Source organism: Peromyscus californicus, unplaced genomic scaffold (assembly GCF_007827085.1).
Source record: "Peromyscus californicus insignis strain IS unplaced genomic scaffold, ASM782708v3 Scaffold_9__1_contigs__length_137607984, whole genome shotgun sequence".
Lineage (NCBI taxonomy): Eukaryota > Metazoa > Chordata > Mammalia > Rodentia > Cricetidae > Peromyscus > Peromyscus californicus.
In genome coordinates this window covers 121,325,747-121,397,835 of record NW_026294617.1, presented here as the reverse complement: position 1 = coordinate 121,397,835, position 72,089 = coordinate 121,325,747, and the positions used below count along the sequence as shown (strand labels likewise).

At 40.7% G+C, this 72,089-nt stretch overlaps 1 long non-coding RNA gene across 1 annotated transcript; it reads right to left on the bottom strand.

Annotated features, from left to right (window-relative positions):
• Positions 1-12,666: 12,666 nt before the first annotated feature.
• LOC128106322 (uncharacterized) lies at positions 12,667-44,222 on the bottom strand. Its single transcript, XR_008216657.1, has 4 exons — positions 43,433-44,222; positions 23,307-23,542; positions 16,440-16,528; positions 12,667-13,586 (listed from the first exon to the last, which is right to left on the bottom strand). It is a non-coding gene; the product is annotated as an uncharacterized LOC128106322 (long non-coding RNA).
• Between the last annotated feature and the right edge of the window lie 27,867 nt (positions 44,223-72,089).

Below are 72,089 nucleotides of genomic sequence, written 5' to 3'. Positions count from 1 at the left end.
AGAAAGGAGGAGTCAGTTTACTTTAAGGGTATGGCTCTTGGTAGGACTATGGCACTTCACTGGATAGGCTTACACTCATGAGTATTTGGGTAGGACAATTGGACTTGATGATCATTAAAAATAAAAAAAAGAGGACATGACGTTGGATGTGGGTGGGGAAGTAAGTGTTGATCTTAGGGTTGATCTTGGAGGAGACAGGGAGAGGAGTTGTAGCATGAACCTTAAAAGGTCTTATTAATAAAAACAAACCTGAGCCAGGTATCGGGTTAAAGCTGGAAGATCAGAGAAACAGAACAGGCCACAGCTATCTCAACTTGCCAGTTCCTCAGCTGAGTCCTCATCCAAATGGATCTCAGCTGAACTGCTGCTCAAAAGCCTAAAAGCTTAACCAGCTAGTTCCTGGTTTTCACACCTTATATACCTTTCTGCTTTCTGCCATCACTTCCTGGGATTAAAGGCTCCCTTCGTGGGATAAAGGCATGAGTCACCATGCCTGGCTGTTTCCAGTGTGACTTTAAACTCACAGAGTCTGGATGGATCTCTGCCTCCAGAAGGCTAGGATTAAAGGTGTGAGTGCCACCATTTTCTGGCCTTTATGTCTGTCCAGGGGCTGTTCTGTTCTCTGACCCCAGATAAATTTATTAGGGTGCATGATATATTTCGGGGAACATAATATCACCACAAGGAGTGGCAGGTGAATATGACCAAAATACATTGTATGAAATTCTCAAAAATTAATAAATGTATTATATTAAAATATACTAACATAAAATTTGCTATTTTAAGAGTTTTTGAATATGTAACTGATATTGATTATATTTGCAGTCACTATTTACAATCTTTTTAATGACCTCAAGCAGTGCATCCGTAAGCATTAAGCAGCAATTCTGCATTTTATCCTCCACTTGGCTCCTAGTCACCTCTAACTACTTTCTGTCTCTCCGAGTTTTCCAATTCTGCATATTTTCTATAAAGAATCATAGTATTTTTTTTCTGTCTGGCTCATTTTATGTATGCTGTACATTCAAAGCTCTTTATACTGTGGCATGTATCAGAATTTCATTCCTTTTTCAAGGCTAAATAATCTACCACAAAGTTGACAAAACCATTTTTGCTAACACAGTGATTACAAAATATTTGAAATTCAATAATTAAAATTTAAATGGCATACTACCAAGCCTGATGATCTGAGTTTGATCCCTAGACCCACTAGATGGAAGGAAGAACTGAGTCCGCAAGAAGTTATCCTGTGACCTCCACACTTGTGACATGGCACATGTGTGTACTCATGTGCACACACATAGAATATATGTGTAAAGTATTTTTTCAATGCTAAAAACATTTTAAGTAAGGAGTATATCCTGTAGTGTTCTACTATTTTCATAATACCTCTAAATCTTAAAATCTATAACACTGTTTCCCTGATTGCAGTAGCCTGTCCAACTTAGAGAGCCCTGGTGGTTGCAAGCGTAACCTCTCTGATCTTGGTGGGCAAGGTCTTAGAGAATTATAGTGAACCTCCATAAGAAAATTGTTCCTATAATCTTTCTTGCCATCACCTATTAACACCATGCCTTATATACTAAGTGCTTAATGCCTATCTGGGTTTAAGTTTAAATTAATACTAGCAAAACTGTATCAAGTATTTGCAATATACGCGAGGCACTATGCTAGCAGACAGATACCATAGAGAGCACAAGTGAGGCTTCTGGTGTCTTGGAGACCCTTCACCCTGCAGAGTAGCAGTAATGATGACAAGAGTTGGTGGTCTTAAAAAATACTACCCATGCTTTCCAGTTTCATAGCCTTTTGTCTCCAAAGAATGTTTACATATGCGAACTTATTTAGTGCCCCCAATGTTTGACATTCATTTACATTTTAAAACTAATGGCATTTTTAAAAGTAGGTATGAAATAGAACTGATTTGGAAAAGCATATAAGTTGATGGTAAGATTTTTAAGGTTTGATTTTTATGGGGTGGAAAATGACGAATGCATTCCTTCAGAGGAAATAATGCATTTATATCTAAAAATGGTTGTCATAAAGACTTCTATTCTAAGCCCAGGTGGGAGATGTGTAGTTCTCCTCATGCTGTTTTATGACCCTGAATCTGATAGCCCAGAATTGAAGTTAAAAGGTGTCTTCAAACAAGAGGTCCGGAGCACATTTCTCTAGTCAGTACTGAATGTTCCTGAGCAGTGGTGGTTAGCTGGGAAGGCTCTTACAGTCTCAGCATTTCTCAGTGGGTTTTCTGAGTTCACCAGACTTCCTGTCACCCAAAGCTGATCCACACGCTTGGTTGTCAACAGTGTCCTAGTACAGAAGAGGGTAAGTAAATACGAGCTGCCAGATAGACCTCAAAAGCTTTCTATCTTGGTGTGGAGTTGAAAGGGCCGGCCACCAGCTTCATTTGTTACAAGCCCTTCCACTATGGAGGCCACAGAGAGCAGAAGCATGGAAAGAACGGACATTTGGTCAGAAGTGGCTCGGAGGAGATGGGGCCTCTCAGAGGTTTCTGCTAAACATTTAGTCCTGCCATTGTCACGTAAGGAGTGAAGGGCCACAGGCAGCAGGGGCAGTATCACTTGAAGGATCCAGATACTCATCATGGCTATCAAGGTACCTTTTGTCAAGCATTTGAAAAGAAAACCTACTGCATTTGGACGGACAATCCCACCTAAGAAAATGGTGCAGCATGTGGAGAAGACTCTTGGTGTGGGAGGAAATTCCAGTTCAGTCTGGTTTACAGAAGCTTCAACCACAATGTCTTTTCAAAAGGATATCAAGATTCAAACGTTACATCATCTCAAGAGCCTCTCATTGGCTGATAGGCTGGAGTCTGGTTCTCTTTATCCAGCTGTTTCCCAGTCTGGATGGTGCCTATACTGACTGCGGGAAGACAATTCCCTGTCACGTGCTGGCACTCAGCATTTGGGCAGAAAGCACTTCAGGGGGGCTTCTTTCTGTAAATCATTCATCCCAATTTAAGTTTTTTATGCTTATAGTGTCAAAAAAAGTTATTCCAAATGGCTTTGTTGCTATGTAATTGCAAAAACAGCATCACTGAGAGAAATCATTCAATAAAAGCCTTTGAAAAAAATAGCCTCAAGTCATTATACGATCACCTTCCCCACACCTCAGTCTTCTCTCTTCTAGCCACACTTCTGGGTTCTGGATCAGCATTTGTGGCAGATTATGTACTTTGCCCTGTCATTATTGATGGATATTAAAATTGCAGGCTTTATAAATAAGCAACCAGTTAGAAAAGACTGAAGTAACCTTCTAGGGCTGCCAAAGAGTAAGTATTTTGGTGAATAGTGACAATTTGAGTATTTTCCACTTTACCTAAGAAATGACATTAATTTAGCTAACGATTTCAAAAGCATATCACACTGGATTCCATACAATCTTCCCACAGGATAACCAGGTAGACACCCAGATAGTCATTGTGGGTTAGACACAAGAGCGTGGAAGTTGTAGGAGTGAGGGAGTTAGCTTGACTTTATATTGACTTTGCTTTCTTCTAAGGCTGCTATAGGACATACATGTTATCCAGTTTCAAAGCTAAATTCATCTTTATTTCAAGAATTTTTTTTTTTTTTTTTTTTTCGAGACAGGGTTTCTCTGTGTAGCTTTGCGCCTTTCCTGGAACTCGCTTTGGAGACCAGGCTGGCCTCGAACTCACAGAGATCCGCCTGGCTCTGCCTCCCGAGTGCTGGGATTAAAGGCGTGCGCCACCACCGCCCGGCTATTTCAAGAATTTTTGTTTTACATGATGTTCTTTGAGGTTGATGAAGACAACTCCAGGAATCGAAAAGCCAGATCAGAAGTGATAGATCTGGGGGCAGGAAGAGTGTCCAGCACAGAGAAACACAAAGATCAGGGTATGTGCCCTATGATCTCACATCTTTTGGCAGAAGGGATGATGGCTGAGATAGAATGGACCAAACACATTAGGAAGCAACCAGCTACATCTTGGGTTATCAGTCATGAGGTGCTTTTAGTTTCCCTGGAAACAACTGTAAGACTTGGACTCATCAATAGGATTTGGTTTCCCAAACTATGAAGTGGAAAGTGCAAGAGTGAAACCCCAATGGCTCATCTGTAGAAGAGACAAGAAGATGCCCAGAGCGGAGCAACTAGATAGAGAGAATGAGCCATCACCTTATTCTCTTGCACACAGGGACTCGCCTTTTAGTGGATTATTGGTGGATGGCTCAGAATGACAGTCTTGAATACAATAAAATAATTATCTTTGTAAGGGCTAAGCTTGCATATTCTTACCTGGCTTAACAATATTCCCTTGTTATTTATGACAATTACAGCTGTTTTCTCTCTTTCTTTAGATGAGAAAATAAACTTTTATTTCAAAATAAGATAATTTTAAATAATGGAAAATAGGAAAGAAACATGAGCAGGCATACTGTATGAGAAGTTGGGATACTGTGCGAGTCCCCTGGCTCTAGGGACCCACTGTGTGTTTTTAACTCTCAAATCAAAACACAGTTAGGTTTCACACTCTGCTGATAAATGTACTTGGATATCCTACAAACATTTTCAGTTCAGTACAGCCCTTTTGTGTCTCAGCTTTGAGATTTTTTGACTTCATTCCTGGCTCAGATCAGTCCTAGCATCATCTCTACAAAGCCCGATCTGGCATAGAACTTGCAGTGCTGGGGTGACAGGTGGGCATTCACACCTAATCAACACCATCTTACACCAGGAATACTGAAAGCCTTCTAGGTAGCGTGATGTGACAACCATTTTGTGGAAGGTAGGAGCCCTTTAGCCCAAAGCTCAGGATTATCAGTCACACTGAAAAGAAGAATGAAAACAAACCAGCCTACGGCTGTGTATTTGGTTCTGATTCAGAAACCACCATCTTTCAATGATCCGCACTATAAGGGAGGCTCCTCCTGAAGTAGACCCCGAGGATGGGTCTAGGCAGTGTCCTACCCTTGCCAGGAATGGCAGGGGACACATGGGCGTAAGAATGGAGTCAAGCAGTGATGTGGTCTCCAAAAGGGGTGACTTGAGGGTCAAGACCTTTGTACCCTTACAGTGGGTGGTCACACCATATGTGGTCTTAGTGGGTATATCATAGATTTCCCCCTAAGGAATGCCTAAGAAATCACCTTAAAGGGGTACAAATTTATTTCTACTCAAGGTTTCAGAGGTTTTAGTTATAGCTGTCTCTTATTTCTGAGTTGGTGGTAAGGCAGAACAACAGAGCCATCATGGGAGGGCATGGCAGAGCAAAACAGCTTGCCTCGTAATGGACCTGAGAGAGATGGGGGAAAAAGGACATTTCAAAGTCATATCCCCAGTAACTGCTTCCTCCAATTAAGTCCTATCTCCTAAAGTTCAGTCACCTCCATTTATAGCACCACCGGTTGGGGAACCAAGCCTTCCACCTATTAGCCTTTAGAGGACATTTCAAATCCAAATTGGCCATGACCTTAGGTTAGGCGGCTCTCTAAGGTAAGTCCTAGTAAGGGACTCAGTTGACAGCTATAAATGGTCAAGCCTTGTGGCAGCCACAGTAGCTGTGGGTAGTGCACTGCAACATCTACCACAGTTCTGATCAAGGGTCCCAGCAAAATTCTATGATCATTCCAAATGTAAGAGCTTTCTGTCCTTTGAAAAATTGTCAAAGTAAATTCAGGGCAATAAAAACTTCAAAGGACTCTCACTGGCCCAGAGCGATGGCAGATTTTTCAAAAATATCATAAGGTGAGATTCTTATTCTGAATTTAACTACTTCAATTGCAAACAAATGGTTTTATCCTGAAAGAGATAGTTGTTAGCCCACAGGGACCTCTGTTTTTGTTAATCTGGATTGTGGCAGGGCACAGAGGTAGGACAGTTGCCTCCATTACACTCTGCTTGAAGGAATGATTGATTTCACTTTTACTACCCCAGCCAGAGCCTTCATTCTTAGAGAGTAAGATAAAGGGTGCATTCTAGATCTTTCTGGGTAAGATAGGTAGAATCTGCTGCCAAGTACAGAAGCATTAGAGCTTCGAAATGGAATCTAAATTCTGATTGTGGGTTTGGAACAATGCCTTATATGGCGTTGCTGTTCAGAGCTACTGCGGGTTCATCATGGCATTGCCTGGGATAATCAGGGGTTGTCTGAGATTCGGGAGGTGAAGCAAGAAGATATGTGTGCCTAATGTTGAAGAAAAGCATTTTTATGTCTGCTAACATTTATGGTGTCCGATTGAGTGGGTTAGCAAAATAAAGACAGATGGCAGCAGATTAATGCGAGTGCTCACAATACCTACAATATTGCACCCACTCCAGCTGAGGCTCTCCAGCTCAGCTTCCTCCACGACTCACAGTCAAATGTCACTTAGTGACCCTGAAGAGACGAGCAATTTATGATGGATCAGGAATCAGGATTAAGCATACATTTATCATGGAATGAGGAATCAGAAACTTCATTTAATGTGTAACTGTGATGTTTGTCTGGGACCTGGTGGATCATTACTTTGCAATCACTCCTTGTGTTAGGAAGCAGGAATTGATTAGCCCAGGGTCATTAAGTCCATCCCCTGCCTCCAGGCCGTACAGTTTGTGTAAATGGTTCCAGCTGGATGGGTCTTTATGCTGTTCTTAAGGAGCTCCCGAAGAGGAAATTACGAGATATCCCCAGAAGAGTGCACATTGTGAGGGTCACACAGCCTTCGGAGCCAACACGTTCTTTGTCATGTTTAAGGTTGTCCCGAAAGCTAGGTGCTCTTATCAGTTGATACTCAGTAGAGAAGAACATGGGGTAACCGTTCTTTGACTTCATTTTTACCGACACAAGGGGAAAATACAACTACGTCTGTTGACATTCTTCATGAGGCTGTTGGGAAGATCAAAGAAGATGGGGTTGGGGAGATGGCTTAAGGGTAAGAGCGCTTGCTGTACAGGCATGAACACCAGAGTTCAAATCCCCAGCACACATTGTTCAAGGTTAGTTGTGGCTGAACACTCATCTGTCACTCCAGTGCCGTGTGTATGTGTGTGTCTCTGTGTGTGTGGTGGGTGGGGGGTGCTGGAGACAGGAGAATAGTTGGAATTTGCAGGCCACCATTGGTTTAGTGAAAGAGACACTGTCTCAAGGGAATAAGACAGAGAATTATAGAATAAGCCACCAATGTTCTTCTCTGGCCTCAGCACATGCATGCACACACATGTACACATACAAGTAAGAAGACAATGATAGGCAAAGAACCATCATGCTTTTATGTTAGATTGAGACTTAGTAATGCCAGGAAACACACTGAGATCAGCTAGACACAATTAAGCGCTGATCTGGAAAAGAAGAAGCAGTGTGGTAAAGAGTGGAAAAGCCTCAGTGAATTAGCTTGAGAGGACAGGTTGAAGATGGAGTCTGTGATGACTGAGGTTGAACGCATGAAGCACTTGACAGGGTTATGTTCAAGTCCATTTTTCCTCATCACAGTGGGATACTGACTGTTGCTATGCACGGTGGGTGTCATGATTGTCTTTGCTGGGTGTAAGTGCTATTTCCTCTAATTTTTCTTTCCTAGCTCTACGATCAGTACAAACTATTTGGTTCCTGGCTGAATCCAATAACTCGCAGGAATAGTGTGAGTTTGGTGTTGAACCAGAAACCCACCCACTCACTGCACATGTGTTTCCGTATCACACAATGAAAAATACATTGCAGTTTCAAGCCTCTGATAAATGATGGTAAATTTTTCCCAACCCTGGAATTTTTCTAATGTCTGATAAATGTCTTTCATAATTCACCGAAGCTTTTTTGAGTATAAGAGCACATCCATTATAGAGCCGAGATATGAGCGTTGCCTGTATTCTGCCTCTGACAGGACCCACCTCTGCTTTGCTGACATTTAAGCTGAGCCGTTTTATTGTCACTGCCCAATGGGCTACGCTGATACCCTGAAAGAGTTGTGACCCTCTTTCCCTTGATACTTGGGCACAATTTGTCCTGTCTCTTTCACCCTTGGAGAGCTCCACAGCTGGTCTGTAGGATAGCCAATATCATTTTTATGATAAATGAAGGCTTTTCTTAAAGTACAGTATCTCTCCCGCCGTCGTCGTGAGTGGAATGCCTCCTCCAAGGGCTGTAAAGTTCCTAGTTGTAGCTATGACTCGGTCGTTTCTGCTCCCTGATTTTTTTCCCTTTTTTGTCTTTTCTAAAGTTTGGGTTTATTTCTTTCCTACATTTTCTATTTGATTCCTGAGGCTTCCTAGCAGTTTGCTTTGTTGTGGTCCATGTCTCTCAGGAACTTAAAAAAAAAAAAATAAAGCGTTATTTTTGTCTTTTGGTAGTGAGTGGGGGCTTAAATAAAGAGCACATTGTGAAGATTGAAAATAATGTAATATAATCTGTAACATTTGCAACAGTGTCTTATGGAACTTCTGCCGCCAAGAGCAGCCTTTATTCCGCCAAATCCCGCAGCAATCCTATGTTGTAGATGTTAGAAAGGGCAGGAAATGGAGGGTTAAATGGAGTAGGTGCTTTGTCTGTTTTCATATATTCAGCAGGTGACAGGGCCAGAATTCAAAGTCACGTTCTCTGATTATTTATCTCATGTCTTTTCAACTAGACCACAGTGTTTATCACCAACTAGAACTTCTAATGATATTTATTTGACACACATTTAACAACACACATAACAGTTACAGCCTGCCTTGTCATTAGGTACCCATGGTAACGTACATAAATGAACAGAATAAGCGTGTTTTAAGCACAGCCAAAGCCTGCATTTGTGGGGTGATGGGGGTGAGCAGAGGAGAGGGGAAAAGAGGCTGAGTTTCTGGATGATAGTCCACTCTGTAGACACCTGTGGAAGGTTCTGTCCTAACTCCAGCCAGGCCTGAGACCTTTGGCTGGTACAGTGAACAAACCAGAGGGTGGAGAATGGGAATCCGTTCACTTTTATTTCACGCAGTTGCTTGCTTTGTGGGGGTGGGGAGTTGCATTTTCTGATTCTAGAAATGAAAGAGAAAGTAGGTGCCTCTGAGAATATTTTTGAATTTATTTTTTAGTGGTTGGTGGGTGGCTAAGGGGACAAGCATGTGTCTGTGATTATTTCGTGTGCCAACTGGTCTGGTAGTGTTTAGATATTCGGCCAACTATCAATCGGGATTTGTCTGTATTTTTGGATGAAATTAACATTTAAGTAAGTATGCTGAGTAAAGAGAGTTGTCCTCCCTAGCATGGGTGGCTCTTGAGGTGTTGGGAACAGTTACCCAAGATCTGTGTGTTGGAATCAAGTCCTCAAAGCAAGAGTGCTGATAGGTTGGATCTTGTAGAGGTGATTGGGTCACAAAGGAATAAAGGATCATCACAGGAGGGAAGTAGTTATCATGAGAATGGGTTTGTTATGAAATCAGTTGGCCTCACTCAGCTTCTCTCTTGCCGTGATGCACCATCTGCCACGCTAGGATGTGGTAAGCAAGTCCCCGCCAGATACAGCCTCTCCGGATTGGCCATTCCAACCATCAGAACTATAGGAAGCAAGTATATGTTTCTTAAGAATCAAGGTAGCTTACCCAATCATATGACATAAAAGAAACAAAAACCCTGACTTTCCCACTAGTAAGAAGGGACTCCTGTACTCTGACATTGGAGCTGCAATGTTCCCCTTGTGCCTAAAAAGTGAACGGATCAAGGCTCAAGTAACAGCATCCAGACACAAGTTATTTTCAGGAATATATGTGTGTGTATATATATATATATATATATATATATATATATATATATATATATATGATATATATATATCATATATATATATATCTCCCTCTAACACCATATATATATATATGATGTTAGAGGGAGGAAAGGGAAAGGATAATGAGTGATTATCCTACAATCTCAAAAACAAAACATTCTGAAGATCCAGGTGTTCCTATGAACAAGGTCCTGGATGCATTTTTTAAAGTGTATTATATGACTAAGTTGCTTATTTAGTTTTTCAGTTCATTAAATCAGACCTAAAACCATATTTTAATTCCTCTTGTTTATTTTATGGTTTCAAACTACTTGGTTTTATTTTCAGTATTATTGAGCACACTCAAATCCAAATATATGAAGAAGGAATTATCCTGGTAAAAGCTAAAAACATCAATCAAAATGTAATATTTGTGATATTTTAAACTGATTTTTATTAGCCATTGCTATTAATTTGCTTTCTGATTCAAAATAAATATTCATTTTCAGACCTAAAAATAACTGAATGGAAATATTAGTTCTTCTGGGGTCTCATCCTTGCTGGATTTTCAACTAGAATTTCACCATTGGCTCATATAAACCAATGCCTCTGTCTTCCTCCTCTCCTCCATGAAAACATAACATTCCCTCTTGGGTTCTTCAGATCATGGCACCTGCTTGCTGAGACTTGGATTCTAAACAAACAAGATAATCACCACTCCAAAGGAACATTTAATATGCTATGATGTGGTAAGATATGATATACATACACACACACACACACACACACACACACACACACACACACACACACACACATACACACACACGTGCACACATGTGCATGATTCAAGACCAAAGGACAACACGGCACATCAGGATAGTTTGAAAGCAAGAGAACCACTCCCTCCTAATTTTGTTTAACATCTTTCACATCTTCCTAGAGCCATATCATTATATGGTGCTCAATAGACTCCATACTGCATCTGACATCTCTTACCTCACTCACACTCGAACAATCCTTTAAGTTGGATACTGCAGGTCTAATTATTTGCAAGTTTGAGACAATGAACGCCCAATGTGAGTGGTGGTGTTTTTCGGCAGGATGCTGTATTTTTCTTTCCATCTCATATCAGACCACATGACCTGTCTTTTCTCTCCTCTCCCCACTGACAGGAGACATGAGGGATGGATCTGGGTAAGCCAGTGGAGGTGAGCTGGGTCCCAGCATTAGCAGTCATGGCCAGTGGTGGGTGCAAAGAGAAGTTCAGCATTTGGGCATGGGATCATGTTTCACGTTGTAATTGGCTGTGCGTGGCATGCCCAATCTATGTGTAATGCAGTGTGGGGGAGAAGTGTTATATGATATTAACATTTTCTAGGGAACATTTTCCCCCTCCACCTACAGAGAACCTTTAGTATGCACAGATGTTTTTTTTTTTTTTTTTCCCTGTGAAGCAGATCTCACAAAGGGGAGGCTGAGCAGCGGATTCAGAAGGCAGCTTGAGGGAAAGGAACAGGCTTCCTCTAAGTGCTTATCCTTCCTTTTCCAAAATAAGTGGGCAGGAGGACCAACCTCCTAGCACGCTCATAGGACAGATGCAAGGAATCATAACAATCTACAAATCAGGAAACTGCCAACCAGGAGAGGCTCTGAGAGCCCTGTAACTTGTCTATAGAAAAGTTTGTCAGGAACCATTTTTCCCATCATCGGTTGGCTGGGGCTGGTACTAGTTTTTCTACTTTATGGATAAGAAAAAGAGATTTCAAGTAACTTTAGAGAAGATTATAAGGACATTAAATTGGAGTGGAGATCTGAACTATACCTGTCATTTAAACTATATATTCTCACTTATGTGTGTCAGTTTAATTTCCCAGCCAGCACAGACTTTACTCACAGTCCTGTATGGTCCTGCTCAGCAAACTGTGGCTTGCAATGTCTTAGGGTAACAGCTCTCAACCGTGCTATCCACCTGGCACTTCTCAACAAATCTAAGACGGGGGCTAGGGAACAGGCTCAGTTGGTAAACGGCAAGCACAAAGGCCCAAGTTCTGCCGTAGGAAGCTGGGCATGGTGGCATCCACTTGTAATCCCAGTGCTTTGGAGGTAGACACAGGAGGAAACTTGGGCTTCACTGGTCAGCCAGCCAAGCCAAAAATGGTTCCAATCCGAGACTCTGTCTCAAAACACAAGGTGGATGGCTCTTGAGGGATGACATCTGAGATTGACCTTGAATCTCAACACACACACACACACACACACACACACACACACACACACACACGCACACACACACACACACACACACTAAGTGATAGAATATAGAAATCTCCCTACCTCTAGCCAGACAGAATTCTGCTGGAGGATGGATTAAAAAACTTCACTAGGTCTATTCAGTGCTTAAGTGTTCTAGTCTGGTGTACGTAGCTAGATCAGGTCTCCCAGATGTTGTCCAAACCTCTTGTATATATATATATACTTATTTGGCATCTATGGAAAACATACTTCTGATAGGTGCAATTTTGTAAAGCTGCCAATGACTCACGCCTTGTAGTTCCTCTCCCATGAGTGTGGGATGATGTCTGACCACAGTGTTGCTCTGGATGATGCCTGACTTTGGCTTGATAAGAAACTGAAGTGCAGTGTCCTGTGTGTGGACTCCTGACCATGGGATTTGGGAATAATAACCTTGTACTATTTAACCTTTCTAAGCTTGTGAAATTTGTTACATAACAATAAAACCCCCATGTACTAAAAAATAAAGGTTTTCTAGAAGAAAACTATTACAGTATTTATCCTTTTTAATTTATTCTAGGTGAAAAGAACCATATATCAAAGAGAAGTGGAAGAACAAGCCCTAGTCAGATATGTTTGTATCCAAACTTCTGCTCATCTACCCCGTGTTTTGTGTATGTGTCTCTCTATGTGTGTGTACATGGATGTGCTTGCATACACACATGCTTATGGGTGAAACATGAATAACATTTATTATAACTTTAGAAAATTCACATATCATAAAGCTAAACCTTTTAAAGGATAAAAGCCACTGGATTTTTAGTGTATTGACAAGGTTGACTACCTACCATAAACATCCAGTCTGGGGCACTTTCATTATGCCCCCCAAATCCTGTACTCATTAGCAATCATTTCTCATCTCTCATTCTTCTTCACCTCTCCAACTACTTACCTACTTTCTATTTCTGTGCGTCAACATACTCAGAAAATGCATACAAATTGAATCATGAAATATGTGGCTTTTTGTGTTTAGCTTCTTTCATATAATATACTGTTTTCAAGATTCATCTGTTATATAATAAACAAAATGTAGTATAACTACACAATGGATATTATACAGCCATAAAAAAACCAGAATGACCTGGTTTTACAGAGTTTTTATCTTCTAAATTAACATTTAATTTCTCACAGTTTAGTTTCTATTAATGTCAAGTGGATTTTAATGATATGCACAGCATTTACTGCCCTATAACTTTATTTGTGTCCCCTCATCTTGTTGCTTTCTAATAAATAACATGGCTACACATTAGTTACCCATTAGCAGAAATTATACATTATTAGTATAAGAAATTTTCTTAAATCTTACAGGGGAAAAGAAATATAAGGAGAAGACAGATCTGCAGACTTTCATATTTTCCTGTATCATGATGTTTACCTATTTCTTCTCACAGACTCATTTACTCTGTAATGGTGTTTCAGTTCAACTAGGATTCCTTCATGACTCTCGCAGGATAAGCCAGCTATCCACAAACTCAGGTCCTGATCATCTGGGAATGTGTATATATGTAAGATAGTTTTGCTGGATATAGAATTCTCATCTTTCGGCCAGATGCTTGAGTGTGTCATTCCACTGCTTTTCGGCTCCCATGGTTTCTGAGAAGAAATCACCAGTTAGTTGTCAGAATGCTTTCCTGTGTGTGTTGAGTCACTTCTTACTTCCATGGTGCCCTAAGATTAACCAAAGTAAGAGTTGAGGGACTTCACACGTCTGACCTGAGCATGTAGCTAGCCTTATGACATACAGATTTCTAGATTCCCAGGAATGTCCCAGAAAATTTCAAATCATGACAAAACATTTCACTGCCCAATTTCATCTGTAAGTTTTTTTTTCTTTTCTTTTCGAGACAGGGTTTCTCTGTGTAGCTTTGCGCCTTTCCTGGAACTCACTCTGTAGCCCAGGCTGGCCTCGAACTCACAGAGATCCGCCTGGCTCTGCCTGCCGAGTGCTGGGGTTAAAGGCATGCGCCACTACTGCCCAGCTCATCTGTAAGTTTTTAGTTAGTATTTTGTTCTTCCTTCTTGTCATGGTTGGCTCCAGCATGTCATGTCACCCAACTACTACTGTTTGGATATGGTCCCAAGGTAGAAGCCCCAGAGGAGTTTGAGTCAATTCATAAAGACATATATTCATCTAGGAGCTTACAGGCTACTGTTCAAATGATGGTAGTTTTCTGGGAAATCTCTAATGGTTGCTAAGTTGCTGATTTTCAGTGTAACTGTGGGCTGGTAGGGCTACAGAAGGCAAGCAATGGTGTGATAAAGTTTTTTTTCTTATGAAAATCCAGAGGTTTTGCTTAGACAAGTGCACCTCCCGGTTGTACACTTTTGGTGCATTTTCGGATTTCTGAACACTTTGATTTTGACAATATCTGCTAGTGTTCCTTTTCTTTTTATAAGAGACTAGATTTATACTACCCTGTTTTACACATTTTCCTCATCATTCAGCAGACTCATCACTTCCCTTTTTTTGGTAATGTGTAGCATTAGTGTGATAGTTGGCTCTTTTGTCAACTTGACATAAGCTAGGACCATCTGGGGAGAGGGAACCTTGGTTGAGAAAGTGCCTCCAGCAGAATGACCTGCCCACAGCCTGAGGGGCATTTTCTTGACTAATGACTGATGTAGGGGGGCCCAGTCCCCACTCAGGTGGTCTTGAGTTCTGTAAGGAAGCAGACCAAGTCAGCAACAGGGAGCCAACCATAAGCAACATTCCTTCAAGGCCCGTGCTTCAGTTCTCGCCTTGGGATTTCTTCCTTGATTTCCTGTCCTGATTTCCCTTCATGATGGACTATAAGATGTAAGGTGGAAGAGTTGCTTTAGATCATGGTGTTTCTCACAGCAATAGAAAGCAAATTAGAACAGGTAGTAATGGTCTAGCCTTGCTCTAGGCTTCATGACAGGCATTGCATGGGAAATACAGTGAAATAAAAGGATTTCAAAGAAAGGGTCAAGTTGAAAACACATTATCTTAGTTATAGAACTTTGGTAAAGACACCTCTCAGTGGAGTGATCTGATGAGTTTGGCTACTCCATTTGAGTGCGTTCTCTTTCCCAGGTAGAGTTGTTGTAGGGAGCCCGTTTCCTAGCCTGGGGCTACATTTTCCACTCTCTTCCCCTGTATCGAGGGGTATCACGTCACTTTTACCGGTGTTATGTTGCTGCTGAGGGTAAGGCACTAAGAAATGAAGATACTGGAACTCCAAGAACAGGGGTCCAGTATACCCACTGGGTTTTGTCTGTTTTTTTTTTTTTTATTTTGCTTTGTGTTTTCTCTTTGAGAAATATCAACTCTGCTGATCTGTTATTATATGTTCTTGTTTTGTTATAGCAAATAGGAAGGCCCTAATTCAAACGGTCGACCAATAGAAAGGCTCATTTTATCAGCACATGAATATATATATTAGAATATTCTCTGTGTATATATAGAATATGTATATATACTAGCATATGTATTGTAGGGCACATATAGAATATATACGCTAGTATATATTAATTAGTTATACACACACACACACATATACACACACACATACATAGATACACACACTGCTGATACTACTGGTCCATGCCTTTGAGGGTCTTCATGTGAGAGCATCTACTGTAGTACAGCCAGCCAATCTGAGTCTGTCTACATGGGCTAGTAAAACTCTTTGGAAGAACTCCTATTTGTCAGGTTGGGGTTGATGACTTGTCCCCCTGAGGAGAAGGCCCTCCTAAGAACAAAAAGCTAACCTTTAACTGTCTAACAAACATGTGGGCTACACTGAGAAAGAATGGGTTTCTTTTATGCGGGCCCAGCAGGGCTTCTCTAGGCCAAGGTCAGACTCTTAAAAGAGAGGATGTCAGGTTGGAAATATCAGGATGGCAGCCTGATGTCAAATTTAACATCTGGAGAGTCATCCTGGGAGTCGGGAATGGCAGCAAAAGTGGAGAAAAAGGCATGAGGTGGGAGCAGAGGACACTGGCAGTGATTTGGGACACATGTGAGGCTCCCCAGGGACCCCTTGAATCAGAGAGCTACGGACTAGGGATTCTTGAGGTTTTGCCAGCGAGGGTTATGGAAGGGACAGCTCTTTTGTTGCTTTATTATGACATACATTTCTCATTGAACCATCAGGCGTTTGAAACCTGAGGAAACACAGCCTTTCCATATGCTGTGATGAGCTGGGTTATGCAGCTCATAATGGAAGCGGAGAAAGAGGCCGTGATTTGCGTCTGTCCTTTGCTCATTCTCTCTCATTGTCCGAAGTCTACATTTTTTTCTTGTCTCCTTAATTGTATGGCCACTGGGACTAGAGATCCCAGGGATGGAGTTCTGAGAACTCCAGGGGAATGTTGTAAGAAGAAACTCTTTCCTATTGATCCTCTCGGCTCCCAGTAAGCTCTGTATTTGGATTGCTTTGGATGTGGGGGGAGTGGGGCAAGGGCAAACATCCAGTCACTTACATTTTCAGGAGCTTTGTGGTTTGTACTCAGAAGCGCAGTGAACTGATAATGATGGCGAGCAGAGGTTAAATCCCCATCCCATCGTCAAACTGGGAAGAAGAAAGGGTTTGTATTCAGTCACACAATGTGGAACAAGGGCAGCTCTTAAAATAATTGCTCAGGGTGCTTTTTTTTTTTTAACAGCCTCTATCTGTATGTGATAAAGTCTGCTCAAAAAGAAACTTTTGACTAGACATATAATAAATGAGAAATGTCCTTGGGGAAAGGGAAACACCTGTTTTCCTCGCTCTGATCAGTTCCCTCCCAATTAATTTCCCAGGGATATGTAGGTGGCAGACATCAAGAGCACAGTTTCTACCCTCCTTCTCTCCAGTCTCCATCCTAACACAAGTCCCTTGGGCATTTTAAAATTAAAGAGTTATTTTTTCCTCCGTTGGCAAACTGGCTTGCCTTTCCACAGCCCCTGCAGGGCCCTGGGAGTAGCCTGTTCCTGAACATACACTCACTCAACTATCCAAAGCCCGTTGCAGGAAGGAGCCCTAGAAATAAGGGCATGCCTTTGCTTTTGACCATACATGGGTCTTAGAACAGCAGCCTAGGGAATTCTCCTGGGCTGTTCCACAGTCTCGGGCCTATGCCCTTAGCAGGCAGGCAGCTGTGCTTGCTTACAGTGGATGCCTCCAGAGAGTGACTTGTTCAACACCTCAGGTGTTTTCCCCTCTCCACAGAAGGACCTCGCCTCAGTATTTTAGCCAGAGCAGAAGTGACCCAAAGGGAGCTGTTTGCGAGAGACTTCCCTTTTGAAATCCATAATCCATCTCTGCCTGACTGAGTGCTTCCAGAAACCACCATTGTATGGGCACCTCCCATGGAAGTTTAAGTTTTTTTCTTTGCACTTAACTTGCTTCCCAATGCCTTACTTACATTTGGCATCTGCCTTTATTTTACTTCTTCGAGAGTTGAAGGTAATATTATTTAATAGCCACGTATGCACTTTCCCACACAGGGACTACACCTTGTCACATTAAAAACCCTCAAAATAAAGGGAAAACCCAGGCAGATAATGAGTTCAATTCCTTCCCAGTGGTGGCTGCACACATGCTGGGCTGGCTGGAGCCACGGTGCTTCAGCTGAGGGCCCTAAGAATGGTTGGGGCTACTGCAGTCAGACCCAACGCCATCAATTTCCTTGGTTACAAATGAAACTTTCTCCAAACAAATCTATATGTTGTCTGAAGCCCTCCTTCCCATTGGGTGTTCTGACTCAGCCCTGAAAGTACAATGTGGGGGCTACGTTCTGAAAAGTCTTGCTCCATCTTTGGCAGAGTTGGTTGCCATTCCAACATTTGTTTTTAGCCTTGATTGGCAGAACCAGACAAATAAAATGCGTTTGTTTGTGACTACCTAGAAGATGGCACAGGTGTCGCTCAAAGGTGAGCCTCTGTTTCTTTGCTCCATAAGTAGTGAACCCCCCGCCACCCCACCCCCCCACATCCCTTTCTGCTCCATAACTGGTCTCTAGCCCTTAAAGACAGGAAAGCCCCAGTGGAAATGCCTCCTAAACACACAGTAAAAGGAGTAATCCAGCAGGAGTAAGCCAACAGTCTCTGCCTGGTATTTGAACATAATTTAATGAGTGCCCAGAATTCATCTGTAAATGCACATTGTTAATTTAGGGCCTGCTATCCATTAATTAGGGCTTTAGTGGCAAGTGCCACTGAGCTATCTGCACTGTTTAAGGTTACGTCAGGCCCTAGTAAACGGCTCACTGATAACAAGATGCATCCATCTTCATTACTCGGCCACTCCTGTCTGTCTTTGCTCAGCATCTTCCAAGGGCTTATGCCTGTTGGAACTGAAGAATTAAACTTTTATCCAAACCAGACTCTGCTCTTTCACCTTTTCTGATTCCTTGAGCACTTCCCATTTATTTTGCCTAAATGACATCTGATTACCTAACATGGAATGGAGCAGGGGCTTAACCTAAAACAGTCTGCAGACCGCGGTTCTCGGCTGGAAAGTTCCAGTGGGCTAGCACGAAGGAAGCCTGCACATTTCCATTTCATCTGATACTGGGCTCAGGGTAAGAGAAACGGTTTCTGATATTTTTTTTTCTTCTCATGAGGTAGCAGTTCCAGTAGGATTTTTTTTTTTTATGCCAGAGAAATACAGGAAATTAATTTTAGACTTGAAGAATAAATGTCCCAATTGGTTGGAGTTTACTTTTGCAGTGTTTCTCTCCCTGAAAAATATGTATTATTTGAGGCAGACACAGTGCCAAATGAAATAATTCCAACACCTAAACAGCCCCGCGTGTCAAGCCTCAGCTGTATAAACGGAGTCATGCTGGAGGTCCATGCTCAGTCACTGGGGCTCCAAAGCCTGCCCTCCTTTTCCATTTCCAGGTCTGCTGTCAGCAGGCAGTGAGCTCTGACGTGAGGGAGGATGCTGCCCCTACAGAAAATTATATAAGTGCGAGTTTGTTTATCCTTCAAACGCTAGGGCAGAGGACTTGCCTGAAACGAACTTCCATTGACAGATGGTTTCTATAAGAGGTTGATTCTGAGAAGCGAACGAACTACCTGGCATGGCTGTTTAACACATTTAGGGTGCTTGCAGGGAAAGCCTACTGCTCCCCTGAACCATGGTTCAATTTGAAGCATCGCTGGCCAGGATGGGTTATTGTAACTAGGTGGAGGAGAAGCTTCAAGAGCCTGATGCTCAGTGTGCAAGGGAGAGGGGAGGGGCAGGAGGCGGCGGCGCTGCTTACTGGAATGATAGCCCAAGGGAGGGCGTCCGAAACCTGTGCACCACTGAACTGGTACACTTATCACAGGGGGACAGTCTATACTGCCGGCCTGCGGTGTGATGCTGTTTGTGGTGCATGCTGCCAACTGGCTTAGAAAATGCAGATCCCCCTCTCAGATAGAGAGAGCAGGAGGCAGAATGTCAGCTGACTGACATTCCTAACAATAGGTCTTCCTCAGCTCAGGATGCGAAAGTATGGATCCCAGCTGGGTTGCAGTGGGAGTAAGGCATCTCCTCCAGGAGAAGATGCCCCCTGCCAGCTCTCACCACGTGCCCACTGTGAGGCCCCTACCCCTTCTACAAGATTGGTGGGAATGCCATCATGCTTTTCTTCCTTTTGATTTTGTAATTCAATTGTACAAACACTAAGATTGTTTCTTTTTCTTTCTTTTTTTTTTTTTGAGTGACTTGTAGCTGTGGATCATCTTCTTCTGGTCCTACATCTTACTAAACACAAAATAGATAATACCCCAAGACTATAGTGAGAGAGGAAAATAAAAAAATACAAAAAAAGCAAACAAAAGGCTCAGTTTATTGCATGTAGTCATGAAGTCATCTACATTATATGTGATTGAAAGAGACAATCTTAAGCTGAGGGTTCCTAAATTTATCAGAACGAAGCACTGGATACTTGAAGTAAGAGCTCTTTGAAGCAGACGTACTACAGAATAAAACACATTCTTTCTCTGGAAAAGAGAAAGCCAAGATATTGTGGGGGTAAAGGGAACAATGGGGCCTGTGAAACAAGGGTCAGAGCTGAAGGTTTCAGCTCTAAGCAAGCTACACACAAGTATTTTAATTAAAAAAAGAAAATCAGTCAGGAATTCTGTTTCCAGAGTCAGAATTCTGCAGGCAGGCTGCTGTTAAGAAATAAAGTCTCAATTGTTCAGTTTTTATTGTTCAATATTATATTAAAAATTTTTAGGCTCTTCAGGTCAAGGCGACTTTTAAAAGGTTAAAAGCTACTCAAAGGGGTTGCCATATCCATAAAAGGAAATGAGATTAACCATAAAGACTGATGGAGGAAAAAAACAATAATTTAGATAAACTGCTACTGCCTTTAAAATGTTTGGCTTTTATCAGGGCAAAGGAATTCAATGATTCGTAGATGGGCTGTTGTATCCAAGAAAGACTCAGGAGATGGGAATCGTTTTCTTGCTTTCATTGTTTGGTGTGATTTAGACAAGGCTCCAGCTTTCTTTGGTTATGTCCTTACTAATGGTTGGGGAAAAGTAATTGCTGGGCTCCAACTTCCATCTGTCAACTCATGACCTTGCTGGCTGTGCATCTGTAACGTCAGACACTGTTGTCATGGAAAGAATTATGATGTTTCAATCGAATATATTGCAATGTTAACAAATCCATAACTGGGTCTGGATCACATGGAAAGTGTTAGGAAGTGCATTTCCGAGATCCCGCAGAAAAGTGAGTGGGGTATCCCCATTCATCTCCACTGCTTACCACCAACTGAGAAAGTCATTGTCTTACAATGCAAAAGCAAAATCAGAACCTCAAACCTGAAGGGATTCTTAAAATCAAAATTGGTGGTTCAGCAATGGAGACCAAAACCATAACTTGCCTTTCACTATCGTGTTATACATTCCATCATCGATTCCTTTGGGTAACTATGGAATGCCTGACCTCATTGGAACTTTTCCCTGTTTGCTCAGAATACTTACATGCTGGTTTCAGTTCCCAGTCTGGAAAACTAAACCCGTAGAATGTGGATCTCTTAGAGCAGGTTAGATCAGCCCAAAGGGATTGTAGCATCATGACAGGCTGATATTTTCTGGAAAACCTATGCTTATCAAATAGCACTTTTTTTCCTTGACAAGAAAGTGAGAAGTGAGTTGATATAAAAGTTTAATTTGATCTTCTGTGGAAACTGGATCTGGCCTGACAAAGTTAAAATGGATAGAAATAATATTCCAGACACTGAAAATTTATTTTTGTTGTCCTGTGTCTGAACAAACAAGCATTCTAAATCAGCAAGAGGGTCTAAAATTTCCATTCTAGAGACATCATCCCTAACAAAGAGTCTTTGTGTTTACATGCCCATCACGTTTATAAGCTCTAAGATGAGGACTGAGGTTGTGGACACTCAAATGATCAGAGTTTCTTGGATCCCAAGATGGCAAAACAGAGCTGATACATTTGAGAAGCACTGTAAATGCAGAAGTAAAAAAATCAAAACAAAACAAATTCACACCCTCAATGTAATTGACCCTGACTGAAGTAAATCTATGATATGAAACCCATAATGTACAGATGAATAAATTAAGGGATGATTATTCATAGTGTAAAAGAGTCTTCCAGAATTCCCCTAGGATTCTTTTCAAGGCTGAGCTCCACTAGTTCATGTAAGTGTTTATGTACAGACCATTAACTGTTTGACAGGCAGGCCGGAGAGGCAGGCAGAGGGAGGAGGTACCCAAACATAGTGGAGCTGCTGGCACTCCAGGGTTCCGAGTCTCATGGAAGACATTGATGGGACAGTAAGGGAAGTCAGGTGAAAGTGTGGCATTTACTAAGAAGATGCTTTAAGCATTGGGGCTCTTGGGGGACTATCTGTATTATGAAGTCTTAAGTGTTAGTTCAGCCACCTGTTAAGCTGGTCTTGGATGAGTTACATGACCTTTCTGAATACCAGACTTCTAGAGTTACAGGAGTTTATATGTCACATTTAATATATGTATGTGTGTGTTTATATATGTATGTTTATATATAAGTAAATATATTCACATGTTATATGCACATGTATGTGTCCATGTAGCACTTAAACAGCAGCCTGGTACACAGTACACATTGTGTACAGATTTTTAAGATGATTCTAGAAAGACTTATAAAATATTAATTCTGTAAGAGAGCTCAAAACAAAACAAAACACCCAACAAATACTCTCTAGTCCTGAAAAGGGAAAAAAGAAAGTTAAAACATTGCAGAAATGAATACTTTTCTCTTTGGGTTTTCTAAGAAAGTCAATCTGTAATTTATCTCTTTGAAATGATTGCTCATACTTTAGTTTTCTGTGTCTTTGGGAAAAAAATGCAAGATTATGAAGTGCATAGAGACAATCCAGAATGTCATGTCTGTTGGTTTTTCTGTGTTACTAAGCTTGACGCACCTATGTTTCAATTAGTTATTTTAAGAACAATAGTACCAGGTTGAAACACGGCTTTATTTGTGGTCGGAGAAAACCAAACTTCTCGCTTGGTTGACTTTGCGTGAGTCACACAGGAGTGGATGGTCCTGTGTGTTCTGCCCAGTGCAGCTGCTGAAGCACAGCTTTCAGTACAGAAGTGGACATTAATTGATATTTTCCAAGGGAGCCCAGTAATAAATATGTCCTGGCCTGCCCCTCTGGTCTGGTTAAATGGTCAAATGATTGAGTTCAATAGGCTGCCAAACAGGAAGTGCTGATAGCATGTCTAACTGTTGGCAGTGTGCGTACTCTGGCCTCTGAGAGTCAGTAGCTCTACCAGAGAGCTATCTGGAACAGAGCTAGCTCATTCTGGGGTCCTGTGGACAACATCAGTTCTGAACAAACCACATGAGAACTCCCAAGTGTTTAAAGGACCAAAAGTGACACTTGTTTGATTATAAAATAGTGTCCTAATGTTGAATATATTCTCTTATGTTCTGTAAACCTCTCCTCTACTTGGAATAAGTTACAGTGTCTTGCCAACTCTGGTCTTGAGAACAGATCCCCTCCTCTGATACTCTGACCTATGTCTTGGTTGGATCCAGGTTGAATAAAAGTATTTTTTCTGTTCCTCAGAGTTTATGAATAAATCCCAGTGGAAATGGGCATGGAAATAGTTCTTAAGTGCAGGGTACACCATTACTTCTTTCCCAACCGGAAGCTCTTCATAGGTCTGGAAATACCAGTGTTTAGGTGGGTTGATCTCCACTTAGCTTCTTAGACTGCCAAATTATTAACTTTCAATACATTATCTTTTTAAAATTTACATAATTTTAAATCATGTTTTCAGGGACATTCTTCAAATTCAGAAAATGTACGAAAAGCTGTGTTTTCATTTCTGAAATATTCATGTCTTACCTCAAGGCTCAGGGATCTTTGAGGACAAGGAGACAGAAGGATTGTATGAGCCAGTGGTGGTGGATGACTTTAAGAAAGCAGTGTATTCCAGAAACAACAGGACAGGTGCACATACGAACTCACAACGATTGTCACAGCATGCTGAAGACCTACAGAAACTCCTCCTAGGCAAAAACCCAAGCGTAGCGGGAAGGAGAATACATCATCCTGCCACCGGCTGAGGAACTATGAACTACCTGTTGGGAAAGGGAGAATCAGTTGTTAGTGTTGCTTGTAATGGTGTGACACTGCTAGGCTGAACACAAAGCAGAGCAGGCCCCAACCTCAAACTAAATGTGCGACACAAACTGGTCTCAATGGGGAGAGAAGCAACAATGACAGCAGTAACAGCAGCAACAACGTGAAACAGAAGAATCTCTAAGTTGGGTGTGTGTAAATATACATTGTTCAAAATACACTGTATGAAATTCGCAAAGAATTCAAACTATCTTAAAAAAGAATAAGAAGCAGAATGCTGCTTAAGTGGAAGCTAGTTTCACTACTTTAGTCAGACCAGTATTTCACACAGAGTATTCCCAATGTGTCCAAAGGCTTAGAATGTCAGTACTGAGAGATGACATTGTGTGAAACCTGCTTTTGCTTCGGAAGGAGCCTGGTTTCTGAGCTTCGGGCGGTTTGCTGTTTTTTCTCGTTAAACACTTACCCTCCTAGCACTTAACACAAGTATAATTGAGCAATTTATCCATGTAATTGCTTGTTTAGAGTTTCTTCATGGCTAGATGGTGAGTGTGCTCATGATAGAGACATTGTTAGAGATATGCATCTTACACAGAGTGGGTACACAGCAAATGCTAACAAAATATATGAATGCAATTTGTGTTCTCATTCTTCTTAGTGGTAATAAGTATCCACATGACATAAACTCCACTGAAGTTTTTGATTTACAAATTTTCACTTTCAAACATATGTACATGTATAATGAATGGCTCATGTGTATGCAGAAGAGAAGTGAATGAAATGTGGTATGTTTCCCCCAAATATTTCCAAAGGCAAACTGCCTCTCAGTGGCATTCTGACATTTTCCATCATGTGGCTAAATAATGTACTGTATCCTTGATTTTCTCAGGACTTCAGATAGTAGCCACTGAATTGTAGATGTGGAGAGAAGTTCATGCACTTACTCTCTGTCTTCTCCTTAGTCCCCTCTAAGTTCTGATGTTTATTGTTGGTGTGTTTTTATACTTGCTGTTTTAGTTTTTCTATTGAATCACACTATTACATAACACTCTACTTAACCAGTGTTTTTCCTTCACTGGCTTTACATGTACTTTCCTCTTACTAGTGGAGATGAGAAAAACGGACTCACCTACAATTCACTTTCCTTCTCTTCTCTTGACTTCGCTCAACTGAACCATTACGCTGTCATTTTTAGTGAGGGAATTTTACATGTAAACATTATTTTAATAACTTGTAGATTTGTATTGTTACATTGGTGTCACTCACATTTGAGTTCAGTAACCATAAACAAGTCTTCCATGTTGTGTTTATTGTTTGACTTAAAAATATAAAACTCTTAAATAATAATAAACCATATAGTTTCATGCATACTATTGTCTCTAGAATTGTAGAGGGGGTTAGACACATGAAGAAAACAGCATCTCACATATTAAATGAAAAATCCAAAGACTAACCTCACGTGCACAGGCACACACACACACACACACACACACACACACACACACACACACGCACCTCAACAATTGCCCAAACAGTGGAACATTGGATTTTGCTTTATATTTCACTAAGAATTCTTTGACTTATGTGTTCTCATCTGCATTATCCTCCCCAATTAATATAAACCATATTTTCATAAAGATCTCTAATTCCCTTCTAATTTATAATTATGACTTTCTTTGCCTACTGACCATCATAGGATTTGTTTCAATGTACTTGTGGGTTGGTTAAGTTGTTCTTAGATTCTTTTTCTTGGGTTATATTTTCTTTTCTTTTATTTTGTTTTTGCTTTTTTGAGATTATATCTTCATATTATTAGAATATACTAGGTAACCTTTCTGATTCCTTTCATCTCTAAAATTGTACTTAATACAGAATTCTACGTCTAAAATGGGTCTTTAGCCCTCAGCACTCTGTCACTGATAAAAATAATTGATGATTATCTGTTTACTCATTCAGTGTTTTTTTTTACCCCCAAAAGTTTTGTGAGGATTTTCCTTCTTGTTTCATATTCTAAAGTTTAACAAAGGGTACTATTTGGTGTACGTTTTTCTCTATTTGACATTTGTTGGGTTTGTTAATTATTAGATTAGTATTTTTTTCTGTTGAAGGAAATTTTTACCTATTTTCTTTTGTTATTTCTTTGCTTATTTCAATTCCTTTCTTGTTTTTATTGTCCTCTACTACCGATGTACAGGTATGTTTAGGGTTTTTTGAACTTGTGCTCTATATGCACTTTTAATGCTTCTAAATTTATTTTTCTAAGAATTCAAGGGAGCCTCTTTTATATTATAAAGCAATATAGTCTTGTGTAGCTAGAGTTTTCCTGCCTGGCCCACAGTCAGGACAAATCTGTATCACCCGCCAGTCTCACAGCCGCTCAGACCCAACCAAGTAAACACAGAGACTTATATTGCTTACAAACTGTATGCCCATGACAGGCTTCTTGCTAACTGTTCTTATAGCTTAAATTAATCCATTTCCATAAATCTATACCTTGCCACGTGACTCATGGGTTACCGGCGTCTTCACATGCTGCTTGTCATGGTGGCAGCTGGCAATGACTCCCTCTGCCTTCCTGTTTTTTCTGTTCTCCTCTCTGTTAGTCCCGCCTATACTTCCTGCCTGGCCACCGGCCAATCAGTGTTTTGTTTATTGACCAATCAGAGCAATTTGACATACAGATCATCCCACAGCAATTCCCCTTTTCTTTTTCTTTTTTAAAGAGGAAGGTTTTAACTTTTACACATCTCCAAAGCCAGCTTGGTATATTTGGGAATTTGGGCGTAGCTTCTCTTACTACTTCCTGCTGGAGGGGGGCGCTGTATCTTATGGGGACACAAAGAAAATTTTAGGATCATGGAGTAGTCCGTGAGGCTGTATTGTCTGAGCCAGTTGCCTTCAAACCATTCTGGATGTTGGATCATCTGTGCCATGGTGTCATTGGAGACCTTTCAGGGGGTCTTGGCTGGTCAAACCTGATGTATCTTAATCTGGAACAAATCCATAGCCTCTGGCTTTCTGTGGAAACAAAAGCAGGGCCTCCTTTCCAAAGCAACATATCCTTATATCCAAATTTTGAAGTCAAGGTACCTTTAAAATATACATTTTGGCATAACTCAACAGCTTTTACAATCAAATGTTTTTCTTCAGTTACGAATATCAAAGAGAACATAATCTAGATTCTCTGTGTGGTAGCCATCTTTACGTGGCTTATTTTTTATATTACCTTGAGCCTATTGCTTTAAATTGCAGCATTCCAAAACTGAAATGGCGCTGTGGCTGCTGGCTCTTCCCACTTCAGCTTCCCAACATGGTGGTGGTATGTTTTCCGCCAGCTCTGAGAGCCATCAACTCTCAGAAATAGTAGGTCTATGCTTCTATCAAAGCAGCATGTAGCCCAGAAACCTCTTTTTTTGTTTTGTACTAGCAAAGGCTAAATCCACCATGCAGCTTAATGTGCCATTTGCAGAGGCCTCATTCCCGCCATACTGCAGGTCGAGCGCACATGCCAGGAACTCGCCATAGTAGCTCAAACACACAGGCTGCTGCTAGCTTGAAAGAAACAACTAGGAACTGATTTTAGCTCCATTTTAGATTCTTTTTACTCAGGTTTTAGGTGGAAACTCTTGCTAACATGTTGGGTGCCATTTGTAGCTAGAGTTTTCCTGCCCTGCCCACAGTCAGGACAAATCTGTGTTACCTGCCAGTCCCACAGCTGCTCAGACCCAACCAAGTAAACACAGAGAATTATATTGCTTACAAACTGTATGACTGTGACAGGCTTCTTGCTAACTGTTCTTATAGCTTAAATTGATCCATTTCCATAAATCTATACCTTGCCACATGGCTCGTGGCTTACTGGCATTTTCACATGCTGCTTGTCATGGTGGTGGTTGGCAATGACTCCATCTGCCTTCCTGTTCTCTCCTTTCTCCTCTCTGTTAGTCCCGCCTATACTTCCTGCCTGGCCACTGGCCAATCAGTGTTTTGTTTATTGACCAATCAGAGCAATTTGACATACAGACCATCCCACAGCAGTCTTGAATTTGAATAATAATTGGATTCATTGGATAATAATTAGAAATTGGATAATAATTAAAAATTTTAAAACATTTTAAAAGATGTATCTTATTTTTAAATCGTGTGTGTTTGTGTGTGTGTGTGTGTGTGTGTGTGTGTGTGTGTGTGTGTGTGTGTATGTCTGTGTGACTGTGTCTATGTCTGCGAGTGTGTGCACATATGGGTATATGCACATGAGTTCATGTACCTGTTGAGGCCAGAAGAGGGAGTCAGATCCCCTGCATCTGGTGTTGCCAGTGACTGTGAGTCACTGAACATAAGTGCCAGGAAGTGAACTCAGGTCCTTTGCAAGAACAGAGTGTGCTCTTAACTGCTAAGGTATCCCTCCAGTCTCCGAGTTTTTAATGTTTTTTTTTTAAATTCTTTCCATTACAACTGTTTCCATGGAGATTCATTTATATATTTACATTTATCTTTCTTTTTCTTTCATTTGGCTTCCTTTTGATGTTTGTGACCTTGGAATGATAACTAATTTTTGTGCAAAAAGACTACTTCGTTAGTGCAGTGGCTGGCATAGGTAACCTTTGGGATCAAATAGACTATTTTATCAAAGAGGACAGTATCCTAAATGGGAAGGAAGCCACCAGGCTCTGTGTCAAAGGCAAACTCGCTTGACATGTGGCTTTTTCTTTCTACAACATGAACAGGTTTGGGACACCACAGCTGCCAATCAAGTCAAAGGAAAAGGGGCAACTTAGCCTAGATTTAAGAGCTTGCACGAAGAAAACAACTCCCAACTTTATTACGTCTTCTCCCCACCCCCCGTGTATTTTGGGTTGTTTCTAATACTAGCATTTGTCTAACAAGTAATCCAATCTGACTCCAGTCTGCAAGGATTTCCTCAAGCTGTAGTCTGCTAATGTTGACTTTTACCTCTCCCCATCTCTTCTTTCTTTCTTTCTTTCTTTCTTTCTTTCTTTCTTTCTTTCTCTCTCTCTTTCTTTATATTTTGTGCTGAGGTTTTAATTTTTATTGTTTTTGTTTGTTTGTTTCTGGTGGATATTACCATTTCTATGGGGATTTAGAACAGACAGGAGGCCAAAGATGTTTTATCCACCATCTTGAACTAAGGAAAAGATGTTGCTGTCCTAGTGTTGCTCTGCAGGGTTATCTGAACTTGACTGAAGCTCATCTAGCTGTTCACACATAGATAAACCTAACTGTAAACAGAATAATTCCCATACAAGTTCCCCAAAGCTTGCTAAATATTCTTCATGTATCACACAGGGGTTAACAGTGTTACAGGCTTTAGATGATTCAAAATTGTTCCTTGAAACTCTTGGCAGTTTCATGTGTGTATAGATCACTCAACAGAGTAACTATAGAGACGTGCCTGACCGAAAAAGGCAGAGATAATGATACAAGGGAAAGCATTGGACTTTACTTTGAGGCATCACATATTTTTGTTAGTTGGGCTTGACCAACTGTACTTTGGATTAGCCAGGAAAATAATTGATGTAAATCCAGAGCCAAGAAAGATAACATGTGAAGATCTGTGAAGAATTGGCAGGACCCCAGATCACTGGGGAAAAGCCAATGGAGTACCTATTTTTAAAAGGGAATAAAAAGTTGTTTGAGAATGAATGACCTTGGTGTAAAGAAAAAGCAGCATATATGGGATACCTTAACCCAGATAAATTTTAGATGATCTTGAATAGTGAAGGAAGGGATGAAGAGAGGAAATTGGTCCACACCTGTGACATCACCAGAATACCAAGTACCCAAAGTAGAATACACTTTTTAATGAAAAAAAGTGTAAAATGTAACATGTAATTTTTAATGTATTATTACCATGTACAAAGATTTTGATTCACATTTTGTTAAGAATGTAGCTGAATGAAGACATCTGGGTTTGGGCACATTATTCACTATAGATGAAGTATGTATTGTCATCTAGATTCATAGAAGTATGAAAACTGTCCAGAATTATTATTAAGACATCCTGTCCTTCCTCCCTTCCTTCCTCCCTTCCTCCCTCCCTCCCTCCCTCTCTCTCTCTTTCTCTGTTTCTTTGTTTCTTTCTTTGTTTCTTCCTTCCTTCCTTCCTTTCTTTCTTTCTTTCTTTCTTTCTTTCTTTCTTTCTTTCTTTCTTTCTTTCTTTCTTTTTTGAGACAAGGTTTCTCTGTGTAATAGTCCTGGCTGTCCTGGAACTCACTCTGTAGACCAGACTGGCCTTGAACTCATAGAGATCCACCTGCTTCTGCTTCCCTAGTGCACACCACCACCACCCAGCCATCAAGTCCTTCTTTAATAATTAAAGCATGTAGATTAAATTTTCATCCATGAGATAAACATGGTAGTGGCTACCTTACTCCAGAATTAAAAATTTAATAAATAGTGATTCCAGTAGATTAAATCACTATTGCAAAATCAACTTAAATAATGTGAAATGAGTGCTTGCATTTTGTGTTTTAATTAAGGACAAAATAATTCCCATAGATTTGAAGTGGGAGGAACTATTAGGCAGTGATTGTGTTGAAGAGGGTCAAAGGTCCCTTAGCATCCCCAGTCAGTGTTCATTCACTCTCAAGTTGTATCTGGTATTTGTATCATTGCTTTCACTTTTGGGATCTACTCTTTACCTTCTTCTGAATACAATTTCTCCACTCATCCTTCAAGTTTAAAACTTGGGAAACCTTTCCTGACTCATATGTTAATTTTCCTGTCTTCCGCGTTTCCGTGGTATTTTGCATTTAGATACAACCAACACCTGTTGAACGTCTGTTACCGACCAGACACTATGCCATGAAATAAAAGCTATGTCACAGGACCACAATCTCAATATGATTGTTCTCATTTACTCATTTGAGGAAGGTGAGTCCTGAGAAGGTAATGTGAATTGTTCAAGGTTTCAGAATTAGCAAGGAGGAAATGTGGACATAAACTACACAATTGTCTACAGTTGTTCTCTATCATTGGGCTTTAAACTCTCCAGATCAGAAAAACAACTTATTTATCCCTCAATCTTAACAGGAGCACAATGCCTGGCACATGGTCAAATCCTACTTGATAAGCAAACAATAAATGAACAAACAAGGAATAAAGTCACATTCACTGCAAGCTGTACTGAGTATGAGTAATTTACTGTTGGCCTCTCTTTTAAAGCTAGCATTCAATAGGCATTCATTAACATTCCCATCTCCATGCTTGCCTCAGATTTTGGCTTATGTAGCAGCATTATGAAGAGTGATGAGGAAAACATGGACCGTGAAAAGAGTTCAGAGAATGAGATGTGCTTTGGGTAGGTACACCCTGCTGATGGTTTGGTTCTAAAGCTTCATATAATGTTAAGACTAATCGGGCCACTCTTTCATTAGATATTTATTTATATTTCATGTGTGTAAAACTTCATCAGTCATTATGGATAGACATGGCTGCTGACTTCAAGTTCAGAATCTCAGTAGAAGACAGGGTGTATGTGTCCACAGTGATGCACACAAAGCGAGCAAGTATCAGTGACAAGTGAAGAGACAGCACTCTGAAGCCGTGGCTCTCAAACCCCTGTCGGGTTCAACTGACTCTTTCATATGGGTTGATTATCGGATATCCTGAATATCAGATATTCACATTACAGTTCATAACAGTGGCAAAATTATAGTTATGAGGTAGCAATGAAATAATTTTATGGCTGGGGGTCACCACAACATGAGTAATTGTATTAAAGGGTCTGAGAGTTAGAAAGGTTGAGAATCACTGCTCTAAAGAGTTGAGCTGTGAATGAGGCCTTAGAAAGGGCCTGTTAGACTTCAGGAGCTTAATGTTTGTTGAATACTATTTTTAAGGTTTAGGGCCAAGTCTCTTGACTCCTTTATATATTCATTCACTTAACACATACTTGGATGCACATTAAATACCGGACACTCTTTTAGGCATTGAGATATTGGTCATTACCCCAGTTGCAGCTCTTTCTTCAAACACATCCGTATCATGCTTATTTCTTAAAGGTGAATTGACTCTCAGGGTTAGAAAGGGTCTTTAAAGATCGTAAGATCCACTTCATCTTCAGTTCTAATGTCTAGAATCATCGTCACTACCAAGAGGTTAATGTAATTGCTGGGTTTTAAACATATATTCTTTATTCCATTTTAATATAATTAACAAAAATAGCAATAAGAGGAAGCCACAAGAATGTTCTTGTTCTTCATGTATTACTAGCTCCTTGACAATCCATGTAAGTGAGGAATTAGCTCCAACAAAGGAATTTTAATTGGCAATATTAGTCCAGATAAATATTTATCGTTGGTATTAAAGCCTATACAGGATCTGGATAAGCAATTACCCCCTTCATTGAGAGAATGTGGACATACTCTATAGTATCCATTATAGAGCCTAAGATGAATGTAGGCTAGTCACAAGGACATGTACTAGGTAACCATCAAGGATATGTCTAGATGAGCATCTCCTGACTAATATGATAATGGCCAGCTGGATCTGAGAAGGACATGAGCTATGATGTAGCAGGATAACTTTCCCAAATGCATTCTATTCTAAAGCAGAAGATGCTGGAGGTTAGTGGTTCTAGAGGAGATGTATAGAGAGATATCACTTAGGAAGTGGGGATGTAGCTTAATGGTAGAGTACTTGCCTAGCATGCATGAGGTCTTAAGTTCAGTCCCAAGAACTGGAAAGAAAACCCACAATGCTAACAAAAATTTTCTGATACTTTAGGCTGGAGAAGTATCTCAAAACAGAGTGATTACTTAGTGTTTTGATGATATCCTCACTGCTGTGACCAACTTAAAGGAGAAAAACTCATTGGTTCACAGTTGGAGGGGGATGGTCCATCATGGTGGGGAAGTGTGGCAGCAGGAGGTGAGGTCCTGGTCCCATTACATGTACACCCAGGAAGCAGAGATGAATAAATACTGCCACTTGACTTGAGTTCTCACTTTTACATAATTCTCACCCAGCCCTTAGGATGGTACTGCCCACATTTAGGCTCTGACTTCAGTGAGCCTAATTGAGATAATCCCTCATGGATATGCCCAGATGCTTGTCTTTTGGGTGATTATCTATCCTGTCAAGTTGATAATCAGTATTAACCATCATACGTGGTTTCTGTTAGACCCAGCACTCTAAGTGAGGGGTGAGGGAATATTTTCTTCACTCTTGTGCTTGTAATCTGGTGTTTGTGAAGACAAATGGAAGAAGAAATGCAGATTGAAAACCAGTCTACTAACATATTTGGTAGACTGAGGCAGGAAGCTTGTGTATTCAAAGACAGCCTAGGCTACATTGTAAGCTCCTTTCATACATGTACAGAACACACACACACACACACACACACACACACACACACACACACACACATACACACACACACACACACACACACACACACACACACACACACAGTTCTGAGACAAAGAATTAAACCTTTCATTTATTTAACTTTGTTCACTTTCTAGAGGGATAGTTCCTGATTTAGAACTAGGAATGAATACTCACCAACTCACCAGTGACATTTATAAAAGAAAAGAGAAAGACTTAGATGCCTCAAAACCAGACATGTCTAACAAAAATTATTTTGTAGAAACAAATGTTTGCTTCGAGACTGAAAATCTGCCACATTTCCTGTTAGCCTAATATGTCTTTATAGTGACAGAATACCTGATGACTGACAAATGATGAACATATTGAGAAAGCATCTAAGGAGAATCTTCTACAAGGAGGTGTGTATGAGGACCCTGGGGACAATGGTATTCGATGTGTGTGTGTGTGTGTGTGTGTGTGTGTGTGTGTGTGTGCACATGTGTGTGGGTGTACATGTGTATACATATTATATATAACATATGCATATAGATAGAGTATTCTGTGGTCCTTGTCTAAGAAAAATACCAAAAGGCATTGGGGGACAGGGTGGGTTGGCATCCTCTCCCTTGTCACAGATATACATAGTGGATGTCCAGTTTCTCTCTGTATTAGTCATTTCTTTCATTTCCCCCCAAATGTTCAGTATTTTAGAGCCTTGGCCCCTCAAGCCTGGTCCCCCTTTCCCATCAGCACATGCAGAGACCACGCCTTTCACCCACTCTAGCTTCCAGAAAATAGAGGCTCATTGCTTATGCTGCAATTTTGATAACCTAACTGGCAGAACAGTTATTCAAATTTTAAGCTTCTGAATGCAGCAAGATCAACCTGGCCTATCCACATAAATAATTTTGACACGATAAGTATGCGAGAGCGATGATAACCGATAAGTGAAGCAATTACCTTGCTTTTTTGGATTATATTAAATGAAGATTCTGATAGAGTAATGAAAAGAGACAAAGCAGACAAAAGTCTGCGGCAGAGCTTTTGGGCACTGTGTTATCTCTATTATACCATATTGAAATAGAGACGCTCACCAATCATGCACTTCTATGTAACTTCTGGCTTCTAACAGTGAACAATGAATAAATTGTCACAAGACAGTAACTGATAAATTAGGATTGGCAGTGCTCTTTAAAAAGCATAAATAAACTTATGAGTCACCCTTTTCCTCTGCAAAGCAGCTTTTAGGGGTTCAGGGGGAAGGTGGGTGGTGGAATCTGTGACAGCAATGCTTTCTCTTTTCCCTGCCCCCTGTCCCTTCCTGGTACTTGTCCGCAGTATTTCATCTTAGAGAATAAAGACCCTGTTCTGCCTTCATCATCCAGGTTCTACCTGTCCTGATTGGGAATGCGGCTTGACTGTCTAGAATTCACAGTACCCATTTACTTTAAAAAGTCTCTTTTGGTAAACAACAAGTATCCCAAACCAAAGACTTGAGTTTTCTTTGTGGATACAATATCCACCCAAAGTGGTAAGCTTGTGAGTTCTTTCCAAATATGTGTAGGGCAGCCCTTGAAAGCCGAAGTGGGGTACACAGATTGAAAGGATTCAGTGTCTCTAGGTTTGCCTCTTTGAAATCTCCTGGGCTTGTCCTAACTTCTTTTAAAGGCCACAGGCACAATCTTATGTTAGTGGGCTAAAGTATATCAAGTTCCACGAATTTTGAGTCACAGCAGGATGAAATTTCTTTCTGACTTGTGTGTGTGTGTGTGTGTGTGTGTGTGTGTGTGTGTGTGTGTGTGTGTATGGAGGTCAGATATCAACCTGAGTTCTTGCTTAGTCACTCTCCACCTTAGTTATTTTTCACACCAACTTTGTTGCTGACACTGAAACTCCTATTTGGTGAAGTTGGCTGCTCAGTGAGCCCCGGGGACCCTCCTGCCTCTGCCTCCCCAGGACCAGGTGTGCAAGCACGCCACCACACCAGTCTCTTTATGTGGATTTTGTAGATCAGGTTCTCGTGCTTGCAGGGCATATGCTTTAACAAGTAAACCATCGCCCCAGTCCCCAAAGTCTCTCACAACTCACAAATGGTTCAGCGATGGTCCAGCCCAGAAGAGAACACACCGCTGCCACCACAGACCTCTTAAACTATAGAAAGCGCTGAGTGAGCAAATGAAGTTTTCCAATTGGAATCATTCTAACTCAATAGCTTAGAAAAGTCCGTCCACTCAGCAGGCTTGTAGACTCAGGGGTGACTGGCTTATGTTTCTTTTTTTTTTCTGATGGTCTGTGGTGTCAGAAGGTAGGACTGAGGAAGGAATGACATTTGATTATTTTCAGAATCCTAGCACTGACTGCCAAAGCCAACTCTATTAGCGCACTGCCCCAGAGAGCGAGAGAAGGCAGTTGAAATGGGTACATTGGAGGGCAGAATTCAAGATTCCAGGTTGCTATTTACTATGGGTTCAAATTGGCTGAACTCAGGAGAATCACATCATCTGTGAAATGGAAGTAATATGGCCTCAAGGAGCCACAAGGCATGGTACAGATGTCACTACCAACCTGACTGGAAGACAGTATACGAGGGTTCAGAGAAAGCTCTGCCAATGCTGCCTTTGGCTTTACCCACAGGATGGAGTTTCAGACTAGTGAGTGGTAATGGCAAGATGGGCCAGCTTAGCTCCATAAGCAAAGAACACAGGAACAAACACCATTATTAGTCTGTTCTGGCACGCATGATCATTTATCTCATCTCTCACTAAAAACAACAACAACAGCAAAACCCCAAACCATTCACATGGCCACTTTTCAAAATGAAAGGACCAATAAAGTTATCAAAATCAAATCACATCTGATTAAATTATTATCATTACAGGGTTTAAAATAACATTTGTTCTGTTTATGAAGTCCCAGGCTTACTGCACGGGTAAAGAATTTGCCTTTAAAGACAAGAAAAACAACAACAGGGAAATGACGCTCAGTGCCCACACCAAAGACCAGATTCTCAGTTGTTTTTGTGTGAGCTCCTTACGACAGCCCGCATTGCCGGTGCTCAAGCCTCCAGCCCACCAGTTACACAGTTAACAACAGTTGTACTGAGAGAACCGCAGGATGTGGAAGAGAGAGAAAGGAGGAGAAAAGATGTTGACATTACTAATCTGAATGCAGGGGCTGCTTTTGCACTTGCTTAGAGATTTTACTGCTTTTAGCACACATGTAGTTGGTTCAAGCTTATTTTGGATAATTTGTCTATCTTAGTTTTTTTTTAAATGCATTGTTTCTTCTTGTAATTAAAAAAATAGAGGTTGTTGTTACTTAGAATAAAAGCAAATACTATTTATTAATTTTTACATGACCACCCCAGCTTTACCTAATCCTTCCCAATTTGAGAAATTAGCAACTTTAAAGTATACCTGTCTATAACTGGCTGTAACTGGATGTCAGAGGTTTCTGATGGGACAGCTCAATTTCCATGATTGGTCAAAAGCAGAAGCCCAGAGTCCCCCAAAGCTTCCCTCTGTTCCCAGATGCTGATCACCACCATACCCCAATGTGCTTGCTAGTGTTATATCAATTTGACACAGGCTAGAGTCATCAGAGAGGAGGGAACCTCAATTGAGAAAGGTCTTCATAAGCTCGAGCTATAGGCAGGCCTGTAGACCATTTTCTTCATTACTGATCAGCATTTGAAGGCCCAGCCCATTATTGGTGAGACCATCTATGGACTGATGATCCTGGGTTCTATAAGAAAGCACGATGAATAAGCCATTGAGGATAAGCCAGTAAGCAGCACCACTCCATGGCATCTGCGTCAGCCCCTGCTTCCATGTTCGTGCCCTATTTGAGTTCCTGCCCTGACTTACTTTGATGAACAGTGATGTGGAAGGATAAGCCAAACCAACCCTTTCCTCCCCAAGTTGCTTTTGGTCATGAGGTTTTATCATAGTACTATAAAAATACCCATGTATTTTCTATACTCCTTAATACTCTCCAACTCAGGAATAATGAAGGGCACAGTCGTGGCCTCCCTGTGCCTGCTTTGATTGGCTGATACCTGTTATAGTTATTGATATCATCATAACTATTTCATACTACAAAGTCAAGTACAAAAAAGTAGAGCTAGATTTTCGTCCCTAGAGATGGATCTGTCTGAGGCTTTAAAAGAAGCCAAATCATAAGCAATAGCATTGAAGCTGGCAAACTTAAGAAAATTGAAACCTTTTAATCAGTGCATTCTATTTACGCTTTTATGGACAACTCTGGATGTATTTGATAAAGTACATAAGCTACCACTTTGAGTGGCTATTATATATATGGAGAAGACTCAGAGACCCTTGAGACAGCAGCACATCCTGCTAACATTTTGAAGCATGGTAGTTTTGATAACTAAAAATATGGTAACTAAAAACCAAAAATATTGATCTTGCCCACCAATATCTTTACAAGAACTAAGAAAAACTACCAGGTTTGACCATTGTCCCTCCCAGAAATAACGTTTGCATAATAGCATCTAGATAGTATTCTGAAATAGTCCAGGATCCAAACAAAAAATATCACTTCTGCATTATATCCCTTTTGGGCACTGCATTTCAATGAGGAAAAAAATGGAAGTGCCTCAGGTGAGATTATTAGATTTCTGGCTACTACCGAATGAGAGTAACTTAAAGTCTGAGCTTAGGTTTTCATCATATACAACGGGGTCTCTCCCCACCTAAGGCCATCAACAGCAGCACTTTGGGGTCACTTTTGTCATGTTGGATCTGCAGTGATGCTTGTGTGACTAGAACATAGGTATCTAGAAGAGGTAAATTTAATGTCCCTACTCAGGAGAGTATGACAATAGGTATATTCTCTGGCCAACTCCCTCAAGGGTCCATATTCTTAGTTGTTTCTGTCTAGCACATAGTGATCACCTAGCTACTATTTGTTCAAAACGATGTGAAGAGTTTTTTTTTTTTAATCTATCTCATGATGGCTTTGCTAAAATGATCTTTCTATTCTCTGTATGTCTCCCTCTCATTCTTCATTGTTTTTCAGTCAAATATGTGTGATATCCGTTCTATGAGCTAGAAACCAGATACTACTTGGTAAAGCCTGGCTCACACGTTGGATCCCTTTCCCAGATTCTTGAGCGAAATAGCCATACTTCTAGCTCTTCTATCACCTCTATCATGCTGTTTATCACATTGAACCATAATTAGCTAAGACTGGTTCTTACTCCAAACTATGATTTTCTTGAAAATACAGATTAGGTCTTGATTCTCAGGTCCCCACAGTTGGAGACTGCCAGTGTGTAGTGACCCCTTCAGACAGTACTTATGACTACGGTAGACTGATTATAGACATCATCGTGACTTCCCACCTCCCTGAAACCATGGCCTTTGTCCCATGAGCTTATTGCTCCTTCTAACAGGTGTAGACTCTCATTTTTTCACTCCAGGGCTGGCTTTGAAACTTGCTTTGGCCAATTAAACATGACTGTGCCTAAAGAAGGAGCAAGGCCATGCTAGTAGATTTCATCATGAGAGACTTATGGAGACCTATTGCTTGAGCAATGGGTGTCCCTAGCTAAGAGGCCACATGTATGAGAAACACTATTCTAAGTTTTCAACATTTAGCCAATTCATCAGCTGAATCCCTATAAATTAGCCTGCTACATTAAGAGACTTAGATGGCCTAGTCTCAGCCAACTAGTCAATGATATAAACTTAGGAAAAAGAAATACTTATTGTTTGAAATCACTGAGTTTTTGTGATTAATTACCAGGAATAGATGTTTTATTAGTTCCTGGAGTTGTAGATCAGTTGCTAGATTGCTTGCCTAGCATGCATTCCACCCTGGATTTGATCCCCAGCACTGCATAAAGCAGGTATAGTGGTGCCCATCTGTAAACACAGCATTTAGGAGGCAGAGGCAGGAGGATCAGGAATTCAAGGTCATCCTTGACTATATGGTAAGTTCAAGGTGATCTGGGCTATATAAAATCGTATCTTAAAAAAGGGAGGGTATAACTGTTCCTTTCACTCAAACAAAAGGCTGTACATCCTACTAATTTAGAAACAGCATTTTGTACAGGAAGCAGAGTCTATTATTTGTCTTTCCTACATTACTCTGGCAACTCTAGTCCTGGTAAAGATTATGAATTCATTGAATGCTAGAGCTGCAAATGACCTGTTGTTCATCTTACCAATATCCTCAAATTTCTTGAAAATTGAAATGGAATCAAGAGAGTTACTATAATTGATGCAAGGTCTCCAAGGGACGAATGAAGTACAAACTCAAGCCAACCTATTTTGTTGTGGTACCCTTTGGAGGCTGTGGGCCTCCACAGCCACAGGTTTTCCACATCTCAGCCAAGCTTTAATCACTAAAGCTTTTCACTTATTTTTTTCAAGGTACAGTTGGCATGAAATGTTCATAAATACAGTCCAGCTTAATGAGGAATGATCTGAGCATCCAAGAAGAAGTCATTTAATCACCTCAATTACTAAGAAATTCAGTGTATGTACTTTCTCCTGCCCTATTTATAATGATTTTGGACTTTCACTGTGGGCTGCTCTGATGCCAAGACTTCCCCAAACAGATAGGTATGTGCACCTATCTGTTCATACCCCCTCATCTTGAAGTTTATTAGTTGCTGTGGGATGTTCTGTATGTCAAATGTGTTGCTGATTAGTCAATAATTAAAACACTGATTGGCCATTGGCTAGGCAGGAAGTGTAGGCGGGACAAGGAGGAGAATAAAGCTGGGAAGTGGAAGGCTGAGTCAGAGAGACACTGCCAGCCACCACGATGAGAAACAGCATGTGAAGATGCTGGTAAGCCACGAGCCATGTGGCAAGGTATAGATTTATAAAAATGAATTAATTTAAGCTGAAAGAACAGTTAGCAAGAAGCCTGCCATGGCCATACAGTTTGAAACCAATACAAGTCTCTGTGTTTACTTGGTCGGGTCTGACGGCTGTGGGACTGGCAGGTGAGAGAGATTTGCCCTGACTGTGGGCCAGGCAGGAAAACTCCAACTACAATTAGTCTTACACACACCCTTTCTTCTACTGGTTGAATGGTCAAAAATTTTTAGTTGGAGGGTATGATCATTCCCAAGACTTATTTGCAGGAAAAAATGTCATTTGTGGTATCACACAATGTGTGGAGGACCAAAGTCAATCAGAACACAGGTCTCAGAGCTCTACTATAACATAATTTTAGCAGATGGTGATGTAAATTTTCTTTGCTGAGTAGTTAAGAAGAGTGTGGATGAAAAGGAAAATTCTGAGAGCTGGATTCAAAGCCTCTGAATGCAGGTATACCGTTTTCCCAGTGCGAATTGATAGTTAAGAGACGGATATGTACCATAGTGCAAAATTTATAATGGTCAGCAGCAATGAAAGAAAAGTGTTTGGTGTTAATTGTCTCTTAATCAGAGACCAAACTGAACTTCATCTCATGACAAAGAAAAATTAACTGTTTTGTTAATTACTATAATTATCCCCCCACATTTGTTTTGACAGCCATGTCAGTGGTGGAAAACAATCTCCTTAAATTGCCTCTTGCCTCTTATGACTCACAAGTTCATATAGTTTTGACAAATGATTTTACTCTATCCTTTACACTTGCTTTGGGGTCTTTTGCAACCTGACTCTTCAGAAAAATGCCGTGGTGAGTGAAAGGGTGAGGGGCAGAGGGACAGTGAGGAAAAGAGGGAAGGGGAGAGGGGAGGGGGTAAGGGAGATCATTTTTATAGAAAAGACTATGTGGCACCGTACTAGGCCTTGGAACCGCCTCCCAATCATATGGAGTCTCATTCTTGTCTCCCTTCCTCTCCCCTCCACTCCCCTCCCCTCCCTTGTCTTTCCTTTCTGAGACGATTCCAGCACCCACATAGAAATGCCTGGGTGGGAAGATGGTGATATGTAGGAAAGGGGAAAGGAGGACTGGGGATGGATTTGTTCAAACACATTGTATGCATTTGTGAATATTAAATAAAATGTTTAAAAATAAACAAAGCAAAAACACCCCCTCCCCACCAGTGCCAGGTGTGGTAGCATGTGCTTGCAATTCCAGAACTGGGAAGCAGGGACAGGTAGGTCCCTGGGGCTCTCTGAACAGCCATTCGAGTCTAATTGGTGAGCTCCAGGCCAATGAGACACCCTGTCTTAAAGGAGGTAGATGATGTTCTAGATGACTTCCGTTACTGTTGTCTAGCTTCTACATGCATATATGTGCATGTTCCCCAACACCCAAACACACACACATCCATATGCACACACACACACACACACACACACACACACACACACACACACACACATCCATATGCACACACACACACACACACACACACATCCATATGCACACACACACACACACGCACGCATATGAACAATAAAGAAACTAAATGAGCACAAATAAGAGAAAGAGCCAAGAGTTCTGACTGAATCGTAAGGAAAGATATCATTTGCTAACTTGAACACTTTAGTTTCTGGATAGGCACAAGTCTGAAGGGTTGGCTGCCTGCAGATCTTCCCAAAGCACAAATGCTTCATTAAAACGCTATGCCCCTAAAGTAGCCTCATCCCACCCAACTTAATGAAACAGAGAAAGCACAAGTGAGTATCAAGCTTAACAGCTTCTTTTTATTATGATGGAGCCAGTGACATTCCCTCATGTATGTATTCATCCATCTATCAGGCAGTATTGGAACCTACTACATGCCACGCATGTTGGTAGGTTTGGGGTGGGACATGTTTTGTCTTCCCATGCTCTCAGAATGGAAGACACTTCAGAGGAAAGCTCGTGAACAAAGGAGTCTAGATCATTATTTTAGGTCTTATTTGGCCCCTTTTTAGTAAAAATCGTTATGTCTCACTTATTAGTTATAGGCAGATCAAGATGCCTTGGTTAGGAAACCTTTGCGCTGGAGAAATTACCACCACAAAAGAAAAGATTTAAGCTTAGAGTTGAGCGTGTACTGCCATGACATATTAACATCTCAGGTGTACCTCATTCATACTGGGGAGTGGAGCTGAGGAATTGATAAGATTTGCTTAAAGAAGTAGCCCCTCACTGGTCCTGCAGACCCAAAGCTGCAGGATTTCCACAACACAAGGCAACAGCAGGATAACCAAAGGGCGTTCCAGTGAGGGCCCACCACCGACAGTGTAGTAGAAACCAGAGGCCTCGAACCAGACCAACGACTCTCTGCAATGGACACTTGCGTGTAAAGATATATGTACAAAGGATTTTTGTGTGGTTCACTGTGTCACACTGCAGCTTCCATGACAAGGTCTATTTTTTCCTTTGCTTTTTTTCCCCTTCTCTTAACTTTTATTTTATTTTATTTTAGGGGGGAGGTTGCAAGGGTAGAGGGCAGATACAGAGGGATGGAGAAATGAATGGGATGGAGATACATGATGTGAAAGACACAAAGAATAAATAAAAAGGAGAAAAAATAAAGTAAGTTTAAAAAAGTGCCCCCATAGATACTCTTTTTTATTTTTTGTGTATGAGTGTTTTGCCTGAATATATGTATGTACACCACATGCATACAGTGCCTGTGGAGGCCTGAAGAAGGGACCAGATCCCTGGGAACTGGAGTTACAGATGGTTGTGAACCACCAATGTGGGTACTGAGAATGCAACTCAAGTCCTCTGGAAGAGCATCAAGTTCTCTTAAGCACTGAGTCATCTCTCAAGCCCTCATATTAACCTTGATGTTAGTATGATTTGATGTCTAGAGCAGTACTACAGACAAAGAGGACTCCATGAGTCTCCACAGAACCTCCATCCTGATAGAGGTGCTCTATTCATAAGAATGTTAGGATCAGTGTCTTCCAGAGGTCCCCGATGCTCTGCAAGGCAACAGGGAACTTTCTGTGGAGTACTTGGCTTGTTCATGTAGGCAAGTCAATCAGTTTCTCCAGCCTGTTGGAAGTGCGATGGGGTTTGTACTGTTCTGTGGTTAGCTTTCACTTCCATTATTATTACTGATGCTATCAGTTAGAGATGCTGAGCAAATGTTTTCTTCCTCCCTAGTGACTCAAAGCAAAGGGGAGTTTAAAAAAAAAAACAACTTTAAATTGCCCAACACTGAAAATGCGATGATGTCAGATCCTTGATAAATACATGGCATTTTCATCTGGAAGATTCTTGTTTTCTAAGGAATTACTTTTTGTTGTTGCTGTTTCTAAGTAGGTCTGCAAAGGATTGAAAAGGTAGATAATTTTCAGTTAAAGTTTCCTTGGATTTTTTAAAAGAGATTTTTCTTGCACATTTTGCACATTTTATACATTTTACATTTAATATACTCACGGAGGCAGTTCTGGCTTATCTATGAGTAACTAGGCTCTACCTTGGCTCAGACACTCCTAAATCCATCTATTTTAAGAATTTTAAAGTGCCTCTTATCATTTCAGAATTCAGATTTGAAGTCTGAGAAAGGAAGAGAGAGCTTCATTCTTGGCCCCAGTCCCATCCCGAACAATACGAGGTTTATATGGAAGTTCAGAGAATGGATTTAGGATGGGGATAGATTTTATTTTAAAATGACTTACATTGGCTCACCTTTCCTTCTCCGTGAGCAAGCAAATGGTAGTTTTGCAACAGTCGTCCTCGATGAAGAACACATCGATTGTGAAAGAAACGCTCAGCTCTTACCGGATCTCTTTTAATAAAAGTCAAATTATATCTCACTTGTTTTGTAGGAAGACTAAGAGACTTTGCTTAGAAACCCTGGTGAATAGAAAAAAAAATCAGGAAAAATATGAGCCCATTTGTCTTCTGACATTTCAGAAACTTACCCACTCAGTTTGGGAAGGGGTGGGTTCAGGAAGGATGGCTGTGTGTTTGTAGCGCCCCGGAAACCAGCACTTGGAACGCCTTCATCCCTGTGAAGAGTTTAGGCATTCTTTAGGCTGCTGACTTTCCCTTGTGTTCTGGAGGCGTTCTTTTTGTTTTTTGTTTTTTTGTTTTGGTTTTTCTTTCTTTCTAGAAATTGACTCTACTGTGAGGTTGTAAAGATCACGTATACCTTCCTTCCTTAAGGGCATTGCTCCATATGATGCTCTCAGTTCCCTTTACAAAGCAAAATGTAGCACAAGGGGCAGCAGACCCTCACTTCACCCCCAGTGTCACTGTGAGAGCAAGGCTTAAGACTTCACCCCACCAGGGGAATGCTGAAGAGCGCTTCTCTCTCTCCCAGGTCGCCTTTGTGGGTTCTGTGGCCTCACCTTGCTTGCTGATTGCTCCCAGTGGACCCTGCTTCTGGGCAAAGCCACACATGCTCACGGCCTGATTCCGTCTTTCACGTGTTCGCTTTTCTGCTTCATTGTAGCTCTTCTTCTACAGACTCCATTTTCAATAAAGTTTTTCTTTAGTGATGTGTGAGAAAGTGTCCTTTTGTTTACCCCATTGTTTGTCTGTCTCTTTGCTGTTTCCACAGGGCCGTTTCAAACCATCGTTTTGAAAGGTCACTCACTCCCTTCTACAGGCAGTGGAGCCCAACAATGGGTTAATGACACCCGAACAAGCCATATTAAAATTATATCCTGTATGATCATAAACAGCTCTTGAGTACAAATAGAAGAACTTAAGTGTCTTCAAAAAAAAAACCACTGAAAATATTAGTTAAAATGTTAAAGTATATTAGCCAATTACACAAAATCCTTTTATATTGCCTTGCTTCATTTCAAACATGGCATGGGCTATTTTGTCTGTGAACTCAAGTGGAACAAAAAGCTACAGAATGCAATTTGTGTCAGGAACTGGACTACAGAAGGACAACTAATTCTAATTAGTACGAATTCCCCACAGGCCAGGGGGAGGCCAAGTGCAGGAACCAACCGCCTAATGCTGTTTCTATCTTGCAACAGGTGGGCCAAGGCCTTCTAAAGGTTGTCATGGCAATAGCTAATGGCAGACCTTTGGCCGGACACCAGTAATTAATTGCAGGCATGTCCAGCCTTTGAATGTGATATCTTTTAATACAGTTCTGAAATAAAAGAAGGCTGGCTCTTCTAATTGGTTAAAATTCAAACAGCAGAAGGCTTTGCAGGAACCCCTGCAGTATAATGCAAGTCCCATTCCAGCCTTTCTAACTTAGAAGCTTTGCTGCACATGGGAGTGAAGAGAAAGGTATTCACTTGAGATAAAGTTAAGGTTCTGTTCAGTGTAGACTCAAGAACAAAGCCTTCACACAAGGCACCAAGGCTGTGTGCAAGGCCTTGAAGAAACACACCTTTCAAAAATCTGACAAATTATCAAAAATGCTCATCTAATTTTCCATGCCTGAGTGTTACAGCTTGTTGGGGAGGCATCATTCAGTTAGACATCTTACGTGACAGCCTATACTTAGAGAGTGGTCCCTGAGCACTTCTTGGCTTGGGGAATGTAGCCAAGAGCTGGGTAGCAGTAGAGGTGTTTGTAGAGTAAAGGGACCAAAGGAGGACAGCTGTGCTCTGTGCCCTAACAGAGTCCTCTGTTCAGCTCAGACCCAGGGCACCTCCTCCAGTACTTCTGAGAAGTCCTTATGGGTACTCAAGTCCTGCATTGCTGGCTACTTGGGAAGTGGGGCATGATACATTCTAAACAAAGCCTAATAACAAGGTAGAAAGATATGCTTCTTCTTCTTCCCCTTCGGACTTGAAATTGTGCTGCTGTACCTTCTGGGATGGTAAAAAGAACAAGCCTGCCAGGACTGATAGAACCGACTCTCACCGCATGGCAGGCCTTCTGCTAGCTGTTCTGCGTGCATTACCTCTGTACCATTATTTTTTCTCCTTCAAGGAGCAGGAGACTGAAGCTTAGGGAAGTTGATGTGTCCACTGTCTGCTAGACAGTGATGGGAGAAGTAGCATCCTATACCAGGCCTGACTTAGAGAAATCCATGAAAACGGTGGGTTGGTTTGTGTTCATTTAGGACTGAACACAGCCTGTCTGTCCTATTTTCTTTTGTTGTTATTGTTATCTTAATTGATGTACTGGGGTTGCGTCTAGGGCTTCATGCATACTAGGCAGTTATTGCACTACTGGTTTATATCCCCGGCTCTCTGTTTCACTTTTTATTTTGCTATAGGGTCTCATGAAACTTCACAGGTAGCCTTAACTCAATCAGTAGCTCCCAAAGATCTTGAACTTGTAATCCTCTTGTATTAGTGTCCCAAGTAGCTGGAGTTATAGGCCTGCGCCATCCGGCCTGGTACCCATCTTCTCTTTGGAACTACTCAACCCAAAGCACATTATGTAATCTTTGAGCCTTTAGTTCTGCATCCTGCACCTTTGTTCCTGAACTACAGCCCGATTTATTGAAACAATTTTTTTAAAAGATACCTTTTATTAGATGCTTAGATTTGTAATTACAGGATCATTTCCCCCATCCTCCCTTTCTGTTCAACATATGGGCATGTAGTTACTAATTTCTCTTTTTCTAATGGTAAAACAAGGAAGGAGCTGTCCCCCTCCTCACCGCATGAGCCAAACTATATTTGAAAATTTCCAGTGGCTTTGCTTCTCATGTTTGATGTTTTAAAACAATCACATTAGTGGGGGAAAAAAAAATCAGATTTGGTCCATTCTGAGAAATGGGTGTTTTTAAGTTCTTAGCTTCCAAACAAAAAGCTGTTGAGTTATATATTTGTGTGGACTAACCTGTTTTCATGTGGACTGCAGCTTTTCCTAAATGAATTCCTTTTGGCTTCAGTGAGGGAGACTAACTTCATCGGAGTGTTCTGAAGAGGGCTCCGTTCCTCCGGTGAGCCCTCAGAAACACCATTGTTGTTTTCCACCATCCAGTGAACAGGAAGTCTAAGGGGAAGCAAAATTAAGGCATTTTCAGCAACGATGTCCCTGAGCAAATGTCTCAGTGTAGACAGTTCTTTGACCCTCTTGTCACAACAGATGGATCTGTGACAGACTTCCACACTGAGACATGACCTGTCCCTACGCTTTTTTGTGTATATATGCTGTCATTACTTACACATACTCCAAGTACCTACTTCCTGATGTTGCTAAGAAAGTCAGCTAATAACAGGCATGTCAAAAGGGGGACAGTTTTTGCCCCCTCCTCCTTTTTTAAACATGTGGAGAATTCCTGGGACATGGGTACAACAAGAAAAACTCTTTAGGATGCCATTACTTTCGTGGCTGGATTCCCCATGGATTTATTTTTGTCTAACAATGGGACAGGAGATGCTGCGCAGAGCTGTAACCTCCCCCACACCATGATGAGAATTGCTTTCCTAATAAAATGCTTCTATCGTGACCTCCCCAGATCTTTTGACTCTTATTGCTTAGGTGGAACTGGAGGCTAAAGCATGGCTTCTTTTAGCAACACATTTGCATAAGTTGATCTGAACGTTCCCCATGCGATTCCATGACTCCAGGGCTGGCCTGTCATCTCGGAAAAGCCTGAGGTACTCAGCCCAAAGAGATCAAAACTCAAGAATTAACTAGTCTTCATAAAATGAGAACATCTCCAGGAACAGTACAACAAATGATTATCATTTCTTCTTGGCGTTGGACTATGCCAAGCTAGAGAAAAACAGAGCTCTCAAACGTTGACAATCTGGTATATTGAAGTATGACCATTATTTTTTATTTTCCACATTTTTGGTCCAAAGACAGTTCTGAGTAATTGATTCCCATAATGAGCTATGGTTCGTTAGTCAATTTAATTTATAATTGAATTGGATGGATGTAACTCTGTGTAAAATTGTCTCTGAAGAATCTGTTTTGTTCGTCTGTTCAACTTCTGACAGGGATGGAAGAAAATCTAAATTATTCCCTCCTGCAACGGGGAAAAATTCAGAGTCTCAGCTTCCCCGGTGAAATTAAGAGAAAAAATATTTTTAATAGTTGCCATGCAAAAATATTATGGCTTTACTAAAATTTATACAAGCGTGTCAATTAACACATTCACGGCAAGGACAGTGGATTTGGGAATCTGTGTAAATGCCTGAGGCAAAGACCTTGCTGAGTCCCAGGAAGCATCCTCGTTATTAGAATGAGCACCAGGTCTCCCGGCATCTATCATCGTTGGTTATTGACAAAGATAGTCCTATTGCTACATAAATACACCAGGAAAACAATAGCTCTAATTCTGCAGGTGTTGCGCAATTACCACGACTTGTATTTTCTATACATTTTCAATAATGCTATAATTTGGGAAACAATTATTAAAATAACCATGTAGCATTTTCATTTTTTCCCCCCAGTTTGAAAGCCTGTCAGGGAAATTTGAACTTTAATTGTGAACAATAGGCTTTCGTTTTTGCTCAGAGATTTCCCCTTCTTCCTGAAGCCCTTCACATTTAAAACTTTTACAACCGTCTTAGCACACACTCAAAACAAAGCCATAATTATGTAAAAAGAAATGTTTTACAGTTAATGCCATCTAAGACACTCACCAAGTGCCAAAATGCATAGGATTTTGGTAAAAGGCAATCTGTTCTTTGAGGATAATACATGCAAACTACTCTTGTGTGAAACCTGAGGCAGGAGGCAGGAATAGTATACTGCCTTAGCTCACACCTATGGAGCTGACTTTGATACCATGCCCAGAAGTGGGTTACAGGCTGTGATTTGAATGCAGTTTAATCATTTTTAGAAGCGAAGGGCCGTTAGGGTACTCTTGTTCCATAAGACGTATTACATCTAAGAAAGATGAAGGCATAGGCTTTATTCTTCCTCGTTAACAATGGTAATGATCCCTAATGATGGACTGTTGTATGAAATCCACTGACTGGGAAGACAAGCTAGATGAAAACAGCTGTCTTTTCCATTGTCAGCCCTGCTCTTCTGTGGACAAAGAGATCATGGATTCCCATCCCAGACTCCGATGGAGAAGGCATTATGTCACTGTATGGCCATTGCCATTTCTATGGGCTTTAATTTAATCCCTTGCAAATGTTAAAAATATATATTTTACTTAGTTATAATGATATGAATAAATGAGGTTTAAGTAAGGCGGGTCAGGATCTAAAGTCCAAATGTTACAGTTCTCGAGAGGTGAACCTTTCACAGTCTCTCTTCTCCCCTGTACTGTCTGTTCTCTTCCCTTGTCCTTTGCAGGGTTTTAACTGTTTTTTTTTTAATTACTGACACAAGCAGAAGATATTTTATTTGGAAAAAATACTGTCCAAATGAGCCATGTTCAACCTAACACTCTGATTGTAAACAAAGCAGGACTTGGCTTTATCAGGTAAACAAAATCAACAGAGATCTCTGAAACTCATAATTGTAACATTCCTCCTCAGGGATTTTCAGGGAGACTCATCTTCTGTGTAAGTCAGGTATGTAAAATGGATTGGAAGTGAATCCAACAGCATATTCAAAGCCACATCAATCATTCATACACAATGCTCAGTTCAATGAGGGCTGACTCTGGCACCCAGAGAAGCAGTGTCATAGTAACTTATGCTCTGTGGCAGCGGAACCCACCGTGATCAATCACCCCCTAACCAGCCCAAGTTACACTTTTGCTTTAGTCCTTAAACTCTTCTGAGTAGACTTTGAAAACTATTGTTTTTATCTAAAGTACTAGATCGATACCTGTGATCAATACACATTTATTTCCCACTAAAGAGGACAATGGCCACTGGGATCCTGAGATGTTCTCATAGAGAAAAATGTTGGATTGAGGAGGAGATCATTAATACATCCAATTTTAGTGGGGCGGTGTCTTGAATGTCTCCTTGAGGCTGACTCTCGAAGAATGCCCCTTTGCTTCAAGATAACTGTTTCTATTCAGTAAACTCTTCAAAACCTTGTGTACTGATGAGTTCTGTAGTTTCAATCCTCAGCCAATGCAAATGGAAAACATTATTGATGATTTGGCCTTGTGAAATTTTCTAAGGTGTCTTGTTATAAAAACACATTATAAAGTGTGGGCAAACCTTGCAAGTGGTACTAATAATGTCATAGCGGGAGATGAGGGTTCTATGCCTGGACCCGTGCTCCCCTAAGTTATGCGAACACTTAAGGGGTCCTGCTTATAGTTCATGGCATCAGGGGAAGGAGGAAAATTTTAGTACCAGTGACAGGAATCACACTTCTGTAACTCTCCTCTGGCTTCCGCAGTAACATTTTTAACCGGTTCACCCAGGCAGGAGGCCACGGCTCACTTATATTTTACTGCATTCAGAATGGCTAGCCCATTGCTTTTGCACTGACAAAGGTATCAAGAGGTGATCTAATGGAGTTGTTGCATCACCAGCTACAGTTTTAGTTGAAGACTCCTGGCTTTCCATTACTTCAGGCCCTTTCCTTCTGCTTCAGCAGAGGACTAGTTTGAATGAAAGATACTTGAAAAGGTGGGTGTGAAAGTGAATGGGCCATCAAGCAGACCTGAAAATTTCCTGCTTAGAAAATGTTGGGAGATAGGATGCAAAATAAGGTAGAAAGAAAAGGAACTCCTCAGTCCTTGTACCTTTTGAAGAAACACCCTTGAAGAGTGTTCAACTGAGTAGTACCCTTGATAAAAAAAAATTCCTCTGAGCACGCCTCAATCCATATCATCTTATGAATACATGAATTGTATACTAGCACATGGACATACATGTATGTGTATGTATATATTTAACAGCTTCAGTAACACTATCCAAAGCATAATTTAATCATGGATGATAATGAAGAGGGATATCTTGTAAATTTTTTAAACATTATTTTTGGTTGACTTGTTGTCATATAAAATTGTATTGGCCTTATTGGGGAAGAGAAAAAAGTCATGAAGAGGAGCAGAGATGGGGGATGAATATGATCCAAACATGTTATGTACCCATATTAAAATGTCACAATGAAGCCCATGTGTTTGTGAAATTAATATAGCTAGTTTAACAAACTAAATTTAGTAATGTGGCCTTGAGGGAGTGGAGGCTTGTGCTTATGTTACTGACACTGTCTTCAGTCTGCATAGATTCTGCAGTCTGTGCTAATTTCAATCTTCAGGTTCTAGAGCAACTTTAAAACACAAGGTGTCTATTTTGTGAACTAATGAAACTGAAGTTACATACTAGCCCATGAACCTGTTTTAGTAGCACAAGGAATGGCATCATTGGCATATACTAGCACTCCCTCCCCTCAGGGGGCAAGGATTATCTCCCCACTTAAGCTTTCTGACGTGTGCACCAGGGTGGACACAAGTGTCAATGCACAGGATAACTATAACTCAGGTTGACTTTGTGCACGAACATAAGTGAGGATTCCATTCTTTCTTGCTGCATAACAAAGGTTCATCTTATGCAGCTTGTTTTGGAGATCTCTGTGCTAGAGTTCTGGGGAAACATTCACATGCTCTCTGGAGAATTTCACTTGACATGAACCTGCATGAGGCCACATGCTACCTTCCCATGTCTTCCAGTCAGGAATATCATTTCCACACCCTGGCTCTGTCTGAAACACACAGGAGGAGGAACGTTTCTGTCTTCTGTCTCTGTATTTCCTGAGAATGATCTGTAAGCTTTAGTGTTCAGTGTATCTGTCCGTATGGAACGTGAGGTCTAAGGGAGAATTGCAGACAGAGACTGATTGGATGTGAAATCTGCCATGATGATAGCATGCACAGGGGAAGTGACCACCACGATGTGTCAGGCCAGGGAAAGCACCTTAGAGAAGAGGGTTGGAGCTGAGACCTTCAAAATAACTAGAACGGTCCCAAGTTGAGAGAGATCAAGTATCTTATAAAAACTAAAGGCTGGCTGGCCAAGTGGAAAGCACCAGGGTGGGCAACCAGGCAGAGAAAGAGAGGGTACGTTAAACAAGGTTCTGTGTTGTGTTAGGACTTGGGCTTGATTCTGAGACCTGTGTAAAGTCATTGGAGACACTTCAATGTGGGGGTGACATGGGTAGGAGAGATCCAGTACAGAAAATATTTATGATAATGTGGGCACATGTTAAGTAATCAGTGTGTGTAAGCTTGGATTAACATTACCATTAATATGAATATCATCATCCAAACTTATTGATTACTATCTATCCATTACCATATTATATTTGTAGAGCGATCCTTCTAGTTGCAATCTGGAGAAGACTGAAGGCACAGAACATTTTTTTCTGAGTTCTTTGTTCTTGGAAATTTCTCCTCCTTGCTTCCTGAGACTTGTCCAGTCTGTTAGTGGTGTGTCTTTTGGTTAGGATTCTTACATTGGACTTTGTCTACATATTTATTTAGTCCTGAAGTGAAGTAAGTGAGGAAATGTCAGAGGTGACCCTGGAAGAAGCAGGGATGGGTAGAATTTGGAGTAATGTTGCCAGAGAGCTTTCACTGGGCTGAAGCACACATTTCATGTGGAAAGCATCTCACATGGGGCCGGTTAGGTACACACACTGAATAAATACCTCTTAACTGACCTAGTTTTTCTTTTAACTTAAGAAATCTCCCCACAGCTGAATAGCTGGCTTTTCTATCATTGGTTTGTGCTTTTCCTATATGAAAATTTTTGGCTTCACCCTTTCTTTTGAGGTGTATGTGTGTGCTTGCATGAGTTAAGTTTATTTAATTGCGTTTTCAAACATTGGTCTTGCCTCACTAGAGTCAACAAAAACAATAACCTTCTGTTTTAGAAACTGTGTCGAGCACTATTTGAGTGTGGTTGCGTCACCTTTACTTAATCTTCCACAGAGATAAATTCTTCATTAAACACAATCAAATATATCTTCAGATTGTGTAGACATTAGTGAATGCTTCGTTCTCAGTGTTGTCAGTGATCCTGAAAAGAATTTGTTTATGTCGTCAGTATTTGTGTACAAAAAATTCAGAGATTTTTTCTTCCGTCGATGTCCTCAGATACCATTTTGTTGAAGGGAAGTGGTCCCAGGATTTCCTGTCATTTGTCAGTCTTGGATGATCAAAAAGTATCCAAAAGAGTACAGATGCAGAGTTTCATATTCACAGGGAGGAAAAAAAAAACCTGAGCTCAAGGGAATTATCTCAGAGGGTCAGGAGACGGTTCAGTCAGTAGAGTGTTTGCCGTGTTAGTACGAGGACCTGGGCCTGAGCTCACGAACACATGTCAGACTGGGTATGGTGGCACATATCTGTAATTCTGGTGCTAGAGGCCGGGGTCGGGGGAGATAGGAGGATCCCTGGGAATGACTGGCCTGCCATCCTAGCTGCATCATGGAGTTATAGGTTCAGCAAAAGACCCCGACTCAAAAATAAAAATAAAAATAAGGTGGCAAGTGATAGAAAGAGGTACTTGACATTGAGCTGTGGCTTCTATATGCCTGTACGCATATGTGCAAATATACCACACAAAATATAGAAATACACATAAGGAAACAAAGGTCAGAAAACTATCTTTAAATGGCGAGGGGACTCAAAAAGCCCCCCATTTAAAGGAAAAGGCACTCACTGTTGAGAAGATAAAGGGATGGATGCAGTAAAAACCTTGCTGTGTTTCAGGCACTCCATCATATGCAGAAACAGGCGGCTTATTCTTGTTTCTGGACACACTGCTGCCTGCTGTGCAGAAATTAAACATTGCATGAAGCAGGTATTTAGAATGCCCATCAGAAAAAAAGATTAAAAACTGTAAATCTTCAACTCATGAGGCCTGGGCAGAGCCTGGCAAACCGCCTGTTCTGTATCGCCTTCCTACTGCTGAAGACGCAAACTCCACTACGGCCAGGCGAACAACAAGCGCAGATTTGCCAAGGAAATCTTTTGTTTTATTCCCCTTTCTTGCATGAAAGGAGCTGATACCTCAATTCTTCCCTCTTTTGTGACTTATTTTCTTATTCTCAAAGGACAGAACCGAATTCCCAGACCCAAGAGTGAAAAGAAAAAAAAGAAAGCCCACTGAAGGAAACAGTGTTTTTAAGTCAGAACAGAGCCATTTCTGCTGATGCAGGAGGATGACCCCATGGAGATGTTGGGAGAAACTCTCTGTTGTGGGGTGGATCACCTGTACCTACTCAGGTTTGGGGTACTGGAATTCTACCACCCTCAATGACTTGACTGCAATAAGAAATGCTTTTGTTCCAAATAACTAGCATGCCTCCCTCCCCGGTTTGCGATTCCACTTACCAAGCCCGACAACACATCGGAAAGGCAGACATAAATTAACACGGGCATTTGAAAGCTAAGGGTATATAATTTGGAAGAGCTGTTTTTGTGTACTTTGTCACATTATAGCTTATCTTTGACTTTTATGTGTGTGTTCCCTTTTGGGTGCATTTTCATCCAATACCATTGCAGATTTATACATGTAATATAACCTAGAGAATGATGAACGGTATGCAATACTGGGATTGCTGGTGCTATCCATTTACAATAATAAAAAGTTAAAAAGACAAAATGTAATGATAATAGTAAACAAAAAGCATCAACGCTTTTCTAACTTTTCATCCTGACTTGGCTTTCCCTGGTGTTTCCTCTGGTAGGAGTCAGTTGGCTGGAACTCTTTGTCTTTTAATCTGCGCTTCCATGCTCTCCTTCCTATCGAGTGCCTCTAGGTTTCTCAGTCCTCCGACATTTCCTCTTATTTACATATTTGTTACAAGCTTTGAAATAATGACCTCTTTGTGGGTGGGTATGAGGGTAGGTATGAATGAGTGTGTATGTGTGTCATATTCAGAAGTGAGTGGGTGAGTGTGTGTGTGTGTGTGTGTGTGTGTGTGTGTGTGTGTGTGTGAATGAAATGTGTGCATGCGTGTCTGGTCTGAGACTAGGTTGGTATCTTTCTCAATCACTTTGTGTGTGTATGTTTGTATGTGTGTGGAGAGAGAGAGACAGAGAGAGAGAGAGACAGAGACAGAGACAGAAAGATACAGACAGACAGACAGACAGAGACAGACTCAATATGTAGTTCTGGCTTGCCTGTAACTCACTATATAGACCAGACTGTCCTTGCACTCACAGAGTCTTCCTGTCCCTGCCTCCCGAAGACTAGGATTAAAGCCTGTGCCATGATGCAGGCTACCTTATTTTTGGAAACAGTTTGCTACCATAACTGGAGCTCACCAGCTCACTGGCCAACAAGCTCTAAGACTTGCCTGTTCCCACTTCCACCACACTAGGACTTCACACGAGAGCCACCATGCCCACTTTTTCCTTTTTATATGGATGTTGGAGATTCACAGCTAACCCATCTCCTCAGCCTCACTCTTCCCTCTCTTCATTATCTATTCTTCTTTCTACTCTCCTCCTCATCTTTCTCTTCCTTCCGTCCATTTCTCCTTTGTCTCTTCATATCTGTAAATTTATCTTTACTATCTCCTTGTTCATTTTGTTTCTTTCTCATAAAATGTACTCTATTGTTAGGGCAAATCTGGAAATGCTAAAGTGTTAACTTGTAATTGTCCTTGGAACACTGAAAACACAAGAAAAGTACAAGGTGCAATAATTCATGAAGAAAATATATCAGTAAATGTATCACCCAGTATTAGAACAAGGCTCTAGATCAGGTTGACTCACATGCTTAGAAATGTGTGGATACCAGACCTGCATGTCTTGTAGGAACCCTAAGATCATAATTGTGTTATTTTATCCCAGCCCATAAATATCCTAGAATTCTATTAGACTCCACCAACTCTTATGAGTTCATCAAATGTACTTACAGTCTCAGAATGCTGTGTGGTGTGGTTTTGCAGGTTTTCAATCAGTGCTGCAGATAGACTACTGGCCTTCAGACACTACAGGGAAATGGTAAAAGTGGGTATACGTTAGAGTTGGGAGTTACCCCAGATCCAATCAGAGTATTTAATTTCAAGCCCATGATCCAAAATCAGGCACTCCTCAAAGCATTAGCAGAGGAATTCAGCAAATTATTTGGCTTATTTGGTAGACCAAATAAATATAAGGCCTACTAAGAAACCACTAATCTTATTTGAGAGGTTTTGAGTTAAAAAGTAATAGATGGGGGTGGGGGTGGCATAGAGATGACTAGACCAAGCGCAGACCACTAGATTCTCTTTTATTTTGAAGGTCGATTGGCAGAGCTACTGTATTGACCCTCTAAAGACTGTTGCAGGGAGAAGCGTGTCCTCATTTCATGAAGTGGACTGTGTGTTTGAAATCTATCTTGATCACTCAAGCTCACTACTGCCTCTGTTGTAGTCACTGTTTCTAAATCCCTCTCCACAGGCTGGAAGTAGTATGTCTGCATTGTGCGCATTTCTGGAACAGCACCACAGTGCCAGGCACAGCTCTCATGTTCGTTTTGCCTCCTCTAGCAAGCTTCTGCTGCGTTGTTTGACTGTAGCTCTGTTCTACTCTGTGTGACTTCCTCTTCTTACAATCCAGAGTTAGCAGTGGCCATTCCTGTCTGGGGTGTGTTGTGTTTCCAATGCAGAGAAAACAGAAGAGGGATGGAGACAACACTTGTGGAGTCCTTCAAGCCTCTACTTAGAAAGTTAAACTTGATGTAAGCTCCCATGCAATTGGCCAAACCCAGTCACATGATCAAGACTGAGCCTAAGTAGACAGAGTTCACATCTCCCAAGAAAGAGGCTGTGGTTGCATGGCAACAGGATGAGCATAGAATGTTCTTACAGGGAAAGGCAGAGAGTGACAGGGACAGTATGATTTCCATACATAATAAAAGCTATTGAAATGAATTATAGCCAAGAGAATAAAATTATTAGATATTCTCTTGAGAATGAATAGACAGGAGATAGTTTTAAGAACTTTTTCTTTGTTTAGCTTCCTCAGCAAGATTTTCCCATTTATAAGTGGAGTTGAATAACATTATCTGATTGAGTACTTAGCATTAATTCAGTACAATAGTTAAATGCATGACCACGAAATGGTTAAAGAATAAAGATCTGTTACAGGGAGAATTAGAGAAAAAGAAATTAAAGTTTCTTTCCCTTTAAGATCCAGATAAAACTTCTTGGTGGAGTTCTTCAGACCCAAACTTGTTCTATTCCAAAGCTAGAATCCCATTTTCTAGAGATACCATGGAGGGGAGAAAATATGAGCTTATAAATTGTCTTTCTAAGTAATATATGTCAACTTTGGCTCAGATGAGGGCAACAGCGCCCATTGTTATTCTAACTGTAGTTGTTGGAGACTCAGGACCTACCTTACTGAACTTTCCCTGACTTCCCCGAGAAGAGCATGTGCTGCAGCTCAAGAGTCTCTGCCTCGAAGCAGCCAACACACTTTGATCACGTGTTCTTGGCAGAATCTTTCTTGTCTTCCAGATTCTGTGAAGGCTGGGGTTCCCCTGTAGGCTAGGAACTTGTGTTTGTTGAGGGACTCGATAAGAGTTGCACCTTGGCAGACAGGGAAGCGGAAGTCTCAACAATGAGCAGATTAGATTTGACAAAAGGAAATGGCCAACTGGTCTCCATTCCTGTAGACTAGCATGTGTGATGTGAGAGACAATAGCTGAGACGGCAGGCCAACAGAGACGTAACTCAGTTTCCAAGTGCAAGCCAACTTCGGTCCCCCTGAGATCCATGCTGTAATTATATGCCTATATTGGTAGCCCATTATCTATGACATATCTATATTTAAATTATTTAGATTATGCTCTAGATTTTATTACACAGTGTACTAAATTATTTACCTCTTTATTTAAAAAGTATCTGAATTTACAAAATCATTTTCAGTCTGGCTAAGCAATTTTGAAATGGCTAAGACTTAAATAACATTTATTACGTGTCCAGGTGGTCAGAGAGGGATGTCACAAGGTGAATAATTTCCATTCCAGAGAGTTTTTTTTTTTTTGGTGAGCTGCTTTAGCTGGTTGCCACCTGCACAAACCCTTGTACACAGTAAGTGCTCAGTAAATATTTACCGACTTGACAGGACAGTTAAGGACAGGTATTGGGGATGGGCCAGAGAGACTCACTCACACCCAGTCAGAAATCCAGACTGATCAGCAACTGAATATGTCTGAAGAACTCATTAAAAACCAGGGGAAATGCAGGAGAACATTTCTCCCCTACCCCATTACTCTGTGGGAAATATAAATGAAATAGATCATTTACATAACGGCATAATGTGCCTAGATATAACAGATTATTTGCATAACTGCATAATGCCACTAATCAGGGAAAAAAGCCTTAAATATTTCTGGGATATGAACATACAGAATTATATAAGGTATGCATATCAACCAATAATCAGGGCCTTCTCTTTTTTGCAACTCGTGTCCTGATAAGGAGAAACACATCCACAGAAATAAATGAGCCTCCTCAGCACCAGGCACCGAAAACTGAACATGCTGGGGGAGGCCAGACTGCATGGTCTGAGTTCAATTTCTCCAAACTAACTGTTTTTCTTGCATCAGGAGCAACTAATAGAGACCAGTACTCATGAAAACACAAAGGCAGAGCCCCTTGAAAGTAATTTTTAGGTGAGTAATGAGGAAGGAAAGGCTAGACTGTTCACTTAGGTATCAGTGCCTTCTCTGTCCTGTTAATGATGATAGTAGCATTTCAAGGCACTAGCCAGGTAAGAGGAGAAAAAACAGGCAGTTCAGTTTAGTGATAATAATCTGTTTTCTCCCATAACCAGAGTAGCTACACTGTTATATATTTATCTCAGTGCTAAGGTTCTTCCACATGTATAACTCCACTGAGTTCATTATATTTTCTAATGTATCTCAGATTCATTTTCAGATCCTGATTTCCCAGCACAAACTAAAGTAACAAATATATAATTATTCTCATAAATAACTCAGCACCTTATATTTCAAACAAGTTTTCCCAGAAGGCACAAGTGCCCTATATTAAATTCCTTTAAGTGTAAGTTGATTAAGGTAAAAATTAGTTGTTATTACCTTATGGACATTTTCAGTTTAGGAACTATTCAAAATCAGGTCTATACCAAGTCCATTTGTTGCAGCCCACAGGTATAATCATCAGGAAAATTAATAATCATGTTCAGTATGACTATAAATCATTGTGGTTTAGGCAATTAATTTCTGTAGAAAAAAATGAAGGATCTATAAGCATTATTAAAGTGCAAAATATATGTTGTAGAAACTGAATCCAACAAAGCCATGTTGCAATGTAGGGTTTCTAGTTTCAGTGTGTTAATATGGGGTCATCTGAGGAGGTAGGGACACTGACGATCCTGAATAAATAATGTGGTGACTTCAGCAGTTTATGAATGCAGTTTTCAGTGTATTCAGTATTCAGAATCTCTGAGTCACATGAAGTGGAAAGAGTCACTCATCTTTAATAAAGGCAGTGAGCCCCATTAGGAGTGAATGAGCAGGCGGGTATTTGCATGAGCCCACACTCATGGCTTGGCAAATATTCCAAGAGCCAGAGACCAAGGAATGCTGTTGGCAAAATTGTTTCCTGTAAGACTTCTTTGACTCTGGTCTGTCTGGTCAGTGTGCCAAGTCAGACCTGGGAAACAAAGTTTTCTAGTGAAAGACAGCAGCATCCACTCATGAATGAAAGGGTGGCTACAGACCATCATCTTGTCACTTATTTTCTCATTTACCCTTCACAGCGTCAACTATGTATGATTATGTTAATAGATGAGAAAATATGCTCAGAGTGCTCAAGCTGTCTGTGAAATAAAGGTCAGAGGATATGGAACTCTTAATTCCTGTCTCAGCTGATCTCCAAAATTGAACGTTTGCTTTCCAAATCTCATTCTTTTTATCTACTCTTCGTCTCCTTTTTTTAATCCCCCTCTTTACGTTTCTGCAGTATGTTTTTCTTTCTCTGATGTTTGCCTCAATCTTTATGTTTTTCCCCTGCTGCAGCTCCAGTCTCCAATGATGCCCTCTGGCATTTCATAGTCAGTTAATGGTCCTTGGGCTCAGAACTCTGCCACAGTGGCCTTGGTTGATGTGACAATTTAAAGAAGGATGCATTCCTCTTTCTAGTTTTAGGCATTCTGTCTTTCCCAGGTCTCCCTTAGCATATGCCTCCCTTTCCCACCACATCCAACTTTATTAGTTTCTATTCTAAGAAGTCCACATCACAACTTTATTTGTGTATTGTATTTTCTGCTGAGAATAGGAGGGAGAAAGAAAGACAAGAAATCAGGAAGGAAAGGTTAGGGAAGAAGAACGAAACAGAGAAAGAAGGAAAAGTTACAGAATGACTCCTCACAGTAAGGAAGCTTTGTCACTTTCCAGAAGAGTCACTGGAGGTCCCTTAAATAGTAAAGTGACTTTAAACACTGAATACCATTTGATTTGTGTGCCTTTTCAGGAATCAGTCATGGCATAAAGTGAGCTGCTCCTGGCTGTATTATGTAGCATCCCATCTTAAAGAACACAGTGCGTGGTTAATACTGCATTTACGTACCTCATTTGACTCTGGACAGTGGTCTTATTTCTGTCACACAAGGAAGGGACTTAAAGCCCAGAGGATTAAGTGACTTATTTCAGCTCCACAGTGATGGAGGAGGACAGGAACTCACACTCCATTCCGGTGCTCCTTAACTGTGACTTCTTCAGTAGAGATACAAACTTCTCCTTTGAGATCGCCACCCCCTTAGGTGAGACATTAACTCAGCTTGTGTGCTCTTATTTCTGTTGCATTTGCTCCAGTTAATGGGGTCAAAGCTCTCCCCATTACTCAGTCTGATGGATTCTGTCTAAACTTACCTTACCCGATTACTACACACCCCTAGAACCCTGCATCATACCTTCCTCTTCAAATTCCTTCCTTATTTCCATAGACCCTTTTCTTTCTTCTTTCTCCTTGAACATCTCAGATAATTCTTGTTCTTTCTTTGACTGGTTAACCCTTCCCTCTCCATGTGTTTAAATGATAAAATGTTTTGGTCCATTTTTATGTAAACATTTAACCCATTAAGTCTTTGCTCCCAGAATCAGCTGTTGCCCGGTGATGATGTTTGTATATTCACACCTCTGGTCCAGATGTCTTCCTTTAGCACTATGTGTGGTGGTATTGTGTTCCCCAAAATATTGTGTACCCTAATGAACTTATCTGGGGTCAGAGAACAGAAAAGCCACTAGATACTTAGGATAGGCAGAGGTAGCACACGGCTTTAATCCTGGCATTCCAGAGGCAGAAATCCATCTGTTCAAGGACACAGCCAAGCATGGTGACTCATGCCTTTAATCCCAGAAAGCCAGCCTTTAATCTCAGGGAGTGATGGTAGAAAGCAGAAAAGTATATAAGGCGTGAGGACCAGAAACTAGAAGCATTTGGCCGGTTAAGCATTTGGCTGGTTAAGCATTTGGCTGGTTAAGCTTTTAGGTTTTGAGCAGCACAGTTCAGCTGAGAGCCATTTGGATATGAGGACTCAGAGACTTCCAGTCTGAGGAAACAAGACCAGCTGAGAAGTTGGCCAGGTGAGGTTAGCTGTGGCTTGTTCTGTCTCTCTGATCTTCCAGTGTTCACTCCAATGCCTGGCTCAGGTTTGATTTTATTAATAAGAACTTTTTTTTCCCTTTGGTTTTTTGAGACAGGGTTTCTCTGTGTAGCTTTGCGCCTTTTCCTGGAACTCACTTGGTAGCCCAGGCTGGCCTTGAACTCACAGAGATCCGCCTGACTTTAATCCCTGTGCTGGGATTAAAGGTGTGCGCCACCACCACCCGGCGTTAATAAGAACTTTTAAGACTCCTGCTACAACTATGTCTGCAGTTTCAGATGGTAAATGAATATATTCATTGTAACAGTAAGTAGGCAAGTGAAACCCAGTTTTATCCCCAATTAAATTTATCATCTTCACAAAGTTGTTTTTTGATGACCTCCTACCTTAGTTAACAATGACAGCAGTGAGGACCCCATAACTCTCTACTAAAAGAAATCAGCCTTCAACCAAGATTCCTCACCAAGTTCTACTGGATCTGCATTCATCCTGCATCCATCCCTTCTTCTGTACCCCCACTGAAGTTTATTCAGTCTGGGTCCTCATCGCTTGTATTCAAACTGTTGCAACAGCTGTTTAATCATTCATCCTGCAGCAGAGGCCCATTGACACAATGTAACCACAGCAAAGATATGAGACCCTGGTTATACCAACAGCACCTAGCTCCACTGTCTCTTTCTATGCCTAATCAGGAAGGCATATCAGGGGCACAAGAAACATAACATAATGAGTCACCAGCTTTTCATATCTCTACCCAGAGTGAATTTCCCATCCAGAGCTTGAGACCAAGTCCGCTTCTCTACAGCCAGTTACTATGGTCCACAATTGCTCTGCCCCTTGTCTTTTCAGTCCACCATACTTCTAAGCATTGTAATGATTTCCTGTCTCCCTTCTACTATATACTTCAGAATTCAAGAGACCCTGTCATCTTTACTGACTGAAAAGTATGAAAGACATATATGTATGTCAGTGGGTACCCCTGCAGAGACAAAAGGCACAATCCAACTGCAGAGTCGAGGACTGAGTAAAGGGAGCATTAACTAAAGTGTGGACAAACTTTAGAAAGAGAAAGTCATAGGACATCTCAGATGGTAATTCAAAGGAACAACAAACCACCTCTTTCTGGGCTGATGGGGTAAGAAGGGGATGTAGTAGGCTGGGGGAACAGTGCTGGCCGGAAACGCTTTGGGGGATTAACGGGACAGGAATGCTGGCCTCTGGCAAAGATAGTCAGCCTCCTGTGGAAACCAAGCTGGGGAGGAAGGTGGGAGGGACATGGCCCCACCTCCCTGTCCTCTTGCCTCCAGGTTACCCTCATTAGTCTAACTGAGGTAGACTCTGGTCAGTGAAAGATCACATGAGTAGGGTCTATGGTCCTCAAAGATCAGCCTCTCAAGCAGGGCAAGGTGGAGAATGTTGGAGCAGATGTGGAGAAGCATATGGAAGATCTCAGTGTCTGGATTGGAAAAGTGAAGGAATCAAGGAATGTGTGACCATCCCAACTGTATTCTAATGCATATTAAAAAAGGTGTGCCCCTCAAATGGTGTATCCATTGGGAGCCCAGTAATTAAGAACATTATTTGTAGTGTATCCATCACCCAGTGTTGATCTGTTGTAGCTGAGTACACCGAGGTCATTGTGATCTATTATTTATTTTTTAATTTATAATTTATAAATTTTATTTCCAATTTTTACCTTATTAATTAATTAATTAATTAATTAATTAATTAATTGTGTATGTGTGTGTGTTGTGTGTGTGTATGTGTGTTCGTGCACATTTGCAGAGGTCAGAGGACAACTTGCAAGAGTCTGTTCTCTCCTTCCACCATGTGAAGCCTGGGGATTGAACCCAGAACTCAAGTCACTGGTCTTGATGGCTCTGACACCTTCATCTGCTGGACCATCCCCCACCCCAACAGTGCACTTTAAGAAGGCAGCAGCTGCTCCAAGTTTTCAGAGGGACTTTTGGGCTTTACTGAGTCACTTCCTGACTCATGTCCCACATATCAAATGAGATTTAACCATTCGCCTTGTCCAGGCTCGCCACCATCAGTTAACCAGCCTCAACTGCTTTGCTCCTTCTTGCCTAGTGTTTTCATTTATTTTATTTTATTTTTTCAAGATTTATTTATAGCCAGGCTTGGTAGTGTATGCTTTTAACCCCTTGGGAAGCAGAGGAAGGTGGATCTCTGTGAGTTCGAGGTCAGCCTGATCTACAAAGTGAGTTCTGGGACAGTCAAAACTAGTACACAGAGAAATCTTGTCTCAAAAAACCAAAAATGAATAAATCAATAAATAAAATACAATTAATTTAATGTATATGGATGCTTTCTCTGTATGTACATCTACCTGTACATCAGAAGATGTCATTTGATCCCATGAGATGATAGTTATGGATTGTTGTGAGCCACCATGTGGGTGCTGGGAAGTCAGGAGCTCTGAAAGAGCAGCCGGTGCTCTTAACCAATGAGCTGTCCCTCTAGCCCCATTGCCCGGTGTTTCTTGTAAGAGGCCATCTTTATCTTATCTAACACCCACAGTAATTATGTTCTTTATTCTCCCTGTCCCCACCCTTCTCTAACCTTCTCTCCCACAACATACTCCTTCTCTTGTTTAAACCATCTTTCTTCAACAATGAATATAACACCTTGGATCCTTTAAATGGCACCTGATTCCTGTCTTCCTTGTTTTCATTTTTATTTAAACTCTCCCGCTTTCCAGAGAGAATCCTTATGTAGTTAGCAGTCACTTCATTTGGACTCCCACAATAATTTGAGATGAATTTATTTATACTGTCATCCTTGCATTGTATTATTTAAATTTCTGTTATGATTGACCTTGAGAACAAGGAGTATGGATTTATTTACTACAGAACTCCAGTATCTAGACCAGGTGCTGTGGATAGTATTTGGTGAGGACACAATTAATGAATGAGTGAGTAAGAAAAAGGAACCAAAAGGACTTGACTATCCAGAATGACTGCAGCTCACTAGATTCTATAGAATCTAAAGAATATGACAGTTGAGTTTTAGAATTGTGAAAGTGAAGTCAAAAGCAAGCTGCTTCTTGCTAGATTCAAGTGCATGGATGGTCAAATTAGCTTGCTAGGTCAAGTGCATGGATGGTCAAATGGAAGCTCAATGAGCTTCCATTAGCTGCCATGGTGGCTCATTACCAGTAATTCCAGCATTTGTGAGGATGAATCAAGAGGATCACAAAGGTGAGATCGGCATGGGTTACATAGTGAGTTTGTATATATATGTATGTATACATATACATGTATATTTCAATAAATGGAAGCAAATCAACAAATGAAGGGTTTGAATATTAATAGAGTTTCAAGACAGTAACTCATGCATGAAAAGCATAAATCACAAATCATGCAAATATTAATTATGACCTACCAAGGCTGTTGTTAGTCATCATCATCTGGCTAGAGGTATAGTTAGCTCAAGTTGGAAAAATGTCAAATATTTGCTATAAGAGTGGGTCATATTAAATGAAATATATTTTATATCTTCTTTCTTGACTTCTGTGGCTCTTCCTCTGTTGTAATAGTTCACAGACTGGGGTGGCCTCTGGAGAGGAGGGAGACCCTGGAATGGAGGTGCAGGGCAGGAGCCAGAAGAAGGTACAGTGAGGCTAGAGAGGGCAGAGCAGGCATCTGGAAAAGTCAATGGCAGCTCAGTTCTTCTTCAGAGAACTTTACCACAGCTCCCTTCCCCTTTTACATCTCTTTTAAATAAAATGCACACGCATTGGAACCCACAGAACTTCAGTGAGCAATTTTATGTTGTTTTTTTTTTTCCCACAAATATAGATACCCATATAGACATACTTATCAAGAAACAGAAGTCAACCGGAGTTTCCCCTGAGCTCTCTGTCAGTTTATCTCTGTTCTTCTGATTGCCAGGATTGTAGATTTCTCCTCCTGTGTTGTTGGACTTTATAGAAGTGGAAATACGCATTCTATATTTGTTTGTGTCTGGTTTGTGACTCAACATAGTAGCTATGAGATGCATCCATATTGTGTGTATCAGAAGTTACTCCCTCTAATTGCTGAGGAATATTACAGTGTGTGACTATACCACAACCTGTTTATCTGTTCTCCTACTTGATGACATTTAAATCTCTACAGTTTTCGGTTATTATGAAAAAAGCAGCTATAAACATTCCTATACAAATCTTTTAGCATGCATCTGCTTTCATTTCTACTGGGTAAGTCACTAGGCATGGGGTGTAGGTAGGTGTATGTTTTATAGTATAAGAATTTTCAAACATTTCCTCATCACCGTTGTTATCATTTTATGGTCTTATCACCAATATACAAGATTAATCTACAGTTACATCACATTCTTTTCAACACAACATTTTTGAAAAGATTCACTTATTTGTGTGTATGTGTGTGTGTGTTCCTGTATTCATGTCTGTGCACCATGTTTATGCCCAGTGCCCACCAAGGTTAGTGTGGAGTATCACATTCCCAAGAACTGGAGTTATCTATGGTTATGAGCCACCATGTGGGTGCTGGGAATCAAACCCTGGTCTTCTAGAAGAGTAGCCAGTGCTCTAACTACTGAGATCTCTCTGGCGCCATCACAGCCATTCTCACAGGTATGAGACATCTCACTCAGCTTTTACTTATATTTCCTTGATGACTAGTGCTGTTTATCACTTTTCATATTCTTATCGACTATTTGTAGTGTTTAAGTGTTTTTTCTCACAAAATCTTGTTTTAAAATGAATGTTTTGTCTTGTTATTGGCAGATACTCCTCTCTCTTCTTCTCAACCCCTTCTCTCTCTCTCTCTCTCTCTCTCTCTCTCTCTCTCTCTCTCACACACACACACACACACACACACACACACACACACATGCACACTTATAAACACAAACACACAAGCATACACATGATCACTAAATGGGGAGGGAAAGAATATTAAGAGAACAATTTTATTTTTCTTTTCCTTGTTTTCTTTTTGAGACAGAGTCTCACTGTGTAGCCTGTAGCTGTCCTACAACTAGCTAGGTTGCCTCAAACTTATAGAATTAGGCCTGCCACTGCCTCCCAAGAGCTGGGATTAAAGGTGTGTGCCACCACACCCAGCCTGAGAATCACCTTTTTAACAATGCTATTTGACAAGCAGACACTTAGTTTTTATGAAGTTCAAATATTGTTTTTCTTTAACAACTAGTTATTTTGCATTCCCTTCTTGAAAACTTAGTCTGAAAATGAACATCATGAGAATATTCTCCCTCATGGTTAGGTCTATGGTCCATCTGAAGTTACTATTTATGAAGGTACTTTTGATGTATGTATACATGTGTGTGTTTGTGTACTTTAGTGTGTGCAGCTACATGTCTGTAGGAGTGCATGTACAAATGTAGACAAATTTCTAAACAGTCTTAATAAATAAGAAACACAGAACCAAATACAGAGGTGCAAACTGTAGAGATCAGAGCAATAGCCACCAACTAAGCTTAGCTCACCACACTGCCGTAGCTTCCCAAGAGAGCCTCTTCCTGTCTAACCTGCGCCTTTATTGCCTTCCTGTTCTGCCTTCTCATTGGGTCTAAGCCCAGCCACATCACTTCCTTGTCACTGCCTGTCTATACAGACCTCCAGATCTCTATGGTTGGTACTGTGATTAAAGGCATCTGTCACCATACTTGGCTGTGTCCTTGAACACATAGAGACTGCCTGCCATGTGAACGGATTAAGGGCATATGCTACTACCACCTGACTTCTGTTCATGGCTATGACCTCTGACCTCCAGGCAAACTTTATTTATTAACATACAAATAAAATATCACATTTCAGCACTAATAAAAATATCACCACATACAAGTATATGCATGAGTACATGTGGAGGCTAGACCATTTTGGGTGTCATGGTCAGGACTGTGATCCATCTCCTTTGAAACAGGGTTTCTCATTGGCTGGGAGCTCACCAATCAGAAAGGTTGGCTGCCCAGTGAGCCCCTGGGATTCTCTTGTCTTTACCATCATGGTGCTGAGATTGCGAGCACAGCCTCTTGCTCAGCTTTTTACTGGGTTCAGGTCCTCCTCCTTGTTTGCAAGTGCCTAGTCAACATCCATTGCACTTTTTATGTTCATTCTTAGATTCCCTAGCATCAAGTTATAGAAAGACTTTTCTTTCCCCTTTGAGTTGCCTTGGTGTCCTTGTCAAATAGCCATTGCCCAAGTAGGTACTCTTATGTTTGGCTGGGAGCTTCCTCTTCTGTTGTATGGAGAGGTGTGTACCTTTCAGCGTTATTAAGATGAAGTTATTATTTTAGCCTTAGGGAATATTTTTATGTCTGTAGACAAATAGAATCCTTTAACTTTTGATAAGATACCCCCCCCAACCTGGTTTTATTCTCATATAAATTTTAGAGTCAGCTACAAATGTCTAAAAACTTTTTTACTGTCAATAAAAATGTATTTGGCTATGATTTCATTGAATTTCTAGATCAATTTGGGGAGAATTAACATTCTGATTATATTCATCTCAATATAAAGATATTGACAGTGTTGATAATATTCTAATTTTAAGATAAAAGACTATTGTATTTCTTCATTCCTTTAAATCTGAAGTTTCCTTCAGCAATATTTTATACCATAATATTGTGAATGGTTTTATACAGATTTTTAAGTTTATTCTTCAGTATATATGTTTTAATGTTATTTTAAATATATTCTTAAAATATGATTTTCTAACTTTTTGTTTTCAATACGAAGTATGTGGGTTTTATTTTTGTTTTCATCATAAGAGGCACTGTCAATGATAAAATTGATCATCACATTTTGACTTAGAAGAACCTGGTGATGTAATAGTTGACCAGCCTCTCCTCAGAAACAGACTGAGTTAGCCACGCAGTTAGTAACATCACCAATCCTAGACATAGGAGTGGGACTCTTTATGTTTTAGGCAGAGAGAGTACATTTGACTTTGCAGAGCATTGGAGCTATCTTCAGGAGGCTCCTGTTCATGTGGGCAGAGTCCAGACCAACGGTTCAGCTCTTTGTCCAAATGTGCCATTGGGGTACTACATGTTTTTATGACAGATCACTTTGTTTAAGCACCATATATTGTACTATATACTTTCACTTATGCTCACGTCCAGAGTTGCAAAACTTTTAGGAAGTCATTGTATGAAACTATGGTCTTTAATTTTTTTTAATGGGCTAAGTGTAGATTGGATAAGAATGACCCACAACAAGGAAGAATTCTTAAAGACCCCACCACTCTTTATGGAACATTAACTCTGTATCATGTATGGTGAATGTCCTGGGCAACTTCAGAATTATTGTATAAAGGAAATTGATATATTTCATTATTTATAGAATAACTTAATTTTAAAATTAAACTCAGATAAGACACAACCTTTTAAAAAACAGAGAAAATGAACCCCTTGGTTTAAAAGTGAAATTGACTTGTCCAAATAAGCTTGAATTGTTGTTATTTTACTCTGAGATTAACTTGTATAGGAATTTACACTATAGAGGGAGACAGATGGAAGTTAGGAACCACCAGGGCCATCCTGACTGAGCAGGAACACTGACATAGAGCAGATGAGATTATCATTCATTTGACTCAGGGCCACGTGGTGTTCTATGTAGGTGAACTCATGTGATAACACCAAGCAGAGTTTCCTGCTAATACTAAACAGTACTAACTCTCTACATTGAATTTGTGCAGTATGGTGCTTATGGCCCTAGAATAAGTCCTTGGATACAAAAGTTTATTCTATCTATAGTTGTTGTCCACTTTCCGTTCTTAGGGATGGCATTGTTGCTTGATGCCTTTGTCAAGACATAATTTTTGTAGACCATCAATTCCATCTGGTGATGGTTATTTGGCTTTTTGAGTTTATCCTCTGGGATAGCTTTTCATTACAAAGAGAGAGGGGCATAAATCCATTAGCAGGGATTTAGGACATTTTGAAGTAATAGCCAGAGTTGAAATTTGGCCACTGTACTTTCTGAATGTCCATTCTAATTCATCAGTCTAGCATAGGTTAGTTCAGGGAGGATGTCAGTTCCTTCTGTGAAGAGTTTTCCACCGTATAAAAATCTCTTTGAGGTCAGAAGTGTGCATATTTCCAAAAGACCTTTGACCTCCTAGGATAATAATATAACTTTCAAGTCTAAGTGAAGGATTTCCCCAGTTATTAAGACTGAAGAATGTCCCCAAGGCCCAAAGAAAACCTGCTCCGTGAGGAAGAAACATGGTTGTTGTTCACATCCCAACGGCAGATCTGCCACAGGAAAAGCAGAAGACAAAAGTAAGCGAAAGAAAACAAGATAGCTTCCAACAGACAATTCACACATGTCACAAAAATCCACCCTCCTGTGTCTGAAGTCACACATATGTCTCTGTATTTCTATATTTAGGCTTATCTTTGCAATATCTCTGATTGTGGAAATTATGGAGCTGTTTATTCAAATAGGCATTTGCAGATGATACGTTTCCATTGGCAACGCGTGTCATTTCAAACCATCCAGATCACACAAACCCTTACTTGGTCCATTATTTATATGATTTTGGAGTTCTCAGAGTAGAGCCCAATTCCTAATTTCCTTGTAAACATAATTAGAAATACAAGGCATGAGGCAACCATACGGCAGTTCTAGCTGAGTTAAAACCATCTACAAGCACTCAAACTTTTACTCCTTTCATTTGAATCATTCATGTCTTATATTTAAATATATATTTAATTGCTATCAACAATATACTTTCATATTGCGCTATACTCTCTGGAAAAGATAATGTCACACCTATATTTGTCAAGGTTTTATAAAGAATGCCACATGTCCACTACAGATGGAAGAAAGCCACTCAAGCATTTTCAAAGCTGGATATATATATATTGTGCTTGAATTTGTACATTAGTGAAGGTACCATTAACTGACACAATGTGTATGCTTCCCATAATTCACTGGTTTATTGTAAAGGGAGCTTATCTCCCTCATCTCTGAGTGGTCATGTTGTGTTGGGTTGACTTTCTTCCAAGTTGGGGTTCAGGGACCCAGACTTCTTTCAGTTTGTGGGTCTGTAGTATCATCCTTAGCTTGGGATTGTGAAAGTCACTATATTAATGTGTATCAGGCTAGCAGACATGGAAAAACTGATGATGTGTATCAAGTTGGAGGTGTCTAAAAGCCTGGCTGGGAATTGGCATACATCACTTTTACTCACATTCCATTGGTTGGAATCAATGTCATGCCACATACAACTGCAAGAGGTGGTGGGAGAGCCATTCAGCTCTGTACCCGGGAGAACTGTGGTCTGTTATTAAAGACAGCTATGCCCAAGTCTCGCTTTGTCTAAGTTGATAGCTCAGACTCTTCAGTGAAAACACTTGGATGAAAAACTGAGACTGATATGTCTTTATTTGTGATCAAGCCCAAATTTGAGAGCTGGGCTTCTTTAGTTGTTCTGGATCTTGGAAGGAATGGTCCTGAAGGTGGTACTATAGTGATGGTGGGGGAAAATGGGCCCAGACTTTTACAGTCTGAATTGTTTGCCCTTCTCGTCTGTTAACTGCCTGAGTGATCTGAGGCCAATCACTCTGTGGACTTTTCCTGCATCAGTACTTAGAACATTAACTTAGATAATTGTTAGGTTTGTATCAAGCAACATCCTATGATTGACTGACTTTGTTTTGCCTTGCTGCTTATGATAAATCTATAATTAGACGACTACTAAATGGACGCTTGGAATGTTATTTCATAGCACAACTGTGACTTTTTCTTTCAACTTTTAGAGCTTTATTGATAAATGCTTGCCTCCCACTGGCATATATCAGGCTTTAAAAGATTTACTCTTACTCTTGAAGTTCCACAGTGTGCTCTCTCTCTCTCTCTCTCTCTCTCTCTCTCTCTCTCTCTCTCTCTTTCTCTCTCTGTCTCTCTGTCTCTGTCTCTGTCTCTGTCTCTGTCTCTGTCTCTCTCTCTCTCTCTCTCTCTGTGTGTGTGTGTGTGTGTGTGTGTGTGTGTGTGTGTAAAACAAGAATAGTGCTTTGACCAATCATTAAATCATTATAATCTTAGGTTGCTTGGCTAAACTTTCTCATGAAGCTTAGGGAGGACAGGGAATGAGCCATTGAACTTGGATGGTTCCAATTCCCAGCTGTCAAATTGCTTCTAGACAATAGATGAGATGTTTTTTAACATTAAAATGTTGCTCTAAGGTCCATGCCTCCTTTCTATCCAAAATAATCACCAGGAACCAAATGGCCCAGTCATATTTCTTCCCTTCTATCTAATTGCATGTTAGCACTCTCCATGGGTATATGTATGCATATGTGTATATGCATTTGAAATTACCTACATGTTCTGCAATTTCTATTTCTCTTGAGCATATTGAGTTTTCCAGCCCAAATACTCCCAACAGGGAAGTGATTAAATATTGCTTTGGTCAACTTAATTTTTCCAAACCGTATTAATATTACCCCTGATTTTCCATCAAGCTATGTTCTATGTTAATAAACTTATATAGGAGAAGATCTTCAAATCCTGTGTTTTCTATGGAGTTGCAGAAAATATTTTCTTGTCTATAACGATCACCTATTGACCTTATAATGTCCTTTTACTTCTGGGGACATGAACAAAACAACTCTGAACAAAGACTAAGGGCCTGTTTCCTTTTGCAGGGTAAGCATCATAATGAGAGGCTTCATCCTTCATAGTCCTCTGAGATTAGATTTTCTTCAGTTCCCCCTGGGGTGAAGGAGGTCTGGCCAAATACCTGCTTCTGTGTTACAGGTTTTCTGAGAACTTGACAACATGTTACCAACACAGATTCATTCCCATCACACTTACATAGATTAATATTGTCCTCATCATGCTATGAGAGACCTGGGTCTTGAGAACGTAAATGACAATTTTAATTTCTGGTGGATAACATGTTGTACCCAAGGCTCTGCCCAGCCAGCCCCTTTTGCTAACAGCT